The 52,519-nt window shown below is 37.6% G+C and overlaps 2 protein-coding genes across 2 annotated transcripts; one reads left to right on the plus strand and one right to left on the minus strand.

Moving 5' to 3' along the window:
• Nucleotides 1–5,292: 5,292 nt before the first annotated feature.
• On the minus strand, nt 5,293–50,725 carry Trappc3l (trafficking protein particle complex subunit 3L). The gene is made up of 5 exons (XM_069986949.1): nt 50,684–50,725; nt 47,610–47,707; nt 45,286–45,385; nt 9,438–9,623; nt 5,293–5,412 (listed from the first exon to the last, which is right to left on the minus strand). The coding sequence occupies exons 1-5, from the start codon at nt 50,723–50,725 to the stop codon at nt 5,293–5,295; spliced, it is 546 nt and encodes a 181-aa protein (XP_069843050.1).
• On the plus strand, nt 11,540–17,195 carry Calhm5 (calcium homeostasis modulator family member 5). The gene is made up of 2 exons (XM_069986948.1): nt 11,540–12,110; nt 15,334–17,195. Exons 1-2 carry the CDS (start codon nt 11,562–11,564, stop codon nt 15,721–15,723), a joined length of 939 nt encoding a protein of 312 aa, XP_069843049.1. The 5' UTR covers nt 11,540–11,561; the 3' UTR covers nt 15,724–17,195.
• Nucleotides 50,726–52,519: the final 1,794 nt, after the last annotated feature.

Consider the following 52,519-nt stretch of genomic DNA (forward strand, 5'->3'; position numbering starts at 1 on the left):
TGTGATTCACACACTCCACTGAAATAGTACATTACTAAACACCATCTGTAGATCTGAAAGATTTATGCCATTAAGCAGCTCCTGAAGTCAAATGATTGTTCTGACTTGGGAATCCTCCAGTGATTTTAAACCTCCAGGAGAAATAATTATAGCAAGAATTATATATTTTCATCTTGTATTTCATTTCAAAGGCTACCACTGATTTAAAACTATTTCTTCCATCTTCTAATGAGCTTTTCTGGGCTTGTGGTACTGAGTAGATGCATAATAATGTGGGCTTCTGTTATTCTCCTCTTATAATCTGTGAGAAGAAGGGCTACACAGATCCAAGATTTATTCCATTGAATATTTTTCCCACTGAGTTTTATTCCACTGAGTAATTTTCCCACCCAAAAATCCACTAAGTATTCAACACTATGACACATGGAATAGTAACCATTTATTTGTTTGGAATTCTCCGATATGCTGTGTAGATCACATATTTGTTATATAATGCATTTTATTGTACTACTAATAATAGAGAAGGAAGATTTGGAAGCTTTATTAATTTTGGATTCTGCTGATTGCAAGCAACAGAATTCCACTTCTGCTCTGATAAAAATACAACAGATTTACTGAAATTCCAGAGGCAAAGCCAGGCTTTTGTCCTTTCTTCAGTCTACTTCTCCTTATGATCTTTGTCTCATGTCATCAGCAACCAGAAGAGGGAGAGAGGAAAGTGAGGAGCAAAAGAGAAAGACAGAGAGACAGAGAGACAGAGAGACAGAGACAGAGACAGAGACAGAGATTCCCAATTGTAGAATAGAAATTGTAGCAATGAGATCATACCAATACCCACGATTGAAGTTTGTAGTCTAGGAATATATGTATGAATTGGCTGAGATCTGGTTGTTAGATCTGGCTGTTAGAGGGGGTGGCTTTAAACTGGGATGTACCTGTGCTTAAGTGATAGTGATAAAGCTGCTAATAAGGCTGACTTACTCTGAAGTAGATGGGTTGTCTAGTCAAGTGGGAGAGAACACCTGAACAGAAAAATGTCATTTTATTCGGAGGGGGAAAGACATAGCAAGCCAAAAAATGTCCATTGCAGGAAATGTAACTGAAAGAAAGGAAATGGAATAGGGAATAAAGGAGAAAGTACATGGCTTTAAGAAGATTCCTTGGAAGAAAAGTGAAATTATGCAGTGGCAAAAGAACTGATAGAAAGAAACAAAACAAGCAAAGAAAAACAAGAAGAAAAACAAAGAGATCCGAGAAAGATAGAAGCTGAATTAAGTGATAACCAGGAACTACCTGAAGATATATATTTCTTAAGAACTTTTAGTAAAGTCTTTGCAACTTTTTTTTACCCATACTGGGATTTTTAACACAAGACCTTAATTATCACTTAACTTCCTTGCTCAGAGCTCTACTGTTTGAAACATGCCTTTAGACAAGCATTTCTGGCTATTTTGTAGATAGAGTCTTGTAGGTTTTTCTACCAGAGCTGGCTATACCTCAGCCCCCTTGATAGCTAGAATTACAGGTGAGTCGTTGGCAAACAGCTTCTTTGCAACTTTTGATCTTGTTTAGCTCTTCCTCTCTTAGTGAAACACCTGGAAAATAAAACTTTGCTAATCAACATTGTAGCTATGCCTTGTTTCTGTCTGCAGGGTAATACTTCTGATTTGAATAAGAATTGTGTCTTCTCAGGTCACAATCTGGCTCCTCGCATGTACATGCTGCTGGTGATTTGCCATAGATGCTTCTGGTTAACCACTGGAAAAGCCTAGCAAAAATCCAGAGTGAGGCAGCGCAGCAACTGGATAGATCTTTTAAGAAGGAAGCAACTAAGTGAAGCAATTGAAATTTGGCCCGCTGCTACAGGAGGAGGTTAGGTCTAGTGGGAAGAGACTCAGGAGTTCTTGGACTGGGAATTCTAGAAAAACTTAATACATTTTTAGCAGCTACTATCCACTTAAAATCTGAGTAGTGTGAACTTTGAACTTAGCTTAAATTTAGACAAAGCCAATATCCAGAGTTTGGATGATACCTTCCTCATGGACTGTGAAGATACTAATTTACCAAGAAGATATTAATTTATTGAAAAGACATTAATTTACTTCCACAGCCAGTGGGGGAAACTATGGAATATCACGACCACCCAGGATTTACAATCCTAGCTGGAGAGCCACTTGCCAGTGAATAAATAACATGTTCAACATTCACCAAATTAATTAACAGTTAGCAAATCCTTGTTAAAATAGTAGCAGACGTTATTAAATTATCCTCTGGTTACCAAACTCCTACTGTTCTCTCACTTCAAGCATTTCTTTTCCCATGTTTCTATTTCAGTTTTCATAATCTTGGAGAAAAGGGAATTTTCTACTTATAAACAAAAGTATATTTTGATGTTGTAAGGAGATCCAGGCTCCCAATTGCTAATGGATGAAACTGAGAGGTTTGAGAAGACAATATTCTGTGTAATGAATCCACAGAATGCTGAGGGAGTATTTCTGATTCCTGGCAACTGTACATAATGAATTAGGCAGCTAAAGCAGACCTCCTCAGCCAACAGCTTAGGCAGCAATTGGGGGTGTCATTTCAATAGCACTTATTTAGCTCTCTCCCCTGAACATTTTATCCTGCTTGGTTTTGCCAAATAAAAAAAACTCAGTGTTGATCAAAGTTTTGGGTAGTGAGTACTTTTGCAAAGTGTAAGTATAGCACAGCTCTGAGTTATGCCCTAGATCAGAAAAGCCAACTTTGCACAAATGCAATGAAAACATGTTTTGAGTACAAGATTGAAGTGCCATCTCTGTTTACTGTTTCTCTGCATCACCACTCAGTTGGTGGAGAGGGCATTTCATAGCTCTCTGATAGTATCTTTCTACTTGTTTCCCAGATCAATGGAAGAGTCTCAATGGGACTTTGACTGGAAATTCTAAAATGATGCTGTGTAATAGCTGTTGACCACTAAAAAAATGACTGGTGTGACTACAATTTTAATTCAGCTTAATTTTGGTCAATTTAGATTTTAAAACTAAAGTTGTTAACACTAATCAAACTTATTTGTTGGGGGTACCATGTTTTTCACTTTAAACTTTGGAGATTTACCATTAAATTGAGATGTGCTAAAATACACACTGATGTTCATTGTTAGTATGAAAAAGAATGTAAAATGCCAATGTTGAAATAATAATATTTTGGATAACTAGTAAAAATGGAATGCATTATCAAGATGATATGCATTTTATACCTTTTATACCTATTAAACATGGCTAAAATGTGAAACTATGTATGTGGCTCTCATAATTCTAGTGAATGATACTTTCTAGATTTTCATAATCTTCCAAGTAGAACATATACTAACTATCAATGAGCCTTACACTTTAGTATGTGGGGCACCTTTCAAAGCAGACATTCAGTGCCAAGATACTCCTTTCCATGTGGGGTAAGGAAAACAACGGAAGGAGAATCAATTTTACCTTGAAGCCATCACCAAGTTCAATACTCAGTGTCACTGACATTACCAGATTAAGCTGCCTTAAAGGAGTGGGTAAAACAGAGAAGAAGGAGTAGGAGATTATATAGGTAAGCGAATATTTCACAGAATTGAACCTTTTCAAGAGGGATAGCTGGATGCTGGATTAAGAGAGGTGTCCTTAGGCCTGGATCTCAATGGATTCTTGATTGATAGGTGCAATAAAGAAGAAAGAAGTGTCTGAGTAGGAGGAGGGGGAAAAAAATCACAGAAAGAAGCTGTGTAGGCAATAATTCTTCTGAAAGCATCAGTTTACAGTTTTTGACCAAGTTCTTTCTGCTAGCAGATATCATCTTCCAGAATCTACTTATCACTGCGCAACAGGCCTGAAATTCCTTCTGTCAAGGTTGCAAGCAGTCTCATGATCCTATAGGGTCTTCTCTGCCTATCCCTGTGGCCTTTGAAAATACAGCTGGATAGGTTGCCTATACCACTAAAACAGAATTGAGACTGGATCTTTTGTCTCCTGAGTCCTAATTAATATCTATCACTAACTGCCACATCATTTATCTCTGTTTTTGTTTTCATTTTCAGCACTGGGGATTGAACACAGGGTGTTGTGTATGCTTAGGCAAGCACTCTACCATTGAGTATAATCTCAGCCCCATCAGTATTAACTTATAGTATTAAAATGATTGTAATTTTTACTTGTGATTTGAGTTTTGTGCACATCCTGGCAGCCGCCCTTGTGTGCTGATGGTCTGGTGACAATTATTGTTTCTTTAATCCAGTTACTTTTGAATTTTAAATATGCTCGGGTCACTGACAAAATAGTCATTGTAAAATTTTTATGGAATTAAAATGATCATTAGAAGTCTAAGTGACTAAGTTTTGGAGTAAGAAAATGTTCTCAAAGACCATTATTTACTTCAGCAATATTTCATAAGAAGGGAAGGAATTTTAGTTAAGAGTAGATGTCTAAAAATTAAATAAATTGAAATAAAATATTATTTTTTTAATGTTTAAGAACTGGCATCCAAGTCATCAATAGCTTTCCTTAGTGACCACAAATCAAAAGTAGCCTCTGGAGGCTGAGACTAAAAGCCAAAGCAATATATGAGAAAACTCACAACTGTACTTTCTCAAACATATGAGAGTGGTACACATAAAACTACTTCTACAGAGAATGCAATCTACAGTATCTACAAACTGCCAATATATGGTAAGCTTTATGCTATATTATATAATACATTTTTCCAGTGAACAGATAATACTAGACACCTATATACAAACTGTTTATATAAGAGGTTCTTTCTTTTCCCCCTTCAGTTACAGTAAGTAAATGGAATATACTCTCTGAGGATGGATGGTGTAATATGTGAAAGTCATGCTTGCTCTTGTATAAGAGTTGCCTATATATATAAAATCCGATGGGGCTGGGAATGTGGCTTAGTGGTAGCGTGCTTGCTTAGCATGCATGAAGCCCTGGGCTCAATTCCTCAGTACCACATAAATAGAAAAACCAGTAAGTAGCAATATAGCTCAAGTGGTAGAGTGCTAGCCTAAAGCAAAAGAAGCTCAGGGACAGTGTTCAAGCCCTGAGTTCAAGCCCCAGGACTGGAAAAATAAAATAAAATAAAATCCTCTGGACATGAAGTTTGAAAAGGTGTAATTTATAAGCAGGCCTGGGGGCATTTCTAATTTCTGCCTGATTTATAAGCATTACAAAGCCCATGCTAAGGAAGCAATTCAAAAGTCCCCTGGCTGTGCATGGTTAGCTCGCATCCACTCTTAGCTGGCCACCCTGGGGAACGTTTGCACACTAGTCTTCATTTTTTCCGTCTATATTTCTTCTCATCTAGCTTTTTCAGGAATGTTATTCCTATTTCCGTCACACTGTCGCCTTTTAGTCTGTCTTGCAAGAATGTAACATCAGCAGCCAAATTAACCTAGGAAAGAAAAACAGAAATAGGACTGTTTCATTCAATGTTCAAAAATCTCTAAATATTTCTTCATCTCTCAAATCCAGTGTGCTCCACAGATGACTGTGTGTTGCCCAGAGATGGTCTGGCAGCACATGACCTCCGTCATGTGATTCTACTAAGGGAAGGACAACTTCAGAGCTGGGATTTCCAGACATGTACACCATGCTGAGCTTTGCTCATGCATAGAGCTGGACTGTGGCTCCATCTCCAGAAAAGATAGCCTTTACCCAGTTTGCTTTGTCCAGTAGAACTTCCAAGGATAAATGGATTCTTAAAAGTTTCCTCCCAAATGGATTGACAATAAAGCCTTCTGTCATCCCCTAAATAATATAATAACTTATTCTAGCAACATTTAGCCATGACTTATAGCTTTAGTTGCTTTGAAAAAAATCAACTAAATAAATTATAAATATAAAATTAAAGATCGAAACTACAGCCATGAATATTTGATAGCTGGCTCTCGTTTCTTTTTGGAAGTACTTCCCACTTTTTAGACAAATGAAGGAAGTTCTTAGGGCTCATTTCAGTATTCATTAAACTCAACCACCCTCCGTATAGAATTAGTTCAGAATCATTCAAGATCATTAGGATAAATAACATAAATTAGCAGAAGTACCAATTACAAACAATCACAAGTTTAAAAATGTCTGAGTATAGCAAATAAGTAATTAATAGTTATTGAATCCATCTCCATGTGCCAAATTATCTGGCACATGGTACAAATACCAGAGTACAAATACCATCCTTTGTGGTACTTACTACCAAATAGAAGGATGTAGATGGCACTTTGAAACACAAAATCCAAATTTATCCTCAGCCTTTTCTTTTTATAATTTTCTTTTAGTACATATTAAGAGCACGAGGAGGTTTTACTGTAGTAATACCATAGACACACACAGTATACATAGAACAACTTTACCCCCTCCACTTTGTTCTGAAACCCTTATTTTCCCCCTCTCTTTCAGCGATTGGTGAATTTCATTTTATATATTTATATATAATTTCTTTATATATCTAACTACATCAACATCTATGTCTCTATATTAATATAGATGGACAATCCTACAAAAGTGCTGGAATAGAATTATGAAGGATCTTTGTGAATAATTTATTGTTTCTGTTGCTTTATGGTTTTGAACTACCTCTTGCTCCTTCCCAATTATTATAAATAATTAGAATTTATGATGACACTGATCAAGATATATTGTATTCACAACTGCTTTGTTAAATGGCAGCTCCTTTGTACAACTACTTAAAGATAATAATATTTTAAAATTACATATGCAGTTCATTAGTGAGTAGGTCAGTATATGCCTAGACTTTGGTTACTAGCTGGCCCCATCATTCTTAACAGCAAAGGTTCTGGGAGAAAAATGAGACTTTGTTGACTCTTACCTCTTCCAAAGCTTCCAATAGCAGTTCAATAGACTATGACAGTCTTCTTCTCTTTCTACTTTCCCAATAAAAACTTAACCAAAGTTTTCCATGTCCTTTGGTAAGGTGTGTGAATATTTTTGAGGTCTTGTTTCACTGTCTCTATATTGATCTTGTTTATCCTGAGATACTGTATTCTTCCTGATATATTTTCACCTGTATTTACTCTTGATTTTTTTTGGGGGGGGTTGTTTGTTTGTTTTTTTGATTGTTTTTTTTTTTTGCCAGTCCTGGGCCTTGAATTCAGGGCTTGGGCATTGTTCTTGAGCTTCTTTTTCTGAAGGCTAGCACTCTACCTCTTTAGCCAAAGTGCTTTTTCTGTTTACTTTTTCTGTGGTACTAAGGAATCAAACCCAGGGCTTCATGCATGCTAAGCAAGCACTCTACCACTAAGCCACATGTATTTATTCTTTCTTGATATCCTTTGCAGTCTTTGTATTCTGTAACTTACTCCTAGTTCACTGTTACTTTGGGTTCTGTATGAGGTTCCCTTTTCTTCTCTCTCTACAGCCTCTCACTGTTCATTGTTGGCTGATTCCAATGATTCTTCAGACACAACCCTTTGTATGCTTCAGACACTGAATGTCTTCAGTCCCTCTGTCTCTGTCTCTGTCTCTGTCTCTGTTTCTGTGTGTGTGTGTGTGTGTGTGTGTGTGTGTGTGTGTGTGTGTGTGTGTGTGTGTGTGTGTGTGTGTGTGTGTGTGTGGTGTGTAGGCACCCAAACTAAAGCAGATTCAAACATGAGTTTTTTTCTCTTGCCTCTTCAAATTCCCAATGAACTCCTGGTTTTGCTCTCCTGGTCAGAAAGCAACCTTACCTACAGGCTGTTCCATGGACTAAAAGTTATTCTTGAATCCTGTTTTCAGCCTTGTCCCTTCAGTCAGCTCACAACCTGTCTACCTTCATAAGCCTTGCTCAAACTGATCGTGATGACCACTCTAAGGAGTTTGGCTTTTGTTTGAGGTTAACATCATAGACTTCCTAACTGCCCTTCTTTCTCTGCTTTTCAGCATTGATCCTCTTGATAAAGGGCTAGGGGAGAAGCTGAACCTTCTTCTATTGTCTGGTATGTTGACAGTGGAATAAAATTTCTAGAACACAAAGTTCAAAATTTCAAATTGAGGGCTGGGAAGGTGGCTCAGTGGTAGAGTGCTTGCCTTGCATGCATGAGGCCCTGGGTTCAATTCCTCAGCACCACATAAGTAGAAAAATCCAGAAGTGGCACTGTGGCTCAAGTGGTAGAGTGTTCCCCTTGAGCTGAAGAGCTCGGGGCAGTGCCCAGGCCCAGAGTTCAAGCCCAGGACTGGGATAAAAAAGAGGAGGAAAGAAAAAAAATTCAAGTTGATAAACCTGCACTGACTCTAATTCTTTAGGTATAGAACTCCTAATTCTTTTTTTTGTAGGTCATGGGGCTTGAACTCAGGGTCTGGGCGCTGTTCCTGAGCTCTTCTGCTCAATACAAGCGCTCTACCGCTTGAACCACTGCACTACTTCCAGTTTTCTCGTGGTTTATTGGAGATGAGAGTCTCATGGACTTTCCTGCCTGGACTGACTTTAGAACAATGATCCTCAGATCTCAGCCTCCTGAGTTGCTAGGATTACAGGTATGAGCCACCAGCACTGACTTGAATTCCTTCTTTTATCTGATTTCTGTGAAGGATGCAAACCTCATTCTCCCAACAAGTCCTCTTTCTCTCTTTGGATCAGTTGTGCCAGATGAATTACAGTTATTGGTTCTTGGAATGAAATACTCTTCTTGCTCATTTGGACAATTGGATTTTTCTACCTAAAATATTTTCCTCCTGTTCTTTAACTCAAACCTTTCACCTACCATTTGTCTTTCAAAATCCAGTTCCATTTCTAAAAATTAACAGATGTCTTTCCTGCCTCCGGTCCTCTCCTGGACATTTATCACACTTTTTTATACATATGACTTTGAATCAGATCTTTAAGGGTAGTGATTGCATCTTGCTCATCTTTACATCATCAGTGCCTGGGATTTAACAGATATTAACATTTGGATTTGTTATACCAATGAATAATTCAGGTATGGAAGGCAACCTCCAAAATGGCCTGAAATGCCTAGTCCTCACCCTTGTTGTACCAGGGTTGGCAACACGTGTTACCAAGCTGTAATGGTGAGTTTGTGACCTACAAAGTTGTTTATAAAGCTAAAAAATCCACACAACTTCTTAGCCAGTGGCCAAGAAAGCGCTTGAGGTTACTTGCACAAGCTTAGAAGGAGGTCTCCAGCTTCAATCAGGACTGCAGAGGTTGTAACCCTGGCTAATAACTCAAATCCACGTGTGCTAACCTGGGAAAGGTTCTGAGCCCCAGTTACCCAGCTGAAATGCTCCAAAATTCTCATCCTTAGAAACTGTGTCTTGGTTATTTTGAGGTATTTTTTAAATCAGTACACAAGTGGAAAAATGAAGTAAATGCATTCTCTCTCTCTCTCTCTCTCTCTCTCTCTCTCTCTCTCTCTCTCTCTCTCTCTCTCTCTCTCTCTCTCTCTCTCTCTCTCTCTCTCTCTCTCTCTCTCTCTTTCCCCTTACCATTTCCAGGGCACCTCTGATAACCCCACAGAGTAAGCTGCAGTAGCACAGAGAAGATCGCCCGGCCGGCAGCTCCTCCACAAACTCTGCCAAAGGATTCTTGTCTAGAATCAGGGAAAATTCATTTCTGCTTGAATTGTGACAGGTCACACTTGGTGTAATTCCCAAGTACATCTTGAAAGCAACCTAAAAATAAAGATGGGGGGATTTAATAGCAGTTGGTGTAGAACAAATATCTATTAGCAGGATAACAAAATACTCCGTTCCAGGCATTGAAGCAGTATGATTAAGACAAGTCTTCAGTGAGGACATCTGGACTCACACTTAGCTTTACAATTTATTGACCCTGTGCCATGTGAGGGTGTTTAATCCTTTTATTAGTTTGATGGAAAATCCTAAGGGATACATTATAGCTTATGGAAAACTGCCATAAGGCAACATTTTTGCAAAACATGCATTTAAAAATATGCATATCCTTTAGGAAAGTGAGAGATTCCAAGATTATTACTCATGGACATAACAGTATGGTATCTGTCACATTAATATTAGCAAAACTAAGGTCCTGAAGGAGAGGGGATCTCAGACACCTATGCCCCAACAGGGAAGTCCTGGCTAGAGCCAAGTAAGCTTTGGATGGATGACAGCTATGGAAGGAGAATCATATTATTGTAGACAAACAGATCTCTGAGAAGGAGTAAGGGATATTGGTATGAGAAACAAAACTGAGACATAAAGTAATTTTCAAAAACGGTGTTTTATAGCACTTGAATTTTACAAGGGAGAGATGGAAGAAATCTTGGAATCTATTTCTTTTGAACGTCTACTTTTCAAATGAGCAAGCTTTTCTGTTTCAGAAAAAGCAAAAAGGATACAGCCAAGATTGTAGTATAACTTAGTTCCTTGGCTCAGAGTCCAAGGCAATTTCTTTTCACAAAACACACAGGTCTGTAGTTAATTAATAAAAACGTGTCAACTTGACGTGTTGTCATCTTTCAAACGTCTTAATTAACTAATGTTTTAAATTAAGAGCAGCATGAAAAAGAAGTGAAAGCAATTTTCTTTAGTCATAGTGTAAAACCATAAGAAGTTCTTTGATCATTCATTCAGAACATATTGGGCCTACCAAATGCCTTGTGCAATGTGAGTTCACTATCCCTTTGCAAAACAGTTGCTGACGGGACATTCACTCTATGTTTGATACCATGTTTAGTACCAGAATACATGAATTAGTATGTATTAGCTAACTCATGAGTTAGCATTTGAAAAGCTGACAAGGTGGGGGTAGAGATGAGAAGCATTGTAAGTACTAGGAATATGACATGAAATATCACAATGAGGTTCAAAAAAGTTGTACCTCTATCAACTTGTGAGCAGTGGGGAGCTCTAAAGCTGGGAATGGGTTATGCAGAATCATGTATATTTTAAACCTCTGTGGCAATGTGGAGGATGGATTTTACTATTGTAGGTACAGGGGGCATGCAGCTAGAGGGAGAGTTACTAATGAAGAAGTTACTACACTGGCCCAGAAAAGAAAAATGACAGCTCCTGTTTTTCTTCAAAATTCCAATTGTCTTTAAAACCCTCACATATAAATTTAAAACATCCTAATTTGTAAAATAAGGTGGAAATCTTTTCATTCAAACCTCTTTCAGAAGACATAAGATAAATCCCTGTCTTCTAAATTGTAAGTCACATAACAAGAGAATAAATGATCTTGAAAGTCTGAATGTGGAGATTTGATTTGGTTCCCAACTGATTGAAACCCATTTCTGCTAGTGTTGATTCTTTCCACTGGAAAATTTCTAACCTCTTTGCATGAGAATTTCTTTGTCTTTTAATCCAAGGGACATGGAAATAATATTTAAAGGAGTCCATGCACTTTGAATGTATTCTACTTCTGTGTTTAGGCAGCCAGTTCACGGCCCAGCATCCACCAGTAGGAGGCATTATCTGAACACTGTTGGGAAACACGCATTCCTAGGGAATGACATTGTTTCCTTATCTGGCTGAATTCAGCCAGAGAAGGAGGACTGTTGTTTCTAATGAAGAAAGAACTCCACCCTCACCCAGCCACAGCCACAGCTGCAGTGTCAATAGCAAGAGCAGCATTTCCCCTCTTTGTGTATGTCCAACATGGAAGCTTTTCAAAGCATTTTAAAGTTCTTTCTGAATCAAAAAACTGCTATTGGCTACAGCTTCATGGCTTTGCTGACCTTGGGAGGTGAACGCCTCTTCTCACTGGTGGCTTTCAAATGCCCCTGTAGCACTGAAAATATGGCCTATGGGTTGGTTTTCCTTTTTGCTCCTGCCTGGGTGTTACTGATCCTTGGATTCTTTCTCAACAACAAGGCATGGAAACTCTTCACAGGTTGTTGTGTCAATCCCAGGAAAATCTTCCCCAGGGGCCACAACTGCCGCTTCTTCTATGTCCTAGGACAGATCACTCTGAGTTCTTTGGTGGCTCCAGTGATGTGGCTTTCTGTGGCTTTGCTTAATGGGACGTTTTATGAATGTGCCATGAGCGGGACGAAAAATTCCAGACTTCTGGAACTGATTTGTCACGGCAAACCCAAAGAATGCTGGGAAGAGCTATACAAAGTATCCTGTGGCAAAACTAGCATGCTACCCATGGACAATGAAGAAGTGAAACTGTCTCTTCAAGCCCAGTCTCAGGTAAGAAGAAACTCATCTTTTTTCTTTCTCTCTCTCTCATAAACATGAATTGAAAGTATTCTCTCTGCTCTCTTGTTCGGGGAGGAGTCTAAAGCTTGCCCGGATAATTAAACTAGATGGAAATTGGAATCTGATACAGTGCTAAGACAATCTCAGGAAAAGCTTTTTAAAAGCTGGATGGCTTCGTAAAATTGCTGGTTGGATTCTATCTTTTCCATTTTTGAAAAGCAAACATCCTCTGGGTTATGCATATGTAAATACTTTAGTACTTTAAAACAATCTCTCTAGGTTGACTTTGTAAATAATGCATAACAGCCAATTCTAAACTGTGTGTTAATGGAGGGGCTGTAATTAAGAATTACTGCCTTCTATCAATTATTTATTTTCAAACTGGTTTCTCAGAGAAACACAAACATATTATTAAAATGTGTCTGAGCCATCTGATCTACTACTTTTGTTGCCTGTAACATAATTGCCACAAAGATTCCCTTGAATGGTTTCCCGCAATTGCTGTTTCTGTGTATAAATAATATTGACAAACTTGAGAAGCATTTCCCATCTAAAGAAGGACTTAGTAGTCTTAAATAACTTTCAGTGAAAAGCAACCATATTCACTAGGGAGATGATGTATTTTACTCTTTGTGCTGTACAGCTAAAGAACTTCTTATGTTACTTTAGAAACTCACATTTTGAGAGACAGTTTTATTTAGAGGAGAAAACTTAAGCTTCACTTAACTAACACAAGGATATCTTAGTCAGTCATCTCCTCAGGTACATGACCAGAAATCCAGATGCATAGACCTTATGAATAGTGGGAATTGTATTCTCCAAATCAAAACAAGCAGTGGAGAGTGAAGAACTTCAAAATTTGTCAGAAATAATACTCATTTTAGAAAAAAAATGCATTGAAAATAGCGTATGTACTTAAATATAATTTTTCAATAAGATCTGCTTTTACACACATCAAGCAAAGTCTGTTCTTAGGATCAATCATATATTCCAAAATAATAGACAGCAAAGTCACATTTTCTTTATAAACTGATAAGCCAAAAATTGTCCCCAAGCAAAATCTTTTGCTTTTTGTATAAAATACATTTTGATAAAAACCTGCCGAGCTCCTAAAAGTCTTCCTTCTTTTGTTGAAGGAAGGTAATAATTACAAATGTTATGACAGAACACAGGAATTACGGTTTATGTCCTCAGGCACCAGGCTCCATTCAGTCAGTGCCAGGTTCACACTTAGCACTGGGTAAGCTTTTCTTATGTAAACACAGGCACATCCTGTCATAGCCAAGACTGGGTACAATGACCTGTTGACTTTTAAGCAGGATGAAAAGGACCTGAGGCTGATTTCTATGGGAGGATACCTGAAAGATGTGGATGAAGGCTGATGTAGCAATAGCAGATGCTGACCATAAGGTTCACATGGCAGGAGGCAGTGTATAGTCCAGACCAATAATTGGGCATGTGGGTGGGGGTGGAAAAGTGCATTCATCCATGGGTGGGGCCTGGCAACAAGAAATCCAGCTAAATGACTCTACTCTTAAGGAAGACAGAAGGGAACAGTGGAAAAAGCTCAGTGTTAGAGTTAGCTGGCTTTGGGTTTGAACGCTGATACTGCCATCCCTGAGCTAGTGACCTACAGCTAGAGCTCTAGTTGTCTCATTGTGAGGGATAATAACACCTACCTTAGAGAATTGTTGAGAGATTTAAAGAGATGAAAGTGGACATAAAGATTCTAGAACATCATAATGTCCTAAGTTGAGGAGAAAACTACCAGGAATGCTCTGGAGATTGAAGTGGAAGCATCCCATGCAATCTAATTAGACTGTGTATATTGTGAATTTGAGGAAGGAGAAGGTTCCACACTCAGATAAGAGCAGGTCAATGCTGACTTCATGAAAAAGGGGAAAGATGACCCAAAGCTGATCAAATAGTTTCAGACTCAGCTAGTTAGCTCAGGTACTGAGGGAGGTAAGGTGGCCTACTTGTAGAGAAAGAGAAATGATGAGCCCAGGAAAATTTCACGATTTTCCAAAATACCTCTATGATGTGCAACCCCCATTTTATACCTGAAGAAAGCCTGAGAGGTACAGACAACATCCACAATGAGGGGAAATCTAGGATTTAAACCCAAGTAATGTCAATCCAAAGTTGGCCTATATGTAAAAGGTGAGACTCTGATCACCTCATGAATGAGACAGAACGTGAAAATCACTGATCTAAAGCTAATTTGGGATTCTGTAATGGTCTTGGTGGGTTTAGTAACAAATTGATGTTTCAAATGATCCATCTGCTAATAGGTCATTGAACTAAATATCAAGAGATACTTTTGAGGAAATCTGTTAGTTGTCTAAATATTAAATTAATTCTAATTATGGAAAATAGAATTTAAATACTGAAATTTAGAAGCTATCTTGAGTGATGTGGCTTTTGTTTCTAAATAATTTTTAAAAATCAGCAGGACCATAGCTATTCAACAGGGAGTTTGCTTTTATTTTAATGACCAAACTTGAGAAGAAATAATCCCCAAGATCAAGAATGGCTATTTTTTTTTCCTCAGCATTTAGACAGTATTTGTTTTTTTTACAATTTCAGCCTCCTTATTATATCATGTCTGTCTCTCTTCAATATGGATAATAAATAACCATTCTGCTGCTCTGCAGATAGTCACATGAAATTATATATTTTAATTTATTATGTATTATATTTATAAACATACTTATACATATTATATTTATTATAGATATGTAGTGAGAGATGATAGATTATATATATATATATATATATATATATATATATATATATATATATATATATATATATATATATATATACCTAAAAATACCTGGCTAATAAACTGGTAATTCCTTCAAAAGCCACAATTACTCCTGCACAGAGGTTTTTCCTCTAAAAGCTAATACCATTTGTGAGCTTTATCCAATACTTTAATAATCTATACTTTTTATTCTTTTCTATTCACTAGCCTTCTGGTTATTTTACATAGCAATAATCTTGGTTAGGTGACTAGGTATAAGGCCAATCTGAACTCTATTTTGACTGTTAAAAAGTGTTGAAAAGTTTAAGGTGATTTTCAGTGACCTATGGTAAGAACTTGTATTAATTTAGTTAGACATATTCTAATAATGCTACCTCTGTGGTAGAACTGCCCTTGTGTTGTCATTCTGCTTTTACATGCCCTCAATCTCTCTCTCTTCCTAAGATTCTAGGATGGATCCTGATTTGTTCAGCATCCTTCTTCTCCCTGCTCACCACTTGTTATGCACGCTGTCGGTCTAATGTGAGCTATTTACAGTTAAGCTTTTGGAAGACATATGCACAAAAGGAGAAAGAGCAATTGGAAAATACATTTTTGGACTATGCCAACAAACTGAGTGACAGGAATCTGAAATGCTTTTTTGAAAACAAGAGACCAGATGTCTTTCCCATGCCCACTTTTGCTGCCTGGGAAGCTGCTTCAGAGTTGCATTCTTTCCACCCAAGTCGGCAACACTACAGCACCCTCCACAGGGTGGTGGAAGATGGCTTGGCTCCTTGCTCCCAGGACGATGAGACAGCAATGGTCCTTGTTGGTTCGGCCCACAATCTATAGCTCATCATCACTGACTCGAAGTGTCCAGAAGTATACTATTCTGACAGCTTCCTTCTGCATCAATAACAAGCTTGTATTGCCAGATTTGGGAAACTGATTTGAAGCTACCAAGTACAATGCCAGGATGGGCTCAAATTGATGTAAAGTGGTAACAGACTCTTACGTTGGTAGAGGATTGGGTTCTGTGGGCCCACACATTGCTCCAAGTTCTAAGATTTTAAAATTCAGCATATAGACTTTTGCAAGGGGTCTCTGTAAATATTGGTCATGGTATCTGGGGTAGAAGTAGTGGATTGTGAGGGAACAAGATAGCCAACAAGGACTGTAACTGTATTTAACATAGTAGGAATAATTGTATAATTCTGTTCTACTGCCTTTCAATATGCATGAATTGGTTCCTTCCATTTGAAAATCATTACCTTAGAATCTGAAGATCTCAGTTCTGAAAAACAAACAATTGCAAGAGTATGATATCTATAGTTTTCCACATGTATGCAGTGCTGCATCATGACTTTTGTAGACCCAGTCACATTTGACTTCACAGACCAAAATGATAATTATATTTGTATATAGATCTATACATACTTATATGACTACATGATGATAAAGACAAATACCTGAATATTATATATTAAAACACATTCCTTGGGGCTGGGCAGATGGCTCAGTGGTAGAGTGCATGCCTTGCATGCATGAGACCTTGGGTTCAATTCCTCAGCATCACATAAGCAGAAAAAACCAGAAGTGGCACTGTGGCTCAAGTGGTAGAGTGCTAGTGTTGAGCTGAAGAGCTAAGGGACAGTGCCCAGGCCCAGAGTTCAAGCCCCATGAACGACAGGAAAAAAAAACCCACATTCCTTGAACTGAAAGTTCATTTCTTTTCTTTTTTAATGTATTTTTATTGCTACTGCAAGATGATATACAGAAGGGCTATAGTCAGGTAATGAGTACATATCTTTTTGTAGTATCACCCCTTCCCTCGTTTTCTCCCAGTTTTTTCCCTCCTGTCCCTCTCCCACAAATTGTACAGTTAATTTTTAACACAGTGCCTAGTGAGAATCACTGCTGCATTTGTTCATCTTTGTCCCACCCTTGCTGTGTATCCCCTCCCCCTTTCCCTCCTAAAGACAGATAAACTAACAAACAGGACAAAAGATAAAGAAAACTAAAACAGTAACAAAGGAAAAAAACTCTCATTTCCATTTCTTGGAGTTCATTTCAATTAACATCCTTTTATATGATCTTAAGCACATAGTTACTGGCCCTTTGTAATCCTCTCCTAAGAATATCCTCTTTTGGTCTCACTGTGTGAATGTCTAGAGAGCTATAAAATTTATCATGTCCAAGTGTATTTTTTTGTCTTTTACCATCCTGTGTGTTTACTTGTAGATTTATAGACACAATCTAGTTACCACAAATGAGGGAAACAATGCAATCTATTTCTTTGAGTCTGCTTACTTCACTTATTTTTTCCAAGCCTTTGTATTTCCTTACAAATGTTACAATATCATTCTTTCTAATAGAAGAGTAGAATTCAATTATATATATGTATATATATACATATATCAATATATAACAATATTTTCTTAAACCATTTGTCCACTGGATTGATTCTATATCTTAGCTATGGTAAACAATACTGCAATGAACATGCTTGTGTTGGTAGCTTTAGCATGGCCTGATTTGGAATGCAAAATCAGGATAAATGCCCAGGAGTGGAGTTGCTGGGCTATAGGGAAGCTCTATGTTTAGTCTTTTGAGGAACCTTTACATTGCTTTCCAGAGTGGCTGAACAAGTTTACATTCCCACCAACAGTGATTTTAAAATTAAAAACACTCTGTGGACTAATGTTATATGGGTTGTAGGCTTGAGGATCCAGAAACTATGAGTGTATTTTAGTCTGTTTGGGCTACTATAACAAAATACCATAGAGTGAGTGGTTTATAAGTAATATAAACTGATGTTTTACTCTTTAGAAGTTGCAATTTGGTAATCAGGTTGCCAGCACGGTCAGGGTTGAGGTTGTCCCTCAAGTTGCTGACTCTTCACTGTTTCCCCATATGGTGTCAAGACAAGTAAAGTCACTAGGGTATCTTTTTAAGGACATTAATTCTGTACCTTCTAATCTTACTACAATAGGGGTTAGGCTTCAATATATAAATTGAGGAGAAGGGAGAGCACACAAGCATAGAGAGTGTTGTGGAGTAAATCAGCCATGATTGAAGATATGGGGTTGCTACTCAGAGTAGTACCAGAAAAAATTGTTTTACAGTTTTCCATTTATTAGGAATGTGAACTTGGATTCTACCATGTAATATATATCCGTGTGTGTGTGTGTGTGTGTGTGTGTGTGTGTGTGTGTGTGTGTGTGTGTGTGTGTGTGTGTAAATTTCCCTGAAGTCTTTGAGTGGAATTGTACTTAAGGAAAGGGAGGTATGTTTTAGGCTGTGAGTACACTTATATCACTAGTGTGATAGTTAGAGAAAGCTGGATATTAGCCTTCTACTACCATGAAACATGATGCCAAACTGAAAGGAAATCCTCATAGGTCTAAGACCAACAATCTGTGGAGTTGTGACTGATCAGAAATCTGTTTTGTTTTCATGCCCATTCCTGGCACAGTGCCTCTGAAACCCTTGGAATTTCCATGCTGTATCTTTTTGTGTGCTAATGAGGTGTCCAGTGTTTCCTGGGTAGTCTGAGGATGAGGACTGATTTGTCAGAGGAACTAACCATGTGACTAAAGAGGTGAAATCTTTAACCTTACCCTCATCCCTCTGATAAGTTGGAGAAAACCCACATTTGCATTCCTGGTGGTTAGTTTTTACTGTTGCATGTGAGTGCAGAAAGGTGTGTATTATATCCTTCAGGTATTAGAGGTTTGGTGTTAGTTATGTATGTGAGAAAGAGAGAGAAAGAGAGAAGGGAGATAGGCGTGAAAAGGGCAGAGATGTCAGAATAGAGAGGTGAAACTCAAAAACACAAACCTTATTGCTTCCTAACTTGGAGCTTGCCTGCCCTAAAGAGTCTGCTAAGCTTGAAAAAGCCACCTGGGAACCAGGGGTCCACATGCATCTTTTGGCTAGTGGAAATCTGAATCAGCAGTTCTACAAAAGTAGCTTAACAGGAGGAAGCTGAAGATTGAGGAGTCAGCTCTGGGGCCTGCTGCTGTCACCCGAGCCCCAGAGGCTTTCTACAATTAAGAAGCTTACTCATGACTGGGATGCCTCATTCAAGAATCTCCAAACTGCCTAGTAACAAGCCAGCAGCCCGGGGTACTTTTTCTGTAGCTCAGTAAGTAGAAGAGGGGTTCATCCTCTTACTCTGGAACACGTGGCTTTGGGATGAGTCATGTATTCATCCTGACTTTTGCTCCCCATCCCTGTAGAAGAGTACTTTACTCAGAAGGGAAACAAGTTCAAGAAACCTTATCTGTCTTATGAACTGTCTTGGAGGAAATAGGTGAAGATAAAGGAAGCAAACTGCATCTGCTCTTGGGTGTCCAAAGGGAACAGGCAAGGAGACAAGCCGGTCTTAGGAGACTTCAGAGGTATAGACAATTTGTTGTCTTAGGTTAGGGTCCCTAAAAGCAATACCTCACATGTGAAACTGTGTGTAAGTGATTTCCTAAAAAGTAATGTGCTCAAAAGAAGCCTCTTAGCAGAATAGACACAAGAAAATGAGGTTTCAGATGAATATTAGTCTAATCAATATCATAGAAAATTCTGGGCCATGAGCCTTGACCTCAATCTAAAGTGAATGGTAGGGCTTCTTATGTGGCTTTGAGTTATTTCAGAACTAAAAAGGGTGAGGCCTAGATGATTCTAAGCAAGACATAGTCAGTAGCCCAATGGTAACCCTCCAGAGAAGGTTACACACACATTGGGTATCAGCACCTTGAAATGAGATATCTGGGGATGTTTTAGAAGACATCCACTGAAGTCTGCAATTGCAATTCTTCCTCAAGTCGATACTTGAAGTATATGGAAGACATTACAGTCAATCCATGCCCAGGATGACTTCTTTTTTAAACTTCTAACTTTCTCAGAAGTCAAAGAACAACCAACCCAGGCATCTTGTCTTGTTCTACTATTGCTCTATTACACAACAGCAAAGGATTGGAAAGTGTTCTTTGAACAAATTTGGTACGTTCCCATACAAGGAAAACATCAAAGGACATTAAAATATGTCCCATAAATTTATATAAAATTTTAATATGCTATTTTTCTGCAAGGCTCTAACTTTTTCCTCAAGGTCACCTAATAAATTTAGAAGTCTTAGAACTCATTCAGTTTATTCACAAACAATGGAAACGGAGGGGGGAAAATGACTGGCCAATGTTACAAAAAATAAGGTTTGGTAGACACATCATTAAATATATTACACATTTAGTAATGTATTATAAAGTATATATGTATCTAAATGTATTTTAAAATATGCATGTGGTTTTCTAGTTGGAACACTTGAAGCGCCACTAGAATTATTAAATTGAACAGGAAAATGGTGGCATTATTAATTTCAAATATGGTGCAGTACTTAAAATCCTGATGATTAATTTCTATAAAAATTAGCTGTGTGGAAGGCTGCATTCTGCTACCCGGTGAACTCATCAGTAGCAGAAAACTCCTATGTATTCTAACATGGCATAATTCAGATATTTCAGCTAATACTTTGTGTTAGATCGCTTTCAGTCACTAGAACAAATACCTGAAATAAATTGACTCATTAGGGAATAAGATTTATCTTGGCTCACAGTTTTTGAAGTTTGAACCTATGATAAACTGGTCCCATTTCTCTGTGGCAAAATAGTTTGCCATGGTGAAATCACATGGAAAAACAAAGCCATGTATGACCAGGAAGTAAAAACAATTGAAAAGAACAGGGCTTTAGAGCTATTTCTCTCTTTGAGGGCATGCCCCAATGACCTAAAGACCTCCCACTGTGCTCCAACTCTTTCTGTGACTATGTTCCAATAGCACCAAACTGGAGACCAAGCTTTTCATGAGCCCTGAAGAATCACCAAAGATCTAAAGAATGGCATAACTGTTTTTCTACGTAGACTTTAATGGCTCTGCATTCTCTAAGATAGGTTTCTAATATTCTAATATTTCTAATATTGCCCCATTTTTTCTCCTTTTGGAAGGCAGAGGATAGTATATTTCATGGGTAGAACTTGAATCTGTCTCTTTTTATACATCCAACCCATTAAGTGAGGCCCAGATAAGACAATGTTGTAAATCTCAGAAAATAAAGGTTAGACAACCTGGAGTCTTCATGTCCAAAGACAAGAGTATATGGGTGACACAATTCTAAGAGAAGGAGAATGAGAAGAATAGGAAAAGAATATAAGAGAGGGAGAAGAGAGAGACACATATGTATATACAGAGAAAGGAGAGAAAGAGAGAAAGAAAGACAGAACCTCACAAATGTATCCTTCACCTGTCTTTTTGTTATATCTAAGTCCTCAGTGAATTGGATGGGCCCCATTCACATTAGGTGAGGGTGGATCTTCCTTATTCAGTGCACTGATTCAAATAACAAGCACTTTAGAACCTTCCTTGCAGACAGATCCTGAAATGAAGGCTTACCATCCACCTAAGTATCCTATAATCTAATTATATCAATGCCCCAGATTAACTATTACACATTGTAAATTAAATATATCTGAATTGGTCGAATTGAGAGACAAAGGAATATTCTCCATACTTTGAATCTGGACTTAATAAACCAATTAAAAACATGACAGAATATAAAATTTGATGTTTAGTATTTAAGTTTATCCCTGGCAAAATGTGATGGTCAATAATCTAGCCACCATGTAAGAAGTCTAATTATCTAGAATCCTCCAAGTCACGAAGATATCTAAGGTTCTCAAGTAGAGAAAGAGAGGAGGGAGTGGGAGTAGGGAAGTAAGGAGGGAGAGTCAGAGTGAAATCCTTATGTGGCAGACACAGGAGTGGAGAGTCCCTTTTGGAAATTCAGAACACAATACACGGAGAGTAGAAAAGTAGGAAGCCCAGCCAACAGCTAGAACAAAAGGCTCCAAATCCAAAGCTCTACTTAAATATGCATGCCAGCTCTACTGATGCTGTTGGCTTAGTAGAGAAGTCACCACTGTGTCCCGCCCTGCCCTGTCTCATCCCCCCCCCTTTCTCCTTCCCCCCTCTCTCTTTCTCATCTTATCTGAATTTCTGACCCAAGGAATCATGAGCTAAAATAAGTATTTAAGCCACTAAATGTAGAGGGTTAAGTATTGTCTGAAGTAATAGACAACATACATACAAAAAAAGAATCAAAATTCATAGAAAGAGAAAAATAACAGGCAATTATATTTATAGAGAGATTTATACAAAGCTTATCTCTATACATAGGCTTTTCCTAAATGTTTTATTCCTCTTTAGATTTCAGTTGGCAGTGTATCTTTTATAGATTAGTTGAATAAATGCTAAATTCAGTCATAAATGCTACCTTCAAAACAGTTCCAGCAAAAAAAAACTTGAGAAGTATTTTTAATAAACTTTTAAATCTTTGTTTGAAAGGAGCACAGTGCTGTGGGCTAGATTCCATTTAAAGTGAACATATCATTGGGAGGAGTAATACATTAAATTATTATTTGCCATTAATATAGAGAACCAAATTAGAAAAGGGGAGGTTACATAAAAGACCTGGAGTAAGCTGGAAACAAATGGTTCTTTGAGTCTTATATCTCAAAGTGTTGCCTTAAGAACACCAGCATCAGCATCATGAGGAAGTTGGTTGGAAATGCACAGAACTCCACCCCCGACATGCTGGATCAAGTCTGCAGGTTTAGAAGACCTTAGCCAACTCCTAACCACTTGGACAGTGGTTCTCAAATTTAGTACATATTAAAATCATTAGGATGACTTATTAAAATGTAGATTGCTGAATTGCATCTTTAGAGTGTCTTGTCGGATTTAATAGTTGTGGAGTGAGGCAAGTAAATCTGACTTTCTAGTGAGTTCTCAGCTGATACAGAAGTCCTTGGTCCAGTAGGAATGGGGGCTCTAAAAAACGTAAAGCAGGCAATTTGGGTGAAGGTAGACTAGAAGAAATTCAGAATGGGCTGGGAAGGTAGCTCAGTGGTAGAGCGCTTGCCTTGCATGCATGAAGCCCTGGGTTCAATTCCTCAGCACCACATAAGCAGAAAAAAAAAAAAAGCCAGAAGTGGCACTGTGGCTCAAGTGGTAGAGTGCTAGCCTTGAGCTGAAGAGCTGAGGGACAGAACCCAGGCCCAGAGTTCAGGCCCCACGACCGGACCCCCCCCCAAAAAAAAAAAGAAAAAGAAAAAGAAATTCAGAATTTGCCCTAGATATACTGTGTCAAACATTTTTTGTTTTTATTCTTGTATCAATTTGTCTAAGAACCTGGGTATTCTTCCATTTGTGCAAGGATCACTTTTGTCTATTAGGATCGTTTTAAGTTTATCTCACATAAATTTTGCAGGTTTATTGTGAACATTATTTGTGTGTCACTGTTTTTCTTCTTCCCAGTTCTTTTTCTAAGTGATTGGTATCCCAGTACATGAAAAGTTCCTGTTTTATATCTATTTTGAATCAATTTATATCTTGTTTTATATGAAATTTATAGCTCCCTACTGACCTTTTTATTGTTTGTAGAACTTTTCAGAGTTAAGAAAACATAGATTTTTGCAATCCTAAATAACATAATAGATCTAGGCAATAAATATTAACTTAACTGCTAGAAAAGAAAATCAAGGTGGGGGGGGCAGGAGGAATCAGGCCTCATTCAATTTGAAGCTACACATGTATATTTTCATCTGTAAAAATGTCAACCGGATATATGTGCTTTGTGATGCAAGAAAAGAATAAGTAACACTGCCACTCATGAAATACTATTTTCTAAAAATTTACATTGGAAGCCAATGAAATATTTGGACACAATTTCTAGTTTTCAGAAAATATGAATGACAGAAAGCAAGAAAATTAAGAAGATGCACCCAGCTAAGTCTAGATATAGAACTTTTTGATGTTGGTGGTGGTGATGGTACTGGACTTTGAACTCAGGACTCCTACCACTTGAAGCTTGCAGCCCTTAGAACATTCTATTTCAAAGGTTCTATAGCTAGGATCTAAACTGTCTTCCAAAAGCTTATGTACTAATGGCTTAGTCACCAGCCCCTAGAGCTATTGGGAAATGGTGGACTCTTTAAGATCTGGAGCCTAATATAAAGAAGTTGGGTCTTTGTGGACATGACTTTAGAGGGGATATTGGGATACTAGGTTCTTCTTCTTGTTCTCTTTTTGCCTAGATTTGCTCTACCATGTTATCTGTATAGTGATGTTCTGACAAATTACAAGACTAAAAACCATGGGGTCAAACTACCATAAACTGACACTGGAGCCAAATAAAAACTTTCCTCCTTTTAAGTTGTTTATCATAGATATTTGTCAGTGACAGAAAGCTTCCTGAAACAATATGTTACTCAGTGTTTCTACAGATCAATGGCAGAAATAAAGAATAAATATGATATAGAGATAATATAATATGTGCACTTTATTTGTATCCTATTTCAAACAAATGGCAAGAAAATGTCTGAAATATTTAGAGGAAAATGGATGGGTAGTACATAATTTTACAGAATTAGTTTTGTCATGTGTTAAGTGGCATTTTGATTTATATCTAATTATATAAATATATATATATAAATATGTTGACATGATATCTATATTTTTCTGTAAAATACTCCAGAGAGAGAGTTTGTGGGAGGAAGGGAAGAACAGAGAGGGAACAAGAGAGGAAAAAGAAGAGAAAAAGGAAGTAGATGAGAATAGAGAAAGTTGTTTAAAGATTAAACAAAATGGCAAAGTATTTGGTACTTTCGACCTTTTGAAGCTGAATAAGAGGTACATTGCCTTGTTATTTTTACATTTGTGTATGCTGGAAAATTTTTATAATAATTCTATAACAAAATTATTAATATGTTTAAGTCAGTTCTTTTGCTGATTGCTGGTTATCCCTCACTTGGCTTTCTGCTGCTGAAGAGAAGCCCTGCCTGATGTCTTATTATATTTTTTTAAAATTACTTTCATAATGTTTTGTTTATATTCTCATAGCATGTATTCTTTGATTTAGTGCCTGGTATTTTTGCTAAATATACTTTGGGGTAGGCCTTTTGCATACATTTTACTCCTATGAGATATACCTTGGATTGTGAAATGACATTTTGTTTAAAGAAAATCTAGTTGGTGAGTTTTTTCTTTAATCTCCTTCTTACTCTGTATGATTACCAGGGACCTACGTTGATTTGAATTGAGAACGACACAACTACTAAGAGACAACTACTGAGTTTTACTAATTTTTGAAACTAAGTTCACTCTAGATTCTAAATTACACAAGCATATGGAGAGAAATACATTACTAGTACCAGTTTTATAAAGAATATTAAAACTCACAATGGTTAGTGGTGCTTAAGCCACTTTTAACTATAGAACCTAAAAGTGACTCCTAACTTCTACGGCACAAATGTTGTCTCATGGTGCTATAATGCTGAGTGTTCATTTAACCTTTAAAAGCATATTATCTAGAGGAGCACAAATGGAGGGAGGGAGGGTGACAAAATTCAGTCATTATACTCAATGTACAATATGTAAAAATTGAACTAAATAACTTGGGGGTAGCAATGGGAGGAGGAAATGGGACAGAATGATGGAACCTGACATAGAATTGTAACCTCTTTGTACAACTACTTGATAATAATACCTATTTTTAAAAAGCATGTTCCCTCGTTTATAAAATGAAGATGTTGAATGAGTACATTTCAACTTTTTCCAATTGTTATAGCCAGTAGTGCATGTGTTTCCAATCTACTGAGTTCTAGGTGCACACAGAGAATAGAGGTCCATCTCTAAGTTCTCTGACCTCTGAGCCCCTAGACTCTTTCACATCTCAGATCACTTTTTACATCTGGGGTTTCTGGATATTTGGGATAGCTATGCTAAAACATGATACTTCTACTGTATCAGTAAGGTCAACTTCCTGGTTTGCTTCATTTCCTTAGATAAAAATGACTATTGACAAAGAAGGCACTTTCATCAGTGAAAAGTTCATATAAGGTATAGATTACTTCCTAAACTTAATTTTATACATTTCAGATTCTATCTTTCTTTTTATAACTTCAAATTTTCCAAACATGAAGCTATATCAATATTAGAAAGAAATCCTTACACATCTTAATTTGTAATAAAATATTGGGTTAAAATGAAGAAATGAATTTGTTAATTCACCTAATCACATTCACTGGGTTACTTCAAGGAATAGGACCAAGTTAGTAAAGTAAGAACTCGGGTAATATTGAATAACTTCTCTTTAAAAAGAAGCTCAAAATGTAGTCATCCTCTGAAGTGTCCATCCCCCAGAAAATGGCGACTGGATGCTTTGTCAAAACATTCCATTTCTGGATTTTAACATAAAGGGAGATGTTTCTACAGTAATAATAAATGCTGATGGCTTCAACAGAGCAAGGTTATTTCTCCCCAGGGTTTTGCTAGTCATGGGAGGAAACATGAGGGATAATAATCAGAGTTCCACAGAGGTTGGTTTGCTTCCTTAACAGTTGGCTGAGTGTGAGTGGGTTTCGCTGACCCTGTCCATGCCTGGAGCAAAGCAGTCACAAACATCATGCATCTACACATTCGTCTTTCATCGGTTTCCATCCATTTTAACACAGCTCTCAGCTCTTCCTTTACTCTTGACAGATAAGCGAATCCTCTCAGCCACTGGTGGAGGGTCTTTGTTTCCATCAAAACACTTTAATCTCAGTCATTTCTGTGAACTTTTTCCCCCAATTTCATCCAGTGACTTATTTTTATTTGGAAATGACTCTGGTAGAATAACATGAGAGTGACTGGTAGAATTGGTTGTAAGGTCTGGAGGAATGGCAGCCATTTCATGCCATCCACTTCTTCAGCATTCACCCAATAGCTCTGTGGATAGTTTGAAAACCCTTGCTCTGTGAGGTGCCAGTGGCTCAAGCCTGTACTCCTAGCTACTCAGGAAGCTAAGATCTGAGGATCAAGGTTGGAATCTAGGCTAGACAGGAAAGTTTGTGAGACTCTTATCTTCAATTAACCACCAAAAAAGCCAGAAAAGGAGCTGTGGCTCAAGTGGGGCAGCACCCAGGCCCTGAATTCAAGCCCCAGAACAGGCATACTAAGGGAAAAAAAGGGAAGGGAAGGGAAGGGAAGGGAAGGGAAGGGAAGGGAAGGGAAGGGAAGACCCTTGTTCTAATGTAAATACCCTATTGGGGTATTTTTAAGTGATTTTTTCTCTGAGATTATGATTTAATTGTTCAAACATATGCTTGAGTATCCGGATTTTTTAAATACTCTAAGTGATATTGTGCTGATATAAAGTATCATTTGGGGAGTATTTCAAAAGTGATTTGTTCTCAGAGAATGTGATTTAATTGTTCAAACATAAGCTTGAGTATGAGAAATTTTGAAATACTCTACATGATTTTACAGTACCTAAAATCAATAACTATTGTGCTGATATAAAGTAAAGGCAAGCCTGGAGAACATCTCACTTCTATGACCTACAAATCACACTAGGCAGGGATGGCCCAGAGTTTGTTGGGCTGTCCTAAAATGTCTTTGGGTTGTTAGGTTCAAATAGATTTTGCTTATGCCTCAAGGGTTTGCTTTCTCAAATATTTGCTCCAAAGTTTTCATCTCCTGGTAAGGAATGTCATTATAAATAATTATATATCATAGTATATATAATAGTTATATATAACAGCTATATACCTGAGCATTTCAGGAAGCTTTTGGTGTTTTCAACCCACACACTAAGGTTTGTTATGAAGGAGTTAGGTCACACACAAATGTACTTTAAAGTTAAAAATAGTTGAAAAACACAATGTGCAAGATTACCCTGTATTCCATGCTGTTTCTTAAAAGCATGTCTTCCTTTTACAATGAGAAAGTGTTCTTAGATTTGAGGACAGGAAGTTGCCATTGAGAATTCTGTACAGACTTTATTAAAATAATTCTTCTTTTTAATCTCCTCACATTTGCTTTTTGGCAACATCTTTGTCCAGTTCATTATGTAAGTGGCTCTGCTTTTCCTTCAGAAGCTCCCACACCAAGTACAACTGACATTAAATAAATGTGTATGCTTTGTTACCATTGATCTATTTCATGTCAATTTAATTCTTAGGCTTAGTAAAAAAACAAAACAAAACACACAGAAAACCTTAGAGGTAAAGGTTTGCCTTTATGTCATTCCCTCATAACCTTGCTCCAAAGCAGCTAAAAACCAATAAAAGAAAAACCAAGATTCTCCAAGGAAAGTTAGGGTAGGCAAGTTTTTATATACTAAGATGGAAAATTCAAAACTTCTCTAGAACCTCTGTGGTAATAATTCCAGGGAGAAAAAAATGCCTGGGTGAATCCAGATTTCCTGTATACTTTGATAGTAACCAGAAGAGAAAGACAAATATTCATACAATGAGAGGTGGTACTAGGTTTGCAGAATTCACTAAGAATTAAGCCTCAAGTCTCTCAATTAAAATTCAAGGATAATTTCCCTGCAGGTGCTTTCCTATTAAAACTGTGCCGTAAGCAGCTGATGTGGTCTTCTGGGGTCTACCCAATTCAGAGTCCTACAAATTCATAGAACTTGTGGCTGTACATAAACACTTTTCCACAAAGAAAAACTTCTATTTCTTCTACTCTTCTGCCCCTCCCAGAGGCACAGAGCAGAATAGATCACATATATGTAGTGTTACATAAAGCTCTCTTGCCTACTCAGTGGGGGAGAATCAAAAGTGTCCACATTTCTTTAAAAAGCTGCTTCTGAGGTACTTTATTAGTCACTTTTACTGTAAATACACTCATTTTTAAATAGTCCAAATGTAATGTTATGACTACAAAGTTTCTTTTCCTTCTCTTTCCACTCCCTTCTCTCCTCAAAAATGTTATTAACTAGGAAAATGGCATGGCATTCAGCTCACGAGGATGCCAGCCTCTCTGGAATGTTATGTTGCATTGGGCTGTGACTTCTATGGAATTCAATGCCTATTTACCAAGGGCTCCCACTTAGTTTAATATATGGTTAAAAAAAAGTGGAGGGAAAAGGAAGTCAATTTAATAGTCTTCCATTATTCATTTTTCAGTTAGCCTTTGAAAAATAGCAATGACAAAGAAAGATTTTATATTTAGGCTTAATCTATCTTGCATTTTGTCCAGTTGAGGGAGTAAAGGAAGCAGTCATTCTAGACCAGTGTTGAGAAAGGGCCTTATAGGGTGCTTTGGTCCCTGGGTCCTCTCCTGCCTCAGTGTGCCGAGAACTGCTCTGTCTGATCTGGCCTTGTTTCCACCCTATCTGTCAGGATCTTCGTATTCACAAATGACCTTTTCACTTGGCTTTTCTCCACCCCTTCTACTCTGTGCACGGTGAGGAACGAGTAGGTCTCAAATTCTACTTAGACCCCGCAGGATCTTACTTTTCTACTTCAACCTTTTGACTGGCGTGAAAAGCACACACAGTAATAGCTAAACTCCCAAAGTATTCTAGTATGAGACAGTGACAAGGTCCCCACGTGGTTTAAGATGTGTGGATCTTTGTAACTCACAGTGCTGAGCCGGTAGCTGCCCTTCCCTCTCCTCTCTTCCTGTACAGCACCCTCCTCTTTTCCTGTCCTTCACTGCTGGATTTCCTGAAAGGTTGTCTCAGGTGGAGTGGATTTGAGCTGAATGGGAGTGACCCTGCACTAGTCACTGCCTTCCCATCCATGTCCTAGAAAGTAGAAGTGGCATTGTCATCTGGTGAAACTGGCAGCTGGGCGTCACAGAGATGTGTTACCATCTGATGAGGCAAGAGTTATATTATTGTCACCTTATGTAAGGATCAGCAAAAATCAGTTCTCCATAACATCAGCAAAAGATTGTAGCATGGCTAGGTGCTGGTGGCACATGCCTGTAATCTTAACTACTCAGGCTGAGATGTGAGGATTACGGTTTGAAGCCAACCTGAGTAGGAAAGTCTGTGAGACTTAGCTCTAACTAATCAATAGAAAACCTTAAGTGGAACTATGGCTCAAAGAAATTGAGTGCTAGGCTTGAGAAAAAAAACAAAACCAAAAAACTCAGGGTCAGTGCCCAGATCCTGAGTTCAAGTCCCACAGCTGACCAAAAAAAAAAAGATTTTAGCATACAGAAAGGTAAAAGTTGCAACACAATAGATTCCAGATTCTCCTATATTTTACTTCTTTCTAATTACATTTCTTCGCCTATCCCTGAAAGTAAGTTGTGTAAAAGCAAAGGAGTGGGCGAATGTAACCCAATTCTAAAATTGAAAATAAAATTTTTATCCTAATGAAAGACCAAATCTAGGTCAGATATGAATGCTCTCTATTTGGCATTAGCATTATGAAGGCAACACTATTCAAGGTGTTGGACATTGTACTGAGTAATGACATTTAGGCTTAGAATGTGAATTATAGAAAGTGAAAATGTTCTAAAAATGCTCATTATCTAAAAACTGAAGGAAGACAAATGCAAAAGGAAAGAAGAGTTATTTTTTGCCTCTGCAAAAAGAACTAATGGTTACTAAAATATACAAGCATAATACTACAAAACTTTATGGACGGATTATACACATGGCTCAAGTGGTAGAATACCTGACTAGCAAGCACAAAGCAGTCAGTTCAAACTCCAGTCCTGAAAACAAAACGAAGCTCTCTTTTTTTTTTTTTGGAGTAGGAGAAAGAGTACATGAAAGAAAAGGAAGGGAAGAAAGAAAGAAAAGGAATAGAGAGAAAGGAAATAAGGAAGGAAGGAAGGAAGGAAGGAAGGAAGGAAGGAAGGAAGGAAGGAAAGAAGGAAAGAAAGAAGAAGGTAAGAAAGAAAAAGGTGAAAAAGAAAGAAGAAAAAAGAGGAAAGCTGGGCGCTGATGGCTCACACCTATACTCCTAGCTACTCAGGAAAATGAGATCTGAGGATCTCAGTTCAAAGCCTGCTGGGGCAGGAAAATTCATGAGACTTTTTATCTCCAATTAACCAAGAAAACTGGAAGTGGTGCTGTGGCTCAAGTGGTAGAGTGCTCGCCTTGAGCTGAAGAGCTTGGGGACAGAGCCCAGGCCCAGAGTTCAAGCCCCATAACTGACAAAAAAGAAAAAAGAAAAAAGAAAGAGGGGAAAGAAGGAGGAAAGAATGAAAGAATGAAGGAAGGAAGGACGAAGGAAAGAAAGAAAGAAAGAAAGAAAGAAAGAAAGAAAGAAAGAAAGAAAGAAAGAAAGAAAGAAAGAAAGAAAGGAAGGAAGGAAGGAAGGAAGGAAGGAAGGAAGGAAAGAAAGGAAGGAAGGAAGGAAGGAAGGAAGGAAGGAAGGAAGGAAGGAAGGAAGGAAGGAAGGAAGGAAGGAAGGAAGGAAAGAAGCAAGGAAAGAAGAAAAAGAAGAACAAGCAAGCTCACAGGTTCTCTGGCTCAGCAGTCTGGTTCATGTTCATTTTCTCTGGGCAGTTTTCCTATTCACATAAACAATCAGGTTATCGCTAGCAACGTTCTTTGAAAAAACACAATGCCTAGAGAAGGCCTGAACTTAGAAGGGGAAAAGTTACACAAGAGAAATCCCTATAGGATTAGAGAAACTGAGCAACCTTTTATTACTGGTTCTTTCATAGGCTCAAAAGAAAATCTATCACTTTCTACAGTAGAACAACCTCATTTTTCTAGGAAGGATTTGTTTACCTCTCTTCTCTCAAAGAATATCTTTGAGCTTACTGTTCTGAGAAATGTCTGCCTCATTCTCACTAATGGTTTAAAATACTTGCTTTCCACTAACACTGTGGTTTCACTTGGATGATTTCCTAAGGGAAACATTTTTTAAGGTTTTCTTACTTGATTATTATCTGCAGAAAGCATAACAAAGAGTTTGCTTTACTTCAGTACCTTACAGTAAGCATTTTAAATGGACCCTGTTCTCTTCTAATGGTTTCCCCACATTCTAGTCTCTGGAACACAGAAAAGAATAACCTATTTTAGTAAGATGAGGAAGGGGGAGCGAGGATTCACAGGTGAAGTTGATTTGATTTTACTAATGTAACTTTGTATTGTTGGGACATAGATTTAGCAGTTCCTTTGCTCTGTTATAGAAATCTCAGAATGTGCTCAGAGGCCACCTCTCCTTCCTGGAGGTGCTGTGATGTCAGTTCTGGTCTTATTATCTTGCCACTCTAGCCACAGTGAATATGCTCCAGCAGCCATTGGGAGTGCAGTAGTCATTCTATAGTTTGTCTAGGGTTGTGTTATGGCCTAGCATGGAAACTTTACAGAACTGAGGCTAGTGGTTGACTGGACAAGTTAAAGGCTCTCTTTCCAGAGCTTTGAACATGAGATATACAGAGAAACATCAGTTTGGAAAAAATCAAAAAAATACCCAGAGAAAAGAGGAAGCAGAACCTGTGGAGCACTGGAGACACTGGTGCTGAGCAGAAAGAATAAGAATGTTAGAACAAAATAAGTAGGGAATACATGAATCACCAAAATGCTAGGGGACTGAAAAGAGAACCAACAAAGCCTGCTCCTACTATACATAGTGGAATTCTATGCTGCCATCAGAAAGGATGATATTGTACCATTCATAAGGAAATAATCATATTAAGTGAAGTAAGCCAGACCCAAAGAAACACAGGGTTTCCCTTACATGTTGTAACTAGAAAGTGCCTATAAGTCTACATGTAAACATAATAGATGGCAAAAAAAACCAAAACATACACTTGAACATGATAAATTATACAGGAGTCTAGACACACACAGTGAGACCAAAGGAGGATATTCTTAGGAGAGGATCACAAAGGCTCAATAGTTATGGGCATATGATCATACAAAATGATGTTTACTGAAATAAACTCCAAGAAATGGAAACAAGAGTTTTAATGCTATTTTGCTTCTTGTTTTTTCTCCTTTGTCACTATTTTTAATTTTTGTACCTTTTGTCTTGTATGTAAACTTATCTTTTTGGGGGAGGGGAAAAGGTGGTCACAGAAATGATGAGACAAAGGGTGAGCAATTGCAGCAGTGATACTCACTGAACACTGTTGAAAATGAACTATACAACTTGTGGGGGAGGTGGGGTTGGGAGGGATAGACTGAGAAAATAAAAGAAAAAGTTGACACTGTTCAAAAAGAAATGTACTTATTACCTGACATATGTAATTAACCCCTCTGTACATCGCCTTCACAGCAATTAAAAAAGAGTATACTCTAAAATTTGGAAATTAAAAATAAAGAGAGAAGACAGAGGATTTGTTCTTCTAATAGGTCTGACCATTCCATCCCAGAATAAGGCCCTATGATCTAAAATACCCAAATGCTGGCAAGCAAAAGGAATCTAATACAACCTAATACAATTTGATTCCATGATGAGTTTGACTCCTAATAATATGACATATAAATGAGATTTGATTGCCTATTTAGTTTTTGTGTTTTGTAACCACAACTGACCTCAGAGTAGAAGAAAGAAGTCTTATCCTTTGAAACTTTCTATATACATACAGATAATAGAAAAATAGAAACATTTTGATTAAAAATGTGCAAGATAACGTCACCATCTATTACTTAATAAGAATCTGTTACTTCTCTGCCTAGGTTCTGTTGACGTTCAAATCTTCTTGTTGAAGGTTCGCTATTTATTATAAACTATCCAACACATTTGGAACACTGGATTGAATGGAGTGAGATACGTATGCTTGAAATAGTAAGGTCATTCTGTATGTGGTCCAAGATATTGTTCCAGTCCAACTTAGAGACCAGTGTGGGTCACTGCCCTCTTCTGGACAGAATAGAAGAAGAAACAGTGTCTGGCTATATGACAATATTTTTTCAATATTTTCTAAGTTCACTTCGGTAACATTTAATGAATATCTACAGACATGACATCCTACACCAAACCACAGCGTTGTTAGAAATTTTCACTCCCTTTGAAAAGCTCACAAATGTAATAGGGAGAGAAAATTGTCCAGAAACAAACCATACATTCACTGGATAAAATACCAAATTCAACCAACTTGACATGTGTAATTATTATTTAGGGAAGCTGTTATTTGCATTCTTTTCCTTATTGGGTCTCTCTATGTTTCCTGGGCTGGCCTCGAGTCCCTGGATTCGGGAGGTGCTCCAACTCTATCTTCCTGAGTATTTCAGGTGCATACCACTGTGCCTAGCTCATACTTGGTGAGACATATTTGGTGAGGTGAAAAATGAAAAAAATGTGTATTAATGATGCTAGTCAACAGAAAATTCTTGGAAGATCAGACACAAAGCATGATTCATTTAGATTTCACCAATGGATTAGAACATTAAACAAAAATGTAGACTCACGTTGCTGTGTTTTCTGTGTAAGGTTATTCATGAGCTTCCTTTCCTCTCTGAGGTTGGTCTGTCAATTTCGGTTACTTACCTCCACACTGCAACTCATGCAAGGCAAACTAACTTTCACCTTAGGCCCAGTAAAAACCTGTAGATTTTTCAGGTAGTAAATCTGACTGAGTTAAAAATCTATCAAAGCCTTAATATGGATTTTAAATCTAACCCCAAGCTCACATGCCAGAGTCCATTTGGGTGGTAACTGCCACTGTGCCTTGCATATCCAAGGGACTTCCAGAGAGTAGAGAACAATTTCCCAGCAGTATTCTTTAATAGAATTTACAGCAATAATAAACTATCAAGAGTAGAACTCTGAGAGGAAAGATTTGGTTATCAGATTAAGAAATTCATAGAAAGGACAGATAGTAGTAGCTCAGTGCCAGAGTCTCATGTTACCCAGGAGGCTGAGGTCTGAGGATGGCTGTTTGAAGCCAGCTTGGGCAGGAAAAGTCCATATGACTCTCAACTCCAATTAGTCACCAGAAAATTGCAAGTGGTGCTATGACTCAAAGTGGTAGAACACTAGCCTTGAGTGAGAAAGCTCAGGGACAGCACTCAGGCCCTGAGTTCAAGCCCCACCACAGGAAAAAAAAAAAAAGACTGTGTCTACATTTAGTAAACTTCACAAGGTTTAACAGAAGGTGCTTATTTGAGAAGGAAGTTTTCATACTGAAACTGTGCTTTCCTAACTGCTTTTGTTTTCAGGAAATTGGCATTGCCCTGGCCAGAGAAGAATATAACTTCCTTCCTTCATTCCTTTACTTTCCCTACCAACCAGCTATGTTGTAGTGAAGGCAAGAAGAATTCCACTAAAGGAAGAGTGAAAGGGTCAGAAATGGCCACAGGAATAAGTAATCATCAGAATGGCTCATGCTTTCTGTGCTGGTGGTCAGAGGATCACCTTTCAGCTTAAAAGCCACTGTTCATTGCCCTGTGCTGTGATGCTCCGAGTAGAGCACACGTACATTCCTCCTTTGCCCATAGAAGGAGCTTTAGAAAATACTGCAAAAACATCTGAGGGAAGCTAAAAGGAGGATACAGAATCAGAGGGAAACAGGGGAAACTATACAACAGAGGGGCCCACCAGCTGCACTGGACATGGATGAAAACGAACTAAGCAACTCAAGGGCAGCAATGGGAGGGAGGGAATGAGAGGGAAAGAGGGAACAGCTGACACTAAACAAAAGGAAAGAAATGTACATATCACCCGATGTGGAAGAAATAGTTGTATTATTGTCAAAGCTCATAGAATTCACAAACATTATAGACCATGATAATGACACTTTGTCTTGTGAAGGTTAAAATGTGTTTGTGACTTTAACTAAGTCTCACTATCTGATAATAAGTGAAATTTGTGAAATTTATGTAATCACTTAATTTCAATAAAAATTATTATTATTGTTGTTGTTGTTGATTGTTGAACTCTGGGCCAGGGCGCTGTCCCTGAGCTCTTGAGCTAAAAACTAGCGCTCTACCACTTGAGCCACAGCGCCACTTTCGGTTTTCTGGTGGTTTATTGGAGATAAGAGTCTCATGGACTTTCCTGCCTGGGCTGGCTTTGAACCATGATCCTCAGATCTCAGCCTCCTGAGTTGCTAGGATTACAGGCGTCAATTTAAAAAAATATTTTTTTAAAAGAAATTACTGCAAAAAGAGAGTGATGTTCATCTGGCTGCAGAGGGCCTTTCCTTGATTTGCTCCGGAGAATCAGTCTGGAAACCCAGCTGCCTTCTCTACCACTTGTGCCCTGCAGTCTCACCTTCTTTTTTTTTTTTTTCAGTCTCACCTTCTGAAACCAGATCTGAGCTCGGGTTTGGAAAGAAAAACCGCCCTCAAAATGCCTTTCTCCTTTGTGTATTGTCTTTCAGTCCTAGGGTTCTGAATATTTTCCCCTTTTCTTTTCTTTGTCTCCCTAGCTAATCTCCTATATGTCATTTGTACTTTTTTATATTCAGTCTTCTGTGTCTGTTTTTTGGCTCCTTACTGGGCCCTCACTGGCTAACATTCCCAGCTGTGGCACTCACAGCAGTGTCTAACAAAAATGTCTCACAGAGTTGATGTCTCTGTGGAAGGTGAAATCACTGTTTCTGAGTACAAATCTGTGTTGAAGGTTGATATTCTTTTTTTTTAATTTTATTTTATTTGTGAACATACTGTACAGAGGGGTTACAATTACATGGGCAAGATAATGCATACATTTCTTACCAAGCATTGCAGCCTCCTCCTTTGTTTACCCTTCACCTCCCTTCCCAGCCTCCCCCCTCCCCCCAACCCAATCCTCCCCCCCTCCCTCCCCCACCGACATTGTAAAGCTCCTTTTTGACATGACAATTTGTACTTCTCATTGTTGCAACAGGTCCACCTGAATCCTTAAATGACTTGTTTTTCCCCATCTCCTCCATAAGTTGTACTGACATCAAGTATATTGAAAGCGGGGGTTATACTGTGGGGGAGGGACATACAAAGCAACAAAGAAATAAACTATATAAATGCGTTAGAAACAAATGCATGAAAGAAAAAAAAACATTAAAATACCTATCTAAGAATTCATTTTCCTAACATCACATTATCTGACTTTTTCAGCTTGACTCATACATATACTAGATATTGCAAATAAGTGAAACCATGGGACCTGTGTTTCTTTGTGCCTGGCTTACTTCACTTAATATAATTTTTTCCAAGTCTTTCCATTTCCTAACAAATGGGGCAATGTCATTCTTTCTGATGGAGGCATAGAATTCCATTGTGTATATATACCACATTTTCTTGATCCATTCATCTACTGAGGGGCATCTGGGTTGGTTCCATATCTTAGCTATGGTAAATAATGCTGCAATAAACATAGTTGTGTTGGTAGCTTTAGTGTGGTCTTGTTTGTAAACATTTGGGTAAATGCCCAAAAGTGGGATTGCTGGGTCATAGGGGAGCTCTATGTGAAGTCTTTTGAGGAACCTCCATACTTCTTTCCAAAGTGGTTGAACAAGTTTACATTCCCACCAACAATGAAGTAAGGTTCCCTTCTGTCCCTCCAGCATCTGTTGTTGTTAGAGTTCTTGATTTTTGCCGTTCTAACTGGAGTGAGGTGATATCTCAATGTTGCTTTGATTTGCATTTCTTTTATGGCTAGGGATGTTGAGCATTTCTTCATGTGTCTATTGGCAATCTGAAGGTTGATATCCTATAGAATGGAGTTTTATCATATGTTCATGGAAACCTGTGCACCCAAATAAGAAAAATAACAGATGCTACTGACTATTCTAATTTGCTGGAGCCATTTTGTATGGACTCAATTTTAATCTTTTATTTTTTTTCTTGGTGGTACTGGGGAATGAACTCAGGGCCTCACATTTGTAGGACAGGTGTTCTACCATTTGAACCATGCCACCAGGACACCTTTTGCATTGCTTTTTTTTTTTAGATAGAGTCTTGTTTTATGCCCTGGATGGCCTGAACTCTAACCCTCCTACTTGTGCTTCCCTGTTCTGCCAGGGATGACAGGTGCACATTACTGCTCCCAGGCATTATGCTTCCCACATAGCGTGAATAACAGGTGTGGCCCACTGCACTTAACCACTGGTTTAGGTAGAGTCTGGCAAACTTCTTTTGTTCCAGGATTACTTCAGACCAAGATCCTCCAGTCTCTACTTCTCAATTGTCTAGGACTCTAGGCTTCAGCCATCATGCCTGACTCAATTCTAATCTTAAATCTCATTTTTTAATGAAATGAGTAAAATCGTCTGCTATTTAGATTTCTCTCTGCATTTCCTGATCCTTTGCCCTAGAGTTTATTCATTTATTGCAGTCCCCATTTAAATTTCCTCCCTTGTTTTAGAAATACTCACTTTTATTCCTCCTATGAACATTTCCTTTCAAGTGTTCCATTGATTTTATATCATTCACCAAAAAAATCATTGCTTACACTATTTAATTAAGGTAAAATTCCAATTTATATATTATAAAAAGAGATGATCTCATTCTTGCTTTCCAGAAAATCCCAACAAGTACAGTATATTGGATTCCAATATTTTAATCTAAAGATCAGCATGACAGGTTTTTACATCTTTTCATACTGTACATTTCTCTATTTAAACCTCCTATTAAGTAATATCACCACTGATGTGAAAGGTGAACTGAAATGTTCCTCTATTGTACCTCAGAGAAGTAGCAATAAAAAGCTGTCCTAACCCGATGAAGAGAAATTGTACAAGACTAAGAGGTTGTAACTACTGTCTGATGCTAGAAGGTAGAGATGCTCTGAGAGCCTTTGGAAACTACACCCTTCACTGTCAGCTGTGATGGGTGTAATTAATAATTAAGTGTCTACATTTTAGCTAAGGAAAGCAATATCTGAAAATCAGGAGACCTATGGCTGAAAGAAATTTCATCTGACAAATATGGGAACTGAGGCTCCCAAAACAGAACAACTCACACTTAATAACCACATAGTGGACTTGTGGCTGAGTAGAATGTAGACTCTCTCTTTTAATCTCTACTTGATTGGTATGATTAGGCTATCACTTGCCTCCTGATAAAGATCAAAGATCCTTGTGTATAAATTATGTGTATGGTGCTAGCAATCAAACCTAGGACCCTGTACATGCTAAGGAAACCCTGTATCACTGAGCTATATCCCCAGCCCTAAATTACTTTACTGGTATACCTGGCTAAGCCCAGTCTTCCTAAGTTTTCTTGATTTGCAAAGATCATCTAGCTCTAATTAGTATCATCCTCAAGTAATAAAAATGTTTTATCATAAATGTATTTGGAGATTCTGAAGTATATTTTCATGCAATAAAGAGATATTCCTAGTTCTTAGACTAGAAGCAGATACAACAATGTTTTCTAACTTTCTCTTAAAATAAACTAGAAGACAACATGTAGATTTGTAAAAAAAAAAAAAACATTTAAATCTAATATTTCTCTTCTACAACTAAAATCAGCTATGATTGTTCAGCAAATTACATATTTTCATTTTAGAGCAACTACAATTTTTCTCAGAATAGTTATCATAATAGGAAAAAACTTCAAAAGTATGTTTTAAGGAAAAAATGTATGAGAAAAAGCACTGGAACGCATCAGAAGCATTAAAGATCTTAGAGCACTGTGGTTAACTTTGCAGTTCTTGAAAGGATATAAGTGATAGGTGGGAACTAGCTTGAAGTTTCATGAAGGAAATCTGTTTGCCAGTAATTCATTGCTATGTTGCAAAGTTTTGCAATTACAGCTATTTTTCAGTATCTACAGGAAGCTGGTTTCAGGTTCCTCATGGATACCATGCTTTGTGGATGCTCAAATCCCTCTACAAAATGGCACAGGCATAGATAGTATTTGCTTATAATCCAGTGTGTGTGTGTGTGTGTGTGTGTGTGTGTGTGTGTGTGTGTGTGTTGTGTATATGTGTTGCTAGGGATTGAACTCAGGGCCAGTCTCCCAAGAGCTCTACAACTTAAACCACACCCTCGATGCTTTAGTTTGTCTTTCAGGTATTATACCTTTGCCCCAGTTGGCCTTGGACTACAATCCTTACATGTTGGCCTCCCAGGTAGTTAGGATCACAGGCATGTGCTGTCATGACTAGCTTCTCCTGTATACTTGAAATCATCTTTTCATTACCCGTAATACTTAATATATAAGACTGTTGCGTAAACATTTGTCATACCATATTGTTTAGGGGCTAACAACAAGGAAGAGGCCTGTACATGTTCAGTAAAGACAATTATTTTTCAATTTGTTTTAACCTGTGGTTGTTTGAGTCGACAGATATGACACAATAGAATCAGAAGACCAACTATACAATCTTTTTTTATGTAATCACAAAAAGTAAACTGATAGATGATAAAAATCACATGTAGAGCCAGGTCCACTTTAATACTACAGGAAGTTGAATTTGGAGACTGACCACCAGCTCTATTTTATATAAAGTTTGGGACGGACTGGACTCCGTCATGAAATTTCTTTTCAGACCACTAGAGGGCAAAATTTGAGGTCCAGTGCATGCTGAGAGAATTTGTCAGATGCTTAGTACTAGAGTGACCTCTTTAGAAAAGGCAAGTGAGAAAAATAAGGAAAAAGAAGAAAGAAGAAGAACACTTAAGGCTACACCATCCATTTTCTTTTTCTTTTGGCAGTAGTAGGGTTATGAACTCAGGGCCTCACACGCACTGCACTACCTACTCAGGTGTTCTACCACTGAGACAATCCTCTAGTCCTCACGATCCTCCTCTTCCTCTTTGAAGGAAGAAGTAGTGCAGAGCCGAGGGTAAAGTCAGAACACTCATTCTGATGGGCTTTTGCTAACTCTGAGAAATTGCTCGTCTTCATTGAGTCCATTTTCTTCCTATGCATTCTCTTTCTCTTTGGAGATCCTGGGTTCTGTGAAAGCCAGGGTGTTGGGTGCCGGGTTTTGGAGGAGAAGGACAATGGTGCACTGCCCATGTGTGGTCTAGGAGCACAGCGCAGCAGAGTACAACCGCTGCCTTCTTCCTGCCTGCTGTGTTTTGAGGGCAGCATGTGACTAAACTTCCGGTGACTCTGCCCTAGTTCTCCAACACTGACTCAGTGTCATTTACCCTACTTCCTCTGAAGAGAGCTTACAAAGATGAATGAGATAATGCTGCCAGAGGCCAGATCTTTGGGTGAACACTGCTAATTACAAGCCATGCATCAGTGGGCAGGTTCATAACGAAAATCTGACCCCCTCATCCGGGTCAAAAGACTTCTGAAATCGGTGACCTGATGGAAGAGAACATAGCTTTTTTTCTTTTTCCTATGAAGTGAAGATGATTAAGGAGTAAAAATCAAGCGCTTAAAGAAAATGGGCAAAGACCAGAGACAATTGCTCTGCACAGGAGAGCAGGGGTAAAGGTGCTGAAATGTTCTCTTAATTGTCAAGAAAGATCTTGCGTAAGTGGAAGTGGAGCTTTTCCCGGTTCACTGAAGACAGCAGAGCAATGGACTTTCGTCACAATGGATATTTGCAAAGCAAATAATGTGCATGGGTTTTTTTTTCCCAGTTTTATATCAAACAGACTCATTTCTAAAATGATCAAAATTAAGGTATCTTTGGGAGCTGCTTTATTTCCTTTAAAAGCAAAATAGCTTTCTGCAACGGGGAACATTCTGTAGGGTTTTCTTTTTTCTTTTCTTTCTGGCTGAGATAGAAATCCTATTATCTCTGTACACACCATCCAACATGTCTCATTAGTCCTTCTTAATCCTTTTCTTCTTTAATGGGGTGTACAGAAAGGGCTTCTCTTCTACTTCTGCCCACTGAAGACCAAATTGTTAAATGGATTGCAGAGTTCCTCATGAAAGGGACTCAAGGGGCGCTTAAATGTGTTAGGCAGTGGGGAGCATCTTCAGGACCCACGGGATCAAAAAATCTCTCTCCTCAAAGGATTTGAACAGATAGTTCTCGTTCTTCCCCCTTCCTCCCCTCTTCCTTTTCAACTTTCTCTCTTATTTTCTTTCAATTAGTTTTTATTAAATATTACCAAGTAGCAAAACTTGGGTCAGACCCCAAAGAAAGATTCACTGTATTTAATATTGGCCTTGTTATGTCCACTTTTACATCTACTTTGTGTTCTTCATGTGGCTGACAGGACACGGAGGGTATTGACATAGAGGAGCAGCGGGACAAGGAAATGTCATGTGAGACCTCCACTCATCTTATCTATTGCTGGGAATACCTTTGTGTGTGTGTGTGTGTGTGAGAGAGAGAGAGAGAGAGAGAGAGAGAGAGAGAGAGAGAGAGAGAGAGAGAGAGAGAGACAGAGAGAGACAGAGAGAGACAGAGACAGAGAGAGTGACAGAGAGAGTGACAGAGAGAGTGACAGAGAGAGAGAGTGACAGAGAGAGAGTGACAGAGAGAGAGAGAGACAGAGACAGAGACAGAGTGACAGAGAGAGAGAGTGACAGAGAGAGAGAGTGACAGAGAGAGAGAGAGAGAGAGAGAGAGAGAGAGAGAGAGAGAGAGAGATGGGGCTTGAACTTGAAGCCTGAGTGCTGTCCCTGAGCTCTTTTGCTCAAGGCAGACACTCTGTCATTTTGAGCGCCACTTTCAATTGGAGATAAGAGTTTCATATACTGTCCTGCCTAGGCTGGCTTTGAACAATGATCCTCAGATCTCAGCCTCTTGAGTAGGTAGGATTTAGAGGTGTGAGCCACCAGCCCCTATCTTTGGGGAATAACTTTTTTTTGTCAGTCATGGGGCCTGAACTCTCTGGGCCTGGGCACTGTACCTGAGCTCTTCAGCTCAAGGCTAGCACTCTACCACTTGAGCCACAGGGCCATCCCCGGCCTTTTCTGTTTACGTAGTGCTGAGGAATCAAACCCAGGGCCTCATGCATGCAAGGTAAGCAGTCTACCACTGAGCCACCTTCCCAGCCCCTGGGGAATACCTTTTACAGAATATTTGTTAGCAGGTGTTTTGAGGATAATAATAATAAGTTTTTTCTTGGCAATTTTCTGAGATATTGTGTAGCCCTGGCTGATCTTCGATTCACAATATCTCTGTCTTAGACTCATAATTTCTGGAATTACAAGTGTGAGCTACCACACCTAACTAAAAGTTATTTCTTATACTGATTTTGTTTTTAATCTTACCAGAGAAATCTAAGCTTTTCTTTCTTTCTCTGATTTAAATGAATAAGTGGAAATATCCCTTTCAAGTCCATAGAAGCTCTTCAGTATTTGGACTTTTACATGATCAAGAATAACAGCAGCAAAGAACTGAAGAGTATCCACATGATAGTACTATTCTAACTAGAGCTCAGTCAGACCAACAGCCAATATTCTCTGGACCAAGGGCATGTATGGTTTTGAGCACATTCCAGGTAAGTTCTGTTCTTCAGATGCAAGAGGGAATAACACCTAGTAATACACATAATATATAGTATATTATACTGATTTTATATATTATAATTATATTAATATATTTTATATTTATATATTATACCAATTATAAATATAAATAAAATCAGAAATGAGGTTTTCCTGTTTCATTTTTTTAACTTTTTGTATTCTCTGGATATTAACCTTTTTTTTGTCGGTCGTGGGGCTTGAACTCTGGGCCTGGACTCTGTCCCTCAGCTCTTCAGCTCAAGACTAACTTTCTATCACTTGAGCCACAGCACTACTTCCAGTAATGAGGTTTTGATATCTCCACATCCAACTGTCCATTGCTCTTTATTCAGGAGAAATTTAAAATCTGTCTTTAATTATGTCTGTTTAAACATAAATGAAGCTGAGCATAGTGGAACAAACTTGTAATTCCAACACTAGGGAGGCAAAAGCAGAAGAATCACAAGTTCAAAGCCAGCCTAGGCTACATATTACAACTCTATCTCAACAGACCCAAACCAAACCCAAACCAAAAACAAAAAGCAAAAAGCTATGAGTGACTATATTATTAAAGGAAAAATATCATATATGTATAAACATATCCAGAGGAAGAAATGAAAACTCACTGATTCTGCTAACATATTGCTAGAATAGACTCTAATTTGCCCTTGGAATTATTTTCTTTTTCAAATACCAAAGCTGAAGAAGCAACCTTAAATGTATGAGACAAGTTTCATCTTTCACATTGTATAATTATTTTCTCAAATTATCAGCCAATATTCTGCCATAAGAATCTGCAGGCTTGGCTCTTCTTAGACATATTTTATGGTTAATATTATATATTCATATGAAGACAATACAATAGATTTGAGCAGAGGTCAAGAAAGTAATTATCCAACTATTATCATGACTGAAAGAATGAGACTTACTAACCAACAGGCCTGAGAGGGCTACCAACTAGAAACACATTAAACACAATCATCTACATTTATATTTTTACTCTATTTACTTTCTACTAAAATGACTAGTATTCTTATAGACTTTGTTTAGAGAAAAGTTATTTTGTCTTTTAATCCTTTTCTTCAGGATCTAGTTTATATTCCACCAATAGAAATGGAAAGTGACTTTAAAAAAAAAACCTGCTTAAATGATAAACTCACTGTGTTAAGGTTGCATGATTCCAATTTCAGTCTATGTCTTACTAACCAGGAAATAATTAAAGTAACCATTTCAGTAAGTGGATTGCATTTTTAATGCATAATTTTTCAAATATACTATTTTTAATTTCCTCATATTCATTCTGCTATATAGCTTCATATTTGGAGAATAGAGATAATAAACTTCTAGTCTGCCTATTTCAGAGCGCTACTAAGCATAAAAGATGAAAAGGAAAAGACTGCATGAAGAATCACAGAGCACCTATGGTAGTGTTGCAGACACTCATGCGAAGAGTCAAGTTCGGTTATGTCTAACAATATCAAGGATTAGAAGAGGAAATAAGAATGAGACTGACTTACTAGGTAAGCTGTATGAATGTTGGGGCAGTATACCAGGACCCCCTAAATATTTCCTATGTATGGTGCTTTCTGAGTCTCCCACAAAGTAGCATTGCTTAGTTAATAACCATAGGCCTGGAGATCCAAGGAATACCGGCTAAAGATGAACTTCACAATTTTATTTATAAGAAAATGGAGCTAGTCTCAGACAATTCCAACTTGTCTTCCATACATCAGGGCGGTGTTTGTTCTTACAGCACATGCATCTATGGGAAACTTGATTTTTCTCTTAAAAAAGCATTGCTCTGGGTAGAATTATAACAATAGTCTATAACATTGCCAAAGACTATCTTCTTTACTTGCTGGCAAAGGCTACGTAAGAAAACTGGAGTATAATTGGGGCTTTAAGATTATCTATTTTATTCTCCTACCATTTGCCTTCACAAGATATTTGTCTCACTTTCACACACACACACACACACACACACACACACACAGTGCAGTTGAGAAAAATCTATAGATGCATAAGTGCCTGGAAGCATTTTTCTTTCAGCTTATGATAGCTTTTTCTCTGTGGGGAAATAAAATGCTTCTTAATCAGAATCCCTTCTATCAGCACCTAGAAATGTATATACATGGAACTTGTCCAACTAGAACAGAAAACCACCAAACTCAGAAATAATCAAAGCTTCTTTGACAGAGTTAGGGATGTAGCTCAGCAGCAGAGCATTTACAACACATGCATGAGGCTTCAGATCTGAACCCCAACATCAGAAGCAACCAATAAAAATTTACAGTGAGAAAAAGAAATGCATTTACCTGAGCAATTATGTCGGCAATTTCTGAGTAACTATGGCATCTTCTCACACAGGAACGAGCCAAAAAGTCTTCCACCAGCCGTGTCCCAATGCCATAACCCCTGTAGATGATGGGAAAAAATAACGTGGTCCGCAAAAACCAAATGTTGACAAGTCAACTGGCCTTTGGCAATGGGCTTCATAGTGTCCCATAGTCCACAGAAAGCAACACACCCAGTCAATTTTATCATTTCCTTCCTTCCCTCGCTTGCTCCCTCCTTTCTTTCCTTCCTTCCTTCCTTCCTTCCTCCCTTTGTTTTGATTTTTGAACCAGGGTATTTTAATGTATCCCAGATTGGCTTTGAAATTACCATGTAGCCCAGCTGGTCCTTGAACTCATAATCCTTTGAATTCATCCTCCAGGGTGCTGGGATTATAATTTTGAACCATCACGCATGGCCATTTCCATGTTTTCTAATCATCATGATAGATAACCATAGATTCAGCCAGTGAGAAGAGCGATGGAAGTCAGGAAATTATACACAGGGCAGCATTGTGTATATCTTGCCAGTGAGAAGAGTGATGGAAGTCAGGGCATTATACACAGGGCAGCATTGTGTATTTCTTGTTGTAGTCAAAGGTTTCTACAAAGCAGTTACTAATATGCCAAATCAAAAATGTAAGATGCTTTCAAAATCTATTTAAGAAAGTCAAATGGGAAATTTTTTCTTAACACCAAGCCTCCCTGCTGTCTTTCAAATATTATTTATTTATTAGATAGGATAAAAAATTATATCATTTGTAAATGACACGATCTTGTATAGAGAAAATGTATCTATATACTATATGATTAGAACCAGTAAAACAGTTCAACAAGGCTGTAGGATATAATGTCAATATGCAAAAATCTATTGTATTCACAGTAGCAATAAACAATATGACATGCAATTATAAGTCAATTCCATTTACTAGAGCACCAAAACAAAAACAGTATTTATGATGAAATTTTGAGTGAACAAAAAAGCATTGTCGAAAGATATTAATGAATATAAATATTTATTCCACATTGTTGGAAGCTATTAATCAGTTTATTTGTAACTAATACCTTATTTGTATTTATTAACATCTGCATTCAACTAGCCAAATATATTTTTAGTCAAGTAAATGTTCTTGTTCATTTTCTACAGCTCTTTCATCAAACAAGGCAAATTTAATAGAAATCAAATAAACCAAAGTCACTTCTGAAGATGTTAAAGTGTGACCAAAGCGTAGAACAGCTTTAGCAGCTGTACCAGATTCGTCTGAAGAAGTGAGTGAGGCAAGTCTTAGGTGGGTGGTAGTTGGCTTTTACAGGAATGCACCTGTCTAATCTAGAAGACATGCAGACATTAAAATTAGAAAAGAAAATAAGCATATGTACCAAAACTCAAAAGGAATTTTCCAAAATGAATAAAGAGAATAGTACATAAAAAGGAAAGAAAAAAAGTTAAAGACAAAAAACCTTTCAGGTTTTTCCTCTTAATGTAACCTTTTTCTGTGTTCTAAGGGAAAACGCAATGAAATCTTTTTTTAAAGTCTAAAATGCTAGGCTTAATTTCCTCTTTTACCAGCCAAAGACATCTCTAACATATTTTCCAGATATTTCTCTGTTGCAATTTTTTCATAGTCCTTAATTGAGAGTTAAAAATGTTGACAGATTTTATTATTTGGCATTAAGATGATGATTATATAATTATTTGGAGGAAGGTTAAATATTTAGAAGGTTAAATTTGGGCACAAAGCAATCTTCATTAATACAGGAATGTGCTTCATTTTTTTAAAAAATAAGGTTTTCTATTTAATGTGTTTCCAAGTCAATTACAGTAATGGTAAAAACATCCAAGCAATAAAAAAAGAAAAATCTCCAACCTATAATTCTTCATGGTTTGGTTTTGTTCTTGGACAATTCCCGTTAGCGTTCGCACATACTTGCTAGGTTTTCTATTGTGATGAAGGTGAATTTTTATATTGTAATGTTATATTAAGGGGGAAAAACTGAAGAAAAGAATGAAATTTGAGGTTCCAGCATATCACTAAAAGAAGAATTCAGTTTTGCCACATCTTCTGAGTATAAGAGGCCAAAAAGGAAATGATTTCTAACTCAAAGCAAAGGCATTTCACAGTTGAGATGCCTGAGGAAATACTTATGATTTTATAATATCAGCCCAAGTGTCAGGAGAAGAAATTAAATTCATCTTCCAGATGTGGTTCATTATAACCATAGAGCAAGCTGTTAGAGGCAGAAAAAAAAGTATATATTACTAAGAAACAATGAATATTCCACAAAGGTGAGAGCCTTTTACTCACATCTTATCTAAGTATGCGTTTACATCCTCATCCTTTTCATAGTCTTTACACAACTGGGCCACCAGAGCTCCGTAGGTGAGGACAAAGAGGTCTTTGTTCTGGTGGGGAAAGAAAAGATGGGTTTTGGTGGTAGGTAGATGGGTTTTTATGCAAGCATCTGTTTATTTTTCCATTTTTCTACCTTCCTATTATTTCAACAAATGTCACCTTTGAGACCGTACTTAAATTTGGCTTTGTTGCTGAGGCTGAGTAAAGAGCTATTTTCTAGATATGAGGTAACCTTTCTATGCGTTCACTTAAATTATATAATTTATCATTTATTTTCATGGAAGAATTTTTTTAATTACTAATTTTGAAGACTATTTCCAGTTGCTCTGGAATGGCCTTTGGTTTCTACTCTGTTTTCATCTGGAAGGGATAATGGAGCTGGACTTTCCATGAGTCTGCATAATCCCCAATGAGTTTCACATCTGCCCAAGAGTCTCTTAGGATAATTCCAAATTCAGGAGCAAGTTCATGGATTTTTTTTCTTCTTATTTAAAGAAAAAAAGAGGATCTCTAAAATATGTTTTATTTTTAGGTGAACTTCAAGTCAAAACCAAAACTGAGGTTAATTTAGTTCTCATTTGGCAGAGACAGTTTGAACATGTAGGAAACAGAAAATAAAGATCGATCTATTTTGGAAAAAATCTCTGTCTTTTGGTTCTGCTACTGAATAGTACATAAGAAAAGGACGGGACTAGGTGTAGTGCCAACACTTGTGAAGGTAAGGCAGGACAGTCATGAGTTCAAGGCTAACCTGGGATATATAGCAAGACCCTGCCTAAAAATCTTTTTCTCTTAAATTTTTCCAGTTCTGTCACTCAACAGAAGAGAGAATGAGGTTTCACAAGGATGGAGGAAATTGCCCAAAATAACCAGCAATGCATGGCCAGAGCCAGAATTTCCAGTCAAGGCTCCAGGCCTCTACTCTGACACAGCACTTCTCACTAAGTATGTGAAGGCACTATTCTGCCTGGAGGAAAAAGTGAGCCGGAGACTGAGGCAGGTCTCCTTCCCGGAAATAGCCTTATTTCTCACATGCTCCTGCACTTCCACCCAAGGTCATATGTGGATTTCAGATTGCAAAAGGCTTCCCTCCCTGTCTCTAAGACCAGGTATCTTGGACTATTTCATTAATAAGGGAAGAGGGTCTCATAATGTGTGGATTTTTAAAGCATGGGAATGTTTTTTTTTTTAACTCTGATCAATTTCTTGATTAACAAAGTGGTTTCTATAATGTGTTACACTATTTTGATGCAAATATTTCTGAAGTTGATCCAATGCTACCAGTGTCCTCTTTCTTGGCATGGATTTATATGATGACAAATATTCTTTTACAGTAAGATAAAGTATTTATTATCACTATATAACTCTAAGGAAACAGAATATAAATATTACTTGGCACATAAGGAGAAATATAAACCAAAATTTCATAGATGCTTATTAATACTTATATATTCATTCATATTATCTATTGATAGGTAATATATGTAATTAAGGCATAGAAAAATGAGTATGATAATGCTTTTAGTGAGAAATAAAGGACATAAGTCATATGAACAGCATATCATTAAACAATTTTAAGGGTCATCAGTATTCAATTTTTTTCTGTTCTTAAACTTTCTGAGAACTTAATCCTATTATCGCAAGAAAATACATTACAAATAGATACCTATCTAATGTAAAGGAGCCACTGCAGAAAATATAGTGCTGCTATGTATCAACACTACAGCATAAAAAAAAAAAGCCAAGCTGAAAGAGAGAGAGACAGAGACAGACAGAAGGAGAGAAAAATTTGTTAACAGTAGTGATGCAAGTTTCATAAAAGGAAATGAGAAAAATGGTTTTCTATTTACACAACATAGCTTCATCATTGTGCCCATTTGTAATTTAGGCCACACAAATAGTCTCTCTCTCTTCTCATTCCCCCTTTATTTCTATCTCTTACCCTCTTCTCTATCTCTGTCTCCCAATATACTACTGTATTTTTAAACATTCAAGTTTTTTATCCATAAAAGTCCATTTTCTCCATTCAGCCTCACAACCACAGGTTGTACCTCAAACTACATATCCATTTGGGTCTCAAATTCCAAGAAATATAAACTTGAAATTATCTCTTAGATTTTCAAAACAATAAAAAGCCATCACTTTCAGATATGAAAAAAGTACTACTATTTGCAGAGATTTTGGATGTATCAGGATAAAATGATTTTGTTAAATGCATAATTAAGTCATTTAGCTACAGTATGAACTATATGCTCTATGGTTTAGCATTTGAGAGCCCCTTAGAAAACAATCACGGTTCCAGAATGCTAGAGAGAAGAAGTGTCTGTAGGTGTTTCCAACCAGAGTGGGCCAACTAATTACCAAGTCTGAACTACCCAAGGCTGAAATTACTTAATTATACCAAATGCCCATCAGCCTCCTGAAATAATTAATAAGGCTTTAAAATGAAGCATGATTTACATATGCAACATCTAAATGGTTAAAATGATAATAAGAGGTTAAAATAAACTGAATCTGTGGAAAAGTTAAAATTTTAAAATAACTCTTAATTTGGAATATTTAGGAAAGATAATAGCACAGACGCTATGAACACAAAGAAGACTAGAAAATATATTGTCGTCACAATCTTTAGATAACGTTGACAATCTTATTCCTATTTAATTTGTCACATAGTTTTTTCTGTACATTTCATTTCCTACTCCATGCACATGGAAGGTGAAGGATTGCCTCATGTTTTCATATTTTCTGTGGGAGACAAAAGGAAAAATGACACCTTTATGTATGTAATTACTCAGAAAAGTAGGCCTTGAAATCTTTCCCAAGAATTGATTATTCTGTTACAGTTGTGAGAGGTAATTGTGCCTATCCCCAGAGGTGCCATTGGTAATCCCCACCAAAACCTCCTCTTTGCCCCATTGAAACATTCTACTTGTAGCATCACCTTCCAAAACACATTGGGAAAAAACAAATCACTCAAAACATTTCCTACAAAGTAGAAAAAAAAACTTCTTTGTAAAAGACCTTACAATTTTACGGTATTCTGGTCTTCTGGGTGTGCGACGAGACATGGCACTCGGTGAAGGGTGTGGTCTTCAGTCTCTTTTCTTCTGTCTCACAAGTGCTTCCGTCCCTTTGTCCTTTTCCTTTGCTTTTGCCAGTTCCTCCTGGCTTTGAGACACGAGTGCGACTTTCTCACTCTACAGCTTCTGCTCTCTGTGGAAAAGGAGACCGAACATCATGGACAAGGGACTGTCTGGTCCCTAACGCAACCTGCACTGATGGAATAACTGCTCCACTTGTGGGGATGAGATGGAATCCAGACCCATGAAAGCTGATAGTGTGAAGTCAGAGGAGAAACACTAAAAATTCTTTAGCCCCAGGGAATTCAAGAGTGGTGTTTTGTTCTCATGCCAATGCATTGTTCTAAAATCACAAACAGAAACCCTCACAATCCAAGATAGATCTCAATGTTAGCATTATTCAGTCTTGTATCGATTGTTGTACGAATAAGAGAGACAGGATCAGCAATCTGGGGGTAGTAAATCCTGGGTTCAAACCTGGTCAACAATGTAAATGGATATCACATTGACCTCAGCACGCAGACCTTCATCTGTGAGATTACAATACTCAAATGTATCTGTTATTTTCTTCTTCTTCATAAATAGCAATCAGTCATTTTAAGGAGTGATAAATGGGTGAATTGTTGCTTTTACAGAACTGTTGCTCTGTATGGGTGCTCTATAGTTTAATAATGTATAATGATTCTGGCAGAGAAATATAAGCCCTTAGCTTTCCTTTGATAGTTCCTGAGCTATTGAAGGTTCTGTTTATTTATGCAGAAATATGGATATTTAAAGTTTAAACAAGAAATCTCATCTTGACAACTGCAGGATCAAAGCCATTTCAGAAATAGAAGCATTAAACTCAGTTTAGGAAAGTAAGTTCCTACTTTTGGCAGCTTGAGACAATTGTCTTACTTGCTCTGAAACCTTTTTCCTGTAAAGTGACAGATGAGTGATTATTTTGAAGAAGAATGTGACATAGTTGAAAGAGCTTGGGAGGAATTAGAAAGCTCAGGTTAAGCTGTACTTCTTCTCATTACTGGTGGTGTGGCCTTAGGTAAGCCTCTTTATTGCTCTGTGGCTCAGTTTCTGCATCTGGAAAATGGCAGTAGTAATACCCACCTCACAGAATAATTGTGACTATCAAAGAGATGATATGTTCTATAAAACACATTGTAATGCACTGCATAAAAACTAATTGCTACAGGTTATTCTTATAAGTGAATACCTGGAATAAAATTCTACAAAATTGAAGGTATTCCTATCAGTGCCATGGTCCATTGGTGCCATGCTCTCAGGAAAATGAGACTTTTCAATGGCAGATTAATAAAAACTTATACTTATATAACCTTTATAGTTGACAATTTGGCTTTCATACGTTTTCTTCTCATCTTAAGTCAAGAATTGTCTGAGAAGTAAATAGTACTGTAATAACAGACATCTCAGAGGATATGAATATGAAAGTAGAAAGACTAAGATGCTTGTTCAAGAATATCTAGGCAACAAAGAGATATTTGAGCTAAGTTTGCTGATTCCAATTTTAAAATCCTACTTTAAATGTGGTAGAACAAAATGTTTTAGAAGCAGACTCACAAAGCCTACTAAAATGCAGTTGGCAGGGGCTGGGAAGGTGGCTCCATGGTAGAGTGCTTCCATTGTATGCATGAGGCCCTGGGTTCGATTCCTCAGCATCACTTAAGCAGAAAAAGGCAGAAGTGGCGATGTGGCTCAAGTGGTAGAGCACCAGCCTTGAGCTGAAGAGCTGAAAGACAGTGCCCAGGCCCAGAGTTCAGACCCCAC

This window comes from Dipodomys merriami, unplaced genomic scaffold, assembly GCF_024711535.1.
Source record: "Dipodomys merriami isolate MVZ:Mamm:240054 unplaced genomic scaffold, mDipMer1.0.p SCAF_335, whole genome shotgun sequence".
In the NCBI taxonomy this organism is placed as follows: Eukaryota; Metazoa; Chordata; class Mammalia; order Rodentia; family Heteromyidae; genus Dipodomys; species Dipodomys merriami.

Bases quoted from the DNA above. Each gene is read 5' to 3' on its own strand.
- Calhm5 (XM_069986948.1), top strand. From the start codon at position 11,562: ATGTCCAACATGGAAGCTTTTCAAAGCATTTTAAAGTTCTTTCTGAAT. The intron at 12,111-15,333 runs GTAAGAAGAAAC...TCTCTTCCTAAG, and splicing joins CTCTTCAAGCCCAGTCTCAG to ATTCTAGGATGGATCCTGAT.
- Trappc3l (XM_069986949.1), bottom strand. From the start codon at position 50,725: ATGTCTCGTCGCACACCCAGAAGACCAGAATACCGTAAAATT. The intron at 47,708-50,683 runs GTAAGGTCTTTT...TTTCCCCACCAG, and splicing joins GACCAGAATACCGTAAAATT to AACAAAGACCTCTTTGTCCT. The intron at 45,386-47,609 runs GTGAGTAAAAGG...CATCATCTACAG, and splicing joins AACGCATACTTAGATAAGAT to GGGTTATGGCATTGGGACAC.